General features: G+C 36.3%; 6 protein-coding genes and 1 non-coding gene across 15 annotated transcripts in view; 3 read left to right on the top strand and 4 right to left on the bottom strand.

Annotated features, from left to right (window-relative positions):
- The window catches only part of LOC140828565 (neutral ceramidase 1-like), a 5,910-nt gene extending 3,084 nt beyond the window's left edge, over positions 1-2,826 (bottom strand). Inside the window, exons 1-6 of one of the 2 annotated variants that reach the window (XM_073191512.1) lie at positions 2,692-2,826; positions 2,405-2,542; positions 1,877-2,243; positions 1,472-1,680; positions 893-1,237; positions 1-205 (exon numbers count right to left, since the gene is read on the bottom strand). The exon at positions 1-205 is cut by the window's left edge and continues 60 nt beyond it. In XM_073191512.1, the coding sequence (XP_073047613.1) occupies positions 1-205; positions 893-1,237; positions 1,472-1,680; positions 1,877-2,190 (1,073 nt within the window). In that variant the 5' untranslated portion in view covers positions 2,191-2,243; positions 2,405-2,542; positions 2,692-2,826. Of the gene's footprint in view, positions 206-892; positions 1,238-1,471; positions 1,681-1,876; positions 2,244-2,404; positions 2,543-2,641 lie in introns of both variants that reach the window. The other variant, XM_073191504.1, reaches the window with a different exon arrangement.
- A 1,533-nt stretch (positions 2,827-4,359) lies between these two features.
- On the bottom strand, positions 4,360-5,442 carry LOC140805060 (F-box protein At5g49610-like). Its single transcript, XM_073161248.1, has one exon. It carries the CDS (start codon positions 5,440-5,442, stop codon positions 4,360-4,362), a length of 1,083 nt encoding a protein of 360 aa, XP_073017349.1.
- Positions 5,443-42,461: 37,019 nt separating this feature from the next.
- Positions 42,462-44,366, top strand: LOC140828504 (uncharacterized). The gene is made up of 2 exons (XM_073191447.1): positions 42,462-42,619; positions 43,067-44,366. Exons 1-2 carry the CDS (start codon positions 42,560-42,562, stop codon positions 44,165-44,167), a joined length of 1,161 nt encoding a protein of 386 aa, XP_073047548.1. The 5' UTR covers positions 42,462-42,559; the 3' UTR covers positions 44,168-44,366.
- LOC140828495 (uncharacterized) lies at positions 43,790-50,502 on the bottom strand. Its single transcript, XM_073191438.1, has 4 exons — positions 48,793-50,502; positions 47,906-48,715; positions 47,679-47,797; positions 43,790-47,589 (listed from the first exon to the last, which is right to left on the bottom strand). The coding sequence occupies exons 1-4, from the start codon at positions 49,724-49,726 to the stop codon at positions 47,104-47,106; spliced, it is 2,349 nt and encodes a 782-aa protein (XP_073047539.1). The 5' UTR covers positions 49,727-50,502; the 3' UTR covers positions 43,790-47,103.
- LOC140828517 (uncharacterized) lies at positions 45,952-58,548 on the top strand. Of its 8 annotated transcripts, none has more exons than XR_012117265.1 (5): positions 45,952-46,335; positions 56,284-56,321; positions 56,429-57,378; positions 57,534-57,658; positions 57,898-58,548. XR_012117265.1 is itself a non-coding variant. In XM_073191455.1 (3 exons), exons 1-3 carry the CDS (start codon positions 46,180-46,182, stop codon positions 57,054-57,056), a joined length of 822 nt encoding a protein of 273 aa, XP_073047556.1. In that variant the 5' UTR covers positions 45,952-46,179; the 3' UTR covers positions 57,057-57,891. The 8 variants fall into 8 exon arrangements, 1 of the variants encoding a protein (XP_073047556.1); XR_012117257.1 differs by having other exon boundaries at positions 56,429-57,658; positions 57,898-57,974; positions 58,181-58,548; XR_012117255.1 differs by having other exon boundaries at positions 56,429-57,658.
- Positions 58,549-61,339: 2,791 nt separating this feature from the next.
- Positions 61,340-62,042, bottom strand: LOC140814321 (cytokinin riboside 5'-monophosphate phosphoribohydrolase LOG7-like). The gene has a single exon (XM_073173270.1). The coding sequence runs from the start codon at positions 61,967-61,969 to the stop codon at positions 61,340-61,342; it is 630 nt and encodes a 209-aa protein (XP_073029371.1). The 5' UTR covers positions 61,970-62,042.
- A 5,609-nt stretch (positions 62,043-67,651) lies between these two features.
- On the top strand, positions 67,652-67,762 carry LOC140815112 (small nucleolar RNA R71). The gene has a single exon (XR_012114260.1). It is a non-coding gene; the product is annotated as a small nucleolar RNA R71 (small nucleolar RNA).
- The last annotated feature ends 4,327 nt before the right edge of the window (positions 67,763-72,089 follow it).

Here is a 72,089-nt window from a genome sequence, read left to right as displayed (position 1 = left end):
CAAGACAATCCAGTATCAATGCAGAAGGCCCCGAGCACATTTGGACTAACATCGCCGCAATTGGTTTGACAAAATGCAGATACAAATCTTGGATTATCAGCCTGCCTAAGAGAACTTCTTACACGTCTTGCGATGCTCGTAAATCTGGTGGTTGACTTACCAGACAGACGCTCAAAAGAAGCAGCAAGTTCTAGTAACTCATGATCTGCATAGGACCGCAAAATGAACAGTTAACAAAGCAGAATAATTAAATTCAGTTTTAAGTATTGTGACGAGGTTCATTCTTAGGCATATTCATGCCTACAAAGATCAAGGTGCTATGCTGTCTTTACTTGACAAATAAATTGATCATCAGAGGTAGACAGAATAATAGATTTGAGTAGGAGTAATGGAAGCCTACAATAAATTTCTTCCAACAGTATAATGTCACAATATATAGCAAAATGTAATGCAAAGTTCTTAATCCAAATCAATATAGAACATTACAAAGAAACACAGTTCGTCCTAGCAGCAAGCCAGCAACACTCTTCAACATCAAAATCTGAGTATCATTCAATAACAGAATGTGATATTTCTATGAACATGTAACGGCCGGAAGCTTTGTAGCCAGGCTCACATGTTCAAGCCCTCAAATGAAAATAAACCGATCCTTTGATCGTTTCTCAAAAATTTACAGCATTTTTCTTAACATATCAAACTACTCTTTTCACGATGCAGTGGCTAAGTCAATTTAAGTTCATATTTTGAAGTCTGAAGTTGAAAGGGTGACGTGAAGCAAAGAACGAAAGAGATTCCCTGCTATTACAATTCTACACGCAAAACAAGCACCATGTTGTATTTGAAGTTGTTATACAATATCGCAACTTGTTTTGTTAATGATCCAAGAACTTACGGTTGTCGTTGACAGACGAAATAATGTTTGAGACTCTTCGGGTGTTTTCATCAACTTCAGGAATGATAGAAGATGAATCACCGCCACTATTCTGATCAAACCAATCTTCCATAAAGCGTGCTGCAGCTCCTTTATTGTCCCCACTGATCAATGAATTTGTACGACTCATAGATGTTCCATGGGTAGCAAACCAATTGAAACTTCCCACTGGGCCCCATTCATCATCAACAAATTTCAAGAGGGTCATATCTTTATCAACATTATACTTATATTTACCGCGTTCAGTGGCTGGATTGTTGAGATAGGCACTTGGACTACGGTTAATGCCAGCATCCAAAAGCTCCCCTGTTATTTGATCCAATATTAGTGAATATGATATGCAGAGATGTCAATAACTTCTTTAAACAATCCACTTTAACATATTCAGTGATACTTGAGATCTGTTCCTTCTAAGGAACCATAAGATCACGAATCATAAAAATAAAAGTAGAGACTCGAGGCAGAGATGCAGATCACTCATTCCACTTAGGCATACGCATTAACATTCACATTAACAGACTATAAGAACTACTCTATTACCTTTATTCACATATATTGATCCAGGTCGAAGATTGTCATGAGCTTGGATGATGGTTTGCTCAATTCCATCAACAAGGGCATCAAATGATTGACGTACAAAACCAAGGGATGTTACAATATACACAACATATTGAAGATAGCCAGCAGGGCCAGCATGGGTGTGGATGCCACTAATGGCTACGTTGTTCTCGTTATAGAGACTTCCATACCTGGATAGCGAAAATGAACATCTTTCATGTCAAATAGCACAATATTAACGAAACTGCTATTACAGCCATAAACAACTACACAGCAAGGTTACAACTCTTTTCAAAATATGCTCCGTAAACTATGCTTCACCGTGACTTGGGTTCCGCTATATATAGCAAACACAGACGAGACTAGTTGGTTAAGAAGAAATACTACCTCGTCTTCAACCTCTCGAGGACTTTTATCGTCACAAGTTGGGATGCCATACAAGCATCAAGATTCACAAAAGCGATCCTGTTCCCCTGCGGCTCTGCCACAATAAAAGCACGAGCTCGCAACCTGAAGTGAACACCAGATGCAGTCTGTTCCATGTTAGCATATCCCATCATGTTAACATCAGCTGCTGGTCCAGTTATGTCATAGCTTCCAAGCCCGAGTAAATAGCTAGAAGCTGATTCTACCGATCTCCCATTCTCTACCAAGAGTAACAACAACACTGGCCACAAAATCATTCCAATAAATCTCGCCATTGTAAGTCAAAAAACAGCACCGATTCGCTTGCTCAATCGCTTCTCAGCATTTCCTAACCAAAGACGAAATGATTGAAACAGGAACATAAACACACGCGAGATGGTACCAAGGTGGCAAAACATTAGTTTTAGCAGCACAACCTGGAACACGATATCACATAACCAACAAGAAAGAAGAAGAAAACACAAAACCCAAATCTTTAGAGCAGCTTACCTAATCAGTATCGAAAATGCTCAAATTAACGAGGTCAAAATCTCGCTCAACCGTGGATAAATTAATCCACCAATAATCAAGGCAGCAGATCAGACAAAATTTCTTCGGTTTCGCCGTCACGATTAAGCAAGAAGCAACCTGAAATTACCGGACAAAAACAATCATTTCGCGACGTGCACGCTCCGCTTCAGCAGTACGTACAAGACACAAAATCTTAAAGAGTACATGAACACGTACCTTCGAAAATCAAATAAATGAACAAAAAAATATTTGAAATCGTGACTCACTGAGCAAGAAACTAGAAGACTTCCAGCAACGAAACCATTTTATAGGTGAATTTTGAAAGCTTCTGTTTTTGGTGCAGGTGTTCGCAGGGAAGAATAAATGAGAAATTTCCAAAACGAGTTTTACGGAAAATTAATTGTACTGTTAATTATTATTAATGATTTTCTTCAATAGTAATAAATTCAATATAAAAATAATCGTAATAATGAATTCAAGGAATTGAAATAGTGTTTAAAAATTTAATAAATATTTTTTAAAAGCATTTTCAAATATTACTCGAAATATATTTTAGACTAGATTTAAAAGTTTTATTAAAGTATACTATGTTTTGTTATTTGGGTATTTCTAAATATAAAAATGAAGAGGGGATTTTAAGAGTATAATTATGTATTCACTTCAATAGTTAATTAGAAATCGAATCACAGTGACCGAAGTTTGAAATTTCCGCAAAAAAGTGAATACTTAATTTTTAAAAAGCTAAACAGTTGAAGACGAAATATGATAACTTCGATCTCAACCAAATAAAATTATTTTCACATGCAACGTACGTGAAATTTTCTAGTATATCAAACTCGGTAGTGTCGATGCTACTTGTCCCTACAAGATCTGGGCCGTTAATTTTAAAACAATTGGTGGACCCCGTATATGAATTTGTGAACCCCGCATATGTGTGGTTAAAATTAGGTATTTGATCTTCTCATGGAGACAGTGTCCCACAAGGTAAGGTGAAATATTCCATCAAACTCGAAGCACTTATACTAACTAATTTAGTCCGTCAATAATAAACCAACGTCAAATTACATATCTAACCTATAACAATATTCATTCATTTTTATTATTAAAACGTAAAGATACGGGAAAATAAGATTACACTATCTCCATTATTAGCACCTTCAATTTAAAAATTATACATACAGCTTGCAACTTTTTTACATTACATATATTTATTTATTCTTTATCTTCTTCAATTTTTTTAGTTTCATAGTTTTTGTTACGTACACATAACAAGTACCTCAGATTGCTAATATTTAATAAAAAAAAGTAGAATTGATTTTTCGTAAGTTATTAAATAGCTTTTATTACACACGTACAAGCAAATCGCTGCCATATTTTTCTACCATGCATGCTTTAATCCTAATATTTGGTTCATATGTTTTGAGAGTAGGTCTCTTATCAGACGGTTTCACGAATATTTATATGTGAGACGGTCAATCTTACTGATATTCACAATAAAAAGTAATATTATTAACATAAAAACTAAAAAAAATTCACGGATAAACCAAATAAGATATCAGTCTCACAAAATACGACATGTGAGATCGTCTCACACAAGTTTTTGGCATGTTTTAGAGGATAAATCAAAGCCGTTAACTATCAAATTAAGCAACCTCACCAACTTCAAATCCCAATCGAAAATGAGATCGTCAAAAACATTGATAATGGAAAAGAGATTAATCTTGCAACAAGAGAAATCTCAATTCGTGGTTCAAAAAGATATTCAAAGAATCCCATAAAAACATCATCCAAACAACATTTGGGTGTTAAACATATGCTTCCATCAACTAATAAATCAAATTAATCACGACACTCATAGCCCTTTTAGGATCGCATATCAGATACAAAGACAGTCTTGGAATTGGTATTTCCATCTCTTGCGTAGCTTTAAATCATCATTCCAACCAAACGAGGCTGTTTACATGAGCTTCAGAATGGTAACGTCCCCCCTCCAACTCAAATGACTGAATTTCTGAAGTCTTCACATTATAAACTATCCAAAGTATCTGACCAAATCCAAGACTGAAGACCAAAAGTTCCCTCGCTACTAACCAAAAACGGGGAGTTATTGATTTCATATAATAAGAAAACATGCCCTTAAATCTGTCATCTAGAGGTTCTGAGTCAAAGCTAAACAACATGGTCCACTCTCCAGTTACGGAATTCATCTCCCAAACATCCCTCGAAAACTTACTGGATTCATCAATATATGATAGATTGCCGCCCATTGGTAGAAAACTCCCGAACATTTTTGGTAATTGAGGCGCAGGAAACCGGCGAACGATTTCAGTCTCGACATTCAATGTCAAAACATATTCGATGCTCGTCCAGTGTACATATCCTCCAGTAACAAACAGAAACCAAATGAAACTAAGCTGAGAGTGACAGAAGTTTATGTCAATATGCCTCCAAACTTCATCAACTCCAATGGTGAGCACTGCAATTCGTGTCTTCTGAACAATAGATTCATCACGACACATACGTACCATTTTATACTCCATGGAAGACTCGACAAATGCTAAACCACAATTCCAATAGTGTCCCGTTAGATTGGAGAAAGGAGGAAGAATGGTCCACTGCTTTGTCAAGGGATTAGTAACATAAAGATTAGGATGTTCGCTCTCGTCAGAGATCACCACCAAACCATTGCAGCTAGACCTTACCAGACCGTAGACCCCGCAGTCGAACTTACATATCTCGAGACAACCTCGTCGCATCTCCACATAAATCCCATTGCGCCGCGAAAGCTTCTCCTGGATTATAACTCCACCAGATGAATTTCGAAGATGGTGCTGGATGAAATTTGGGGAAGAGATGACAAGGCTCCATTCTCTGCAAACATGCCTCACGACATCATGTAAAAATTGAGCTGGAAGATGTAAAAGAAATTGGAAAACTATATCTCGAGGAAGATATCTGGTATTTCTCTTCCTCGCACACCTCTTGCAACAGTGGAAAATGTAAGGGTTGATGGACATCTGCGTATTTATGCAGAAGAATCATAACTGAAAATTATCTTCAAATCGAACCAAAGAATTGTCACGTTAATTATACAAGTAAATATCGATGAAAAAGAACAAAAATTTAGACTTCTTTTCCTAAAGTAAAACGGTTTTGTTTTCCTTCACTAATTTCCGAAAGCAAAGCAAAGCAAGTTGTCAATTGAGAAATTTTGTCCTGGAAACAATTCCTTAATTTAGAGTAAAAAAAATTACACAAAAAGATTTACACAATTGTTCGACGCTGGATGTGGGGGTTGCATGCATTGTTTGACGCTCTTCGCATGAATTTGCCCGTTTGACAAGTTGCGCTTTGGGAAAAATAATTTTTTGGATGGAAATTGTTTGGGGAATTGCGATAAGAATTTTCATTGTTGAAACTCAATGTTTTGAAAATTTTAAATTTTTCGTGCATCCCACGTACACAATTGTTCGAGGAAAAGTTTTAAGGATTCCCATGACTTGTGGCAAAGTTATAACTGATTATCGGCTTTAGGCACTGACCTTCTGGTTCATGTTGCTCTGCCGACTTGACTGATATGGATGTTGAGTGCTCGCTTCAGGGTAATGCTGTTACGCCAATACATACATTTAACAACACAAAAATTCATGTGAGACGGATATCTTATTCGGATCACCCATGAAAAATATATTACTAATTATTGTAAATAAGGACCACCATCTCTACTAACTTACCAATAACTTCAATCCAATCAACATATCATTCAACCTCTCGTGAATTGCTTTCCCCTCTCAGTCCTCGGAGCTTTCCACAAAACCTGATGAATTATTCACTGAAAAATATCAATATAATGTCTTTGGATTCTATTTCAATACACGGTAAAGAAAGAAAAACGAAGCATATGAACGGTTATTTATAGATTTACCCTTACATAATACGTAGTTATCAGTACTTTTTTCATCTCTTTTTTAAATTTTTTCTATTTTATCTTAAAATTCAAACTATCTTAAATCTAATCTATAACTATCATATTCTAATAAAATAATATAAATTTATCTTCTTATTAAAAAAAATACATAATATGTGGTTATTAATTATTTTTACATTTCTCTTTTTAACTTTTTTTTATCTCGAAGTTCAAACTATCTTAAATCTAATCTATAACTATCATATTCTAATAAAATAATATAAATTTATCTTCTTATACAAATATAATCTTACCATGTTTTATTTTCAATTTGTTCAACAAAAGTACTTATAAAATAAATCGACTGGACATACACACAACACTTGTATAAGAAAGCTATTTCTTCTTGATGTTGTTGTTGTTCTTATTGTTGTTGTTATAATCTTATAAAAATACATGTAATCTTTACTATTATATAATACTTGAATACATCATATATTAACAAATTTCGGTGTGTCAATATAAAAAGAAATGTTTGTTTATAGTTTTAAACTTACATAATATGTGTTTATTATTATTTTTTTTTTTTATCTCTCTCAACTTATCTCTATTTTAATTCAAAATTAAAACTATCTTGGTAAATTAAATGTAATCTATAACTATGGTATCTTGATAATATAATATATATATTTTAGAATCTATAACTATGGTATCTTGATAATATAATATATATATTTTAGAAATAAAAAATTATCAAACACCAAAAAAATAAACTAGTATATAAAAAAATAATAAATGAGATGCCTATAAAAACTTTTGTACTTTTTTATGAACTAAATATTAGAGTAGATGACCTGCAAGCCAACGGTTAGCTAGGGAATTTATTGACTCAAGTGAAATAAACAATCTTTATTTTAATATAATTTAACTTTCATGGTCTTGTTATACTTTATCTGTATACCATGCAAACAACATAGATAAAGTCCTTGATTATGATTTAATACAAATGAATCGTAATTCGATGTTGAAACTCATTTGTAAACACTGTATATTCTAAATTCGTTCCTAGTCGATTCAGTCGCCTAAAATAGGGATAAATGTCGCTTGAGCTCGAGACTAGCATCTGTGATGTTGTGTACTGAGTTTCTTGGTAAGGGCATAGAGATGTCCAAACATGCAGATGGGTAGTCAGATGATAATTAAATCGAACAACCCTCCCTCGGACTTCCCAAGTGGTTATCATTCATCGAGAGGATAAGTCTGTGGTTATGATTGTACACCATTAGTACTTACGACCCGAGACAACACTGAGGTTCTATATGCTAGGGTTGTGCTTTGACTCGTTTACCGGCTCCAGGAGAGTCATCAGGTGACAAAGTTGGGTATAGTTGTGACACATATAGGAGCCATTGCTGTAGAACCCGGAATTTAGACTGCGTACAAGCCATGCATAATTCTATTATTTTAAAAATTTAATTGACTTCAGTGCATGTTTATTTTAATGCATTTCTTTGAAGTTAATTATTTTATTATTTCAGTTTAGTAGTTTGAATTTTAGCATTTCAGCTATTTCAGCGAGGTCGGACCGGAGTTGGAGTTTAGAAATAAATTTAAGAGTTGAGAAATATTTCCAGACTTTATTTTAGCTAGCCAATAATTTAATCTAAGTTAAAAAGAAGTTTAAGGAATTATTTAAGTTACATGAGGTGAGTAGAAAATAAAGTTATTTAAGTTCCTAAATTAAAGGATTAGTTCACTAAATTATTTAAATAATAAGTGAGGCTTTAGAGGTTTAGAAATTTATCAAATAAACAATATTTCCCTCCACTTATTTACCAAGTAATCGGCCACCCCTTGGAGATGCAACAATTATTTGCCAACTCATCATCTTTGACCCATTCTTGGTAGTTTAGCATGTTAACCTTTTAATTATTGAGCAACCTTAATTGATTAACTAATAAGCTTTATCCTAGTCTAGATTAGGAAGGAAATAATCGGCCACCTCACCCCAACAAACACCAACAAATTTTGTGATATCAACCAAAATTCAAAATTTCAAAAGTTGGAGACTTAGTCTTGATTTTCTTCCCTATATTTTGCACCACCTCCCTCACTCTCCTAACCATATTCCCCCTCTCCCTTGCACCGAAAATAGAGAGCATTTCAGAGGTAAAAGCAGTGTAAAATCGTGAGCCTCATAGTTGTAATCAAGTGAGAAAAACCGAGGAAGAAACAAGGTAGCAAGCGCTCCACCTCCTCCGCGCCGTAACGTCTCGTTCTTTTCGTTTTCTTTCAAACGAAAAATCCAGGCATGTACATATGTTTTTCTAAACCTCAATCAAGTCATATTAACATTATTTTCATGATTCATGACCACCCTTCCATGCCAAAAACGAAATACAGCACAGAATTTTTAAGGAAACACATGCAGATTTTTTTTGAGTTCTTGAGCAGCTTTACGGTTTCACTTGTTGTGATGTTTCAGGTGGATGGCTCGACTCCAGGCTCCCAAGGCGACATCTAGGCATGTACTAGGATGGATTAGGACCACTTTGGTCCATTAAAATCAGCCCCCATGCATGAGAGAAATCGAGATGACAGCAACTCCCCTTTGCTGTCATTTTTGTGCTTCAAATTTCAGTTTTGTTGTCATGGGAAGAGATCTGATCTTGGCTGCCCCAGGGGCTTATAGCCATGGTTAGATCACTTCCCTAGCATGTCTAAGACGTGACTAAGTCGCCCTTTTGGTGGCTCGGTCCATGGCTCCTCGGTTTTTAAATCAAAACAACAAAACAGCCCCTCCCCTTCTCGCCCCTTCGGTTTTTGACAGCTGGTGTGTCTTGGCTTGTTTGGGTTAGATTTCGAGTCATGGCTGGCCTAGGGCCAGTAGCCATGGCTAGGACCCTTCCCTAGCAAGCATAGGACGTGGTCAAGTCGGCCATAAGTGGCTTGAGCCATGTCCCAAGTCGTTTGGACAGAAGCAACACAAGTGTCCTCTCGGCCCCTTCATTTTTGACAGCAGGTTTGCATTTCGTTTTTGTGGCTTGGTGTGGATCTGGTTCGGCCTTGTGCCCTTAGCCACGGTCCATACCACACCCCAAGATGTCTAGGTCGTGCCACGGTAAATTGGTGGCCACTAGAACGACGCAAGACATCGATCAAAGCAAGACACTACGCACTACACAGCTGCTGGATTTTTTTGACAGCAGGTTGCTGTGCCGGTGCGAGGGCTCGTCTGAGTTCTTGGTTGGCTTTTAGCCTATGGCCTTGGACTGGACAGTGCCCCATTGAGTTAGGAAGGTCATGTTTTCGACCGTTCGTGATTCGGATCATTTTTGAGGTCGTTCGAGAATTTACGGTGCGATGTGCCAAATTGACTCTCGATAGAGTGTTTCATGTTTTGGCCTCCATTTCACCTAGATTTCGACCCTCATAATTTTAGGAGCATAAATTCATAATTTTAAGCGTATTTTAATCATGACGTCACGTTGGTTCAGTGTTGGTTCGGGTTGGTTTAAACTCATGATTAAATACGAGGTCGTTAGAAGTATTTGTCGCATTTTAGAAATTTAATTTCATCAATTTGCCAAAGAAAAACCATTGCATATTTTATGGCATATTTAGGTCGCAGCGAGCCTGGGGACGATCCATTCCAGTTGGTAAAATTTCAGGATATTTTCATTATCGTCAGTTAATTATTTTACGTGCATGAAAACAGAAAATGATTATTTTTGAGATTTATGCGATATGGCTTGTGGTTCATTCACTATGTGGGAGCATTATTTATACGGTCGCCAGTGACCGCTCAGTTCAGGTTGGTACCATCGGGTCTTCAGTGACCGCTCAGTTCAGGTTGGTACCATCGGGTCTTCAGTGACCGCCAGCTCAGTTTCAGGCTCCCCGGTAGTCAGTTACCGATCAGTTCAGCTTAGTGCAGTGGCCACAGGCGTAAAACATAATCTCAACAGAAAAGTTTTATCAGTTATTTCAGTGCAGGCTCCAAGGAGCAATTATTTTTACTGTGATTATCAGTTCATCATGCACGTATTATAATTGCTCAGTACAGATTATTTTCAGCATGTCTCATGGCATGATATTTTATCCCATGCATATTTTACTTCAGATTTTACTCGTTACCTGCGATATATGCATGCTGAGTCTTTAGACTCACTAGACTTGATTGTTGTAGGTACTGATGAGGCCAGGGCCGAGGGCGGGGACCAGTGAGCTAGCTTGGGTCGGCAGTAGTGGCACCCGAGGACCTCAGTGCAGCAGAGTTTATTTTATTCCGCAAACTAAATTTTTATCAGTCATCAAACATTTTTTTTTATTGTTGTTGTTGGAAAACAATTATTTTCTTCCGCTGCTTTTATTTTTAAACATTGGACTCGATTCATCAGTGGATTTTATGAGTAAGGCCATTTAAGTTCATTCAAAAAGAAAATTTTTAATTTTCCGCAAATTTTAAACCGAGAAGTTTTAGGGCCTTTTCATTTGGTATCAGAGCGGTGGTTCTGTATAGGGTTTCACTACTACTGACTGCGAGAAGCTCACGAAGCCACGTCTTCGGTCTGTAAGTTTTCAGTTCAGCATTTTGTTCAGCAATTATTTAAAGCATGAATTTATTTTGTCAGCATGCTTCCAGACATTCAGTATTTCAGTATTCAGTTATAATAAATTATGGAATTATGCATGTTAGTTACGTATGGGTTATGTTTGGAACAGTATGCCTCCTAGACGCCAAGTAGGACGCCCGAGAGGGGGCCGTGCGTACCGCCTTGAGAACGAGTTTGATCAGAGTCAGGAGAGGCAGGCACCTCCACCTCCTCCTCCACCACCTCCTCCTCCTCCTCCTCCTCCACCTCCACCCCCACCGGACATGAATGCCCAGATGTTAGCTGGGATGACTCAGTTCTTCGCACAGTTTGCGGGGAACAATGCTGTGGTGACTAGGCCGACAGGGCCCGAGGCCGTCTATGAGCGATTTATGAAGATGCGCCCAAAGGAATTCTCCGGGACATCTGACCCCATGGTTGCCGAGGGATGGATCAAGTCCCTCGAGGTTATATTTGATTTCATGGAGCTGGGAGACGCCGACCGAGTTCGTTGTGCGACCTATTTATTTACTGGAGACGCCCGCTTATGGTGGGAAGGAGCGTCAGTAGCCCTGACTTTGGCTACACTTTCTTGGACCCGATTTACGGAGGTTTTCTACTCCAAGTATTTTACCGAGGAGGTTCGCACCAGACTGACCACAGAGTTCATGAGTCTGAGGCAGGGGGATATGTCGGTTACGGAGTTTATCCGTAAGTTCGAGAGGGGCTGTCACTTTGTGCCCCTGATCGCGAATGATGCCAGAGCGAAGTTGATGCACTTTCTGGTGGGACTTCGGCCGATCTTGCGCCGGGATGTTAGGGTATCTGACCCTGCCACTTATGAGATCGCAGTCTCCAAAGCTTTAGCCGCTGAGCAGGATCAGCGGGACATCGAGAGAGACCGCCAGGGCAAGCGCCCAATCCAGGTACCCCACCGCCCTCCTCCTCATCAGCATCAGCAGCAGCATAAGAGGCCATTCAATGGACCGCCTAGGAACAGAGGGCCCCACCAGCAGCAGCAGCAGCGGGGACGCCCAGCCCCGAGGACTCAGGAGTACCCAGTCTGTCCGAGGTGCTCTCGCCGCCATCCTGGAGCATGCATGGCTGGCTCAGGAAAGTGTTTTAAGTGTGGCAGTCCAGACCACATGTTGCCACATTGCCCTCAGAGGAATCTGCCTACTCAGGGCCGAGTTTTCGCTCTCCATGCCGCGGAAACCAACCCTGAGACCATGTTATTGACAGGTACCTTTAAGTTTAGAATTATTATTGAATTTCAGTGTTTTGGGAATCGGGATTTAGAATTTGAACTTAGAACCGCAATAGGATTGCATGCTCTACTTAGTATTATGTTCGGGACTTAGTTAGAAGAACTTTGACCTTTGCATGCCTATAAGCTTAGCTCCTATGATCTTTGGGTTCTGCTTAGTGTTCCGAACTTTCAGGGAGAATTTTCATAGCCGGCAAAGCTACCAAGGCCTTAATAGATTCAGGGGCCACTCACTCATTTATATCGGAGGTCTTTGCAAACTTTCTGAAGATCAAGACCATTGGGCTAGACATAGCCTTTTCAGTAGTGTTGCCGTCAGGCGAGGAGATGGCAGCCACCAATGTTATCCGAGATATAGACCTTGAGCTGCACGGTAAGCTTGTATATGCGGATCTGATTGTGCTACCGATGCCGGAATTCGACATCATCCTAGGGATGGATTGGCTACTGAAAAACAGAGTGTTGATAGACTTCCAGCGGAGATCTGTTCTTGTCCGACCGCCTGGAATGGAGCAGTTCTTATTTGAGCCGGACAGGTACTTTTCGTTACCGCGCATTATTCCATATGTTCAGGCTAGGAAACTCATGCATAGAGGGTGTCGAGCATTTCTAGCGACCTTTTTATCTGTCCCCGAGGGACCCAGCCAGTCCGCCTCAGATATTCCGATCGTCAGAGATTTCTTAGACGTTTTTCCCGAGGACGTCTCTGGTATGCCACCTGAGAGAGAGGTGGAGTTTTCCATTGAGCTGATGCCAGGTACGGCTCCGATCTCCAAAGCGCCGTACCGATTAGCACCGACAGAGATGGCAGAGCTTAAGAAGCAGATTCAGGAACTTCTGGACAAGGAGTTCATTCGCCCGAGCTTTTCTCCATGGGGCGCGCCGGTCTTATTTGTGAAGAAGAAGGATGGCTCGATGAGGCTTTGCATTGACTACCGGGAGTTGAACAGGGTTACAGTTAAGAACAAATACCCTCTGCCGAGGATTGAGGATCTGTTTGACCAGTTGCAGGGAGCTTCTATTTTCTCCAAGATTGATCTGCGTTCTGGTTATCATCAGTTGAGAGTGAGAGATGCTGATGTCTCGAAGACAGCTTTCAGGACTCGTTATGGCCACTACGAGTTCCTTGTGATGCCGTTCGGTCTGACGAATGCGCCAGCGATCTTCATGGATCTCATGAATCGCGTATTTCAGCCATACCTCGACCAGTTTGTGATAGTGTTCATAGATGACATTCTCGTCTACTCCAAGAGTCGGGAGGAGCACAGCAGGCATCTGACCACAGTGTTGCAGACCTTGCAGAAGCACAAACTATTCGCAAAGTTCAGTAAGTGCGAATTCTGGTTAGAGAAGGTGGCGTTCTTGGGCCACATTGTTTCCAGCAGTGGTATCGAGGTAGACCCCGCAAAAGTTGCAGCAGTCAGAGATTGGGTTGTGCCTCAGAATGCATCCGAGATCCGGAGTTTTCTTGGGCTAGCAGGATATTACAGGAAGTTCATTCAGGGATTCTCCTCCATTGCCGTTCCACTCACAGCACTGACAAAGAAGAATATGAAGTTTGTGTGGAGCGATGAGTGCCAGAAGAGCTTCGATACTTTGAAGCAAGCTCTTATTTCTGCACCAGTTTTGGCCACACCGTCAGGACCTGGCGAGTTCGTTCTGTATACCGATGCTTCGAAGCTCGGTCTTGGCGCAGTATTGATGCAGCATGGGAGAGTGATAGCGTATGCTTCTCGACAGCTGAAAATCCATGAGAAGAACTACCCTACCCATGATCTGGAGTTAGCAGCCGTAGTTTTTGCTTTGAAGATTTGGAGGCACTATCTGTATGGAGAGAAATGTCAGATCTTTACCGACCACAAGAGCCTCAAGTATTTCTTTACACAGAAGGAACTGAACATGCGTCAGAGGCGTTGGTTGGAGCTTGTGAAGGACTATGATTGTGACATTAGCTACCACCCGGGTAAAGCTAATGTAGTTGCGGATGCTTTGAGCAGGAAAGTCGCAGTGATGGCTCATTTGACGATGCAGAAACCTCTTCAGATTGAGATGCAGAGGTTTGATCTGGAGACTTATCCGCGAGGTAGAGTTCCTCGTCTATCTACCTTGACCATTCAGTCTTCCCTTTTGGACCATATTCGCAGTGGTCAGGCCGCAGATGAGCAGTTGGCACAGTGGAAGAAGAGGGATGAAGCCAAGGGCAGTGTCTTGTATTCAGTCAGCGACGGTATTGTGAGATACCGAGATAGGATATGGGTTCCTAGCAGTGATTCTATCCGAGCAGACATCTTATCGGAGGCCCATACGTCCCCGTACTCCATTCACCCTGGGAGTACAAAGATGTACAAAGATCTGCAGCTATTGTATTGGTGGCCAGGGATGAAGAAGGACATCAGGCGTTTTGTATCCGAGTGCCTGACTTGCCAGTTGGTGAAGGCCGAGCATCAGAGACCAGCAGGTTTGCTCAAGCCTCTTCCTATTCCCGAGTGGAAGTGGGAGAACATTACCATGGACTTTGTGACCGGATTGCCGAGGTCAGCCAGAGGGTCGAATGCCATTTGGGTGATTGTAGATCGTCTTACCAAATCAGCGCACTTCTTGCCTATTAAGACGACTTTCACCATGGTTCAGTATGCAGAGTTGTATAACCGGGAGATAGTCCGACTCCATGGTATTCCAGTTTCGATCGTATCCGACAGAGATCCCAGATTCACTTCCTCATTCTGGAAGAGTTTGCATTCGACTTTGGGTACGAAGTTGCTGTTTAGCACAGCCTTTCATCCGCAGACAGATGGGCAGTCGGAGCGAGTTATTCAGATTTTGGAGGATCTTCTTCGCGCTTGCGTCATTGATTTCTCAGGGAGTTGGGAGTCTAACCTGCCACTGGTTGAGTTCACCTACAACAACAGTTTCCAGTCGTCTATAGGTATGGCTCCGTATGAAGCGCTGTATGGACGCAAGTGTCGATCTCCTGTTCATTGGGATGAGGTAGGAGAGAGAGCAGAGTTGGGTCCAGATATTGTTCAGCAGGCAGCAGAGGTAGTAGCCAAGATCCGTGATAGGATGAGGACTGCTCAGAGCCGGCAGAAGAGTTATGCCGATCAGCAGGAGGAGAGACTTAGAGTTTGCAGTGGGCGATCATGTCTTCGTGAAAGTGGCACCTATGAAGGGTGTCATGAGATTTGGCAAGAAAGGGAAGCTCAGTCCGAGATTTATTGGACCGTTTGAGATCCTCGACAGAGTGGGGACGCTAGCGTATCGTGTGGCTCTTCCGCCTAATCTGGCCGGAGTACACAATGTCTTTCATGTCTCCATGCTGAGGAAGTACATGGCGAACCCTTCGCATGTGCTGAATTTTGAGCCGTTGCAGCTTACTCCGAACTTATCTTATGAGGAGCGACCCGTGCAGATCCTAGACAGACAGGAGAAGAAGCTTCGGAACAAGCTGGTTAAGCGAGTCAAAGTCAAATGGCTCAACCATTCAGAGGAGGAAGCTACATGGGAGTCTGAGCCGGAAATGAGAGATCGATACCCTGAGTTATTCGGTGAGTTCTAATTTCGAGGACGAAATTTCTTTTAAGGGGGGGAGGATTGTAGAACCCGGAATTTAGACTGCGTACAAGCCATGCATAATTCTATTATTTTAAAAATTTAATTGACTTCAGTGCATGTTTATTTTAATGCATTTCTTTGAAGTTAATTATTTTATTATTTCAGTTCAGTAGTTTGAATTTTAGCATTTCAGCTATTTCAGCGAGGTCGGACCGGAGTTGGAGTTTAGAAATAAATTTAAGAGTTGAGAAATATTTCCAGACTTTATTTTAGCTAGCCAATAATTTAATCTAAGTTAAAAAGAAGTTTAAGGAATTATTTAAGTTACATGAGGTGAGTAGAAAATAAAGTTATTTAAGTTCCTAAATTAAAGGATTAGTTCACTAAAGTATTTAAATAATAAGTGAGGCTTTAGAGGTTTAGAAATTTATCAAATAAACAATATTTCCCTCCACTTATTTACCAAGTAATCGGCCACCCCTTGGAGATGCAACAATTATTTGCCAACTCATCATCTTTGACCCATTCTTGGTAGTTTAGCATGTTAACCTTTTAATTATTGAGCAACCTTAATTGATTAACTAATAAGCTTTATCCTAGTCTAGATTAGGAAGGAAATAATCGGCCACCTCACCCCAACAAACACCAACAAATTTTGTGATATCAACCAAAATTCAAAATTTCAAAAGTTGGAGACTTAGTCTTGATTTTCTTCCCTATATTTTGCACCACCTCCCTCACTCTCCTAACCATATTCCCCCTCTCCCTTGCACCGAAAATAGAGAGCATTTCAGAGGTAAAAGCAGTGTAAAATCGTGAGCCTCATAGTTGTAATCAAGTGAGAAAAACCGAGGAAGAAACAAGGTAGCAAGCGCTCCACCTCCTCCGCGCCGTAACGTCTCGTTCTTTTCGTTTTCTTTCAAACGAAAAATCCAGGCATGTACATATGTTTTTCTAAACCTCAATCAAGTCATATTAACATTATTTTCATGATTCATGACCACCCTTCCATGCCAAAAACGAAATACAGCACAGAATTTTTAAGGAAACACATGCAGATTTTTTTTGAGTTCTTGAGCAGCTTTACGGTTTCACTTGTTGTGATGTTTCAGGTGGATGGCTCGACTCCAGGCTCCCAAGGCGACATCTAGGCATGTACTAGGATGGATTAGGACCACTTTGGTCCATTAAAATCAGCCCCCATGCATGAGAGAAATCGAGATGACAGCAACTCCCCTTTGCTGTCATTTTTGTGCTTCAAATTTCAGTTTTGTTGTCATGGGAAGAGATCTGATCTTGGCTGCCCCAGGGGCTTATAGCCATGGTTAGATCACTTCCCTAGCATGTCTAAGACGTGACTAAGTCGCCCTTTTGGTGGCTCGGTCCATGGCTCCTCGGTTTTTAAATCAAAACAACAAAACAGCCCCTCCCCTTCTCGCCCCTTCGGTTTTTGACAGCTGGTGTGTCTTGGCTTGTTTGGGTTAGATTTCGAGTCATGGCTGGCCTAGGGCCAGTAGCCATGGCTAGGACCCTTCCCTAGCAAGCATAGGACGTGGTCAAGTCGGCCATAAGTGGCTTGAGCCATGTCCCAAGTCGTTTGGACAGAAGCAACACAAGTGTCCTCTCGGCCCCTTCATTTTTGACAGCAGGTTTGCATTTCGTTTTTGTGGCTTGGTGTGGATCTGGTTCGGCCTTGTGCCCTTAGCCACGGTCCATACCACACCCCAAGATGTCTAGGTCGTGCCACGGTAAATTGGTGGCCACTAGAACGACGCAAGACATCGATCAAAGCAAGACACTACGCACTACACAGCTGCTGGATTTTTTTGACAGCAGGTTGCTGTGCCTGTGCGAGGGCTCGTCTGAGTTCTTGGTTGGCTTTTAGCCTATGGCCTTGGACTGGACAGTGCCCCATTGAGTTAGGAAGGTCATGTTTTCGACCGTTCGTGATTCGGATCATTTTTGAGGTCGTTCGAGAATTTACGGTGCGATGTGCCAAATTGACTCTCGATAGAGTGTTTCATGTTTTGGCCTCCATTTCACCTAGATTTCGACCCTCATAATTTTAGGAGCATAAATTCATAATTTTAAGCGTATTTTAATCATGACGTCACGTTGGTTCAGTGTTGGTTCGGGTTGGTTTAAACTCATGATTAAATACGAGGTCGTTAGAAGTATTTGTCGCATTTTAGAAATTTAATTTCATCAATTTGCCAAAGAAAAACCATTGCATATTTTATGGCATATTTAGGTCGCAGCGAGCCTGGGGACGATCCATTCCAGTTGGTAAAATTTCAGGATATTTTCATTATCGTCAGTTAATTATTTTACGTGCATGAAAACAGAAAATGATTATTTTTGAGATTTATGCGATATGGCTTGTGGTTCATTCACTATGTGGGAGCATTATATATACGGTCGCCAGTGACCGCTCAGTTCAGGTTGGTACCATCGGGTCTTCAGTGACCGCTCAGCTCAGGTTGTACCATCGGTCTTCAGTGACCGCCAGCTCAGTTTCAGGCTCCCCGGTAGTCAGTTACCGATCAGTTCAGCTTAGTGCAGTGGCCACAGGCGTAAAACATAATCTCAACAGAAAAGTTTTATCAGTTATTTCAGTGCAGGCTCCAAGGAGCAATTATTTTTACTGTGATTATCAGTTCATCATGCACGTATTATAATTGCTCAGTACAGATTATTTTCAGCATGTCTCATGGCATGATATTTTATCCCATGCATATTTTACTTCAGATTTTACTCGTTACCTGCGATATATGCATGCTGAGTCTTTAGACTCACTAGACTTGATTGTTGTAGGTACTGATGAGGCCAGGGCCGAGGGCGGGGACCAGTGAGCTAGCTTGGGTCGGCAGTAGTGGCACCCGAGGACCTCAGTGCAGCAGAGTTTATTTTATTCCGCAAACTAAATTTTTATCAGTCATCAAACATTTTTTTTTATTGTTGTTGTTGGAAAACAATTATTTTCTTCCGCTGCTTTTATTTTTAAACATTGGACTCGATTCATCAGTGGATTTTATGAGTAAGGCCATTTAAGTTCATTCAAAAAGAAAATTTTTAATTTTTCGCAAATTTTAAACCGAGAAGTTTTAGGGCCTTTTCAATTGCATTGTAGTCAGGGATTCACCGCTCACCTGCGGGTGTGGATATCTTATGTGATCTGATGAAATAATAGTGCATGGAATCTCTGACCAGAGTACGAGATGTACGTTGGAGAAAGAGTTCTCCAATAGTACACGCGATGCCATTATTATAGTTATCACATAGTTATTGAATTATTATGCAACCCTCAATGAACCAATGGTTGCAGATTCGATCGTGATATATGAGATGAAGGGACCGTACTGTACGTTAATGATAATCGACTGGTTCTTGCAGGCACTATCAGTGATACCTAGGGGATCATGGGGCGATGCTACTAGACGCTCTTACCATGATCCGATGGGTGCAATCAGAAATGAGTTCTGACATTCTTGATCAATGTGTTGATGAAAAGAATGGGGCTAACTATGGTAAGCCCGAATAAAGGATTATGTCCTGATTCACAAAGAGTTGTGAACCAACGGCTAGCTGTATCCCTGAACCATTGAAGGTCACACAAGCACTGGATTATTTGTTCCCGTTGAGAGAATAAATTCAAGGAGTTGAATTTATATTATGATGTAGTAAATTCAAGGAGTTGAATTTATGATAATTAAATTTTGAGAAAATAAATTCAAGGAGTTGAATTTATGATATAGTAAATTCAAGAGTTGAATTTATGAAATTTGGAGAGAATAAATTCAAGGAGTTGAATTTATATTATGATATAGTAAATTCAAGGAGTTGAATTTATAATAATTAAATTTTGAGAAAATAATTCAAGGAGTTGAATTTATGATATAGTAAATTCAAGAAGTTGAATTTATAAAATTTGATAATTTAATTTATTAAATTCAAAAGTTGGGTTTATTAAATATTAAATTTTGGAGGTGATAAATTCAAGGAGTTGAATTTATAATTTAAATATTAAATTCAAATGTTGAATTTATAATTGATTTAATTTATTAAGCTCAAAAGTTGAGTTTATTAAATATTAAATCAAATATAGTAGGAGTATATTCAATGGGCTTGTATGAGTACAAGTCCAATATATTAAATAATTAAAGTTATTAATGGACTTTGATTAATTAATTAAACTAGTTGGACTAGCCCAATTAATTAATCAAGCCCATTAATGTTAATTGTGGAATTTAGGTCAAGCTATTGTTTTTAAGGAAACAAAAATTGACCTAGCCTCCATTCTTCCAAGGGGTGATTCACGAGAGGCACAATCCAAAACTCCAAACAATATTGACCACTTTTGAAGAAAAGATATCTGAGTCATCTCTCAAAATTTTTCAATCTCCAACATAAAAACTTCTTCTAATTTTCTAGTGCGAATTAGAAGATGAACAAATCATCTAGTCGTGGACCTGATTAGAAAGAGTCTTTGAAAAAGTTCGTAGGGATTTCATAAAGAGTTATCTCCGCTAAACCCGAAATAGTTGGAGTGTGTGATTTATTAACCAAAGGTAAAATTTTAAACATCCTATGTATGTTTAATTAAAATAATACGAGCGCCCAAAGCAAAACATATTTTGATTGTCAAATAAAAAAAAAAATTTAAAACTTCCGCTGCGTTTGGACGGTAAAAAACTCATATCCAACACTAAAATACCTTTATAAGATTACAAAATATTTAATCTTAATTTATTTAAAAATAATACATAAAAACACTAAAATATCGACTCTTAGTTGTGAGTCATAAAGTATTAATAAATTATTATTTTTATTATTAATGTGAAATAGTAATACTTTATTTGGTTTTTAGTCAGGCGTGTGGCTCATAAGTGGATCAAATGATGAAGTACTGGAGCAGTTCCAAAGCCAAATATCTGCTTCTCCCGAGAGATTGAAAAAGTGGACAGAACCTACCCTCATAAGATCACAAAAAATATTTTGGGGTCCTAGTTTAATTTTTTACAAATAAAAAATACCTTTATAACATCATAAAATATTTAATTTTCATTTAATTAAAAAATATGATAAAAATATTTTTTAATAATTTTAATTAATTTATAACCATCGTATATCAATAATATATATATTTATGTATATATCGTATCTCAATAATATATATATATATATATATATATATATATATATATATATATATATATATATATATATATATATATATATATATATATATAGACACACACTATTGATAAATGCAATTTTTTCACTTATATTTTATCGGATTTAACTTTGGCCTTTTGTTATTTCTCGAGCAATAATATGCATTTTTTTTTTCATTTGCAGGAGTTTAGGCCATTTTTAGTTGATAACAAGGTGGAAGATGTGAAAAGGATGATCGAGAGTCGAGACATGAATACGAAGCAGAAAAATGAAAAGAAGAAGGAGGCGCGCCATAGCGGGGGAGGTACCGTGCTAGGCCATTTCCGTAGGAAAAAACGAACGATCAGCGAACCCGCGCTTGAAGTGTCCTGACTTTTGGAAACTTGTTATTATCGGATTTTAAGGATTAATTGGCACAACTGAATGGTTATCAAGGGTTTGCATCATAGAACGACCGCTGGAGAAAACATGGCCTAAAGAACACTGGAGAGCAGAAGATTTTGGTACGAGGACGGAGAACGCGTCAATCCGGATACGGAAAACACGTCTTCAATCTTTGTTATATATTTTAGAATCCGACACCCGTGAGTGAGAGGAGATTTTGAATAACACATAAGAAATACATTATTGATGTTTATAGTGTTGTGAAACCATATTGTGAGGCCCATTTACTCTAACAACAATTAATGATCAAACAATAATGGTTTGACTTAAAACTGCAGCGGAAAGAGGTTTAAAATACTTTAAAACGGACCTCAGGGCCTAGAAAAATTTTGGCATGACCTCCCCGTAAATTGGACATCCCGAAAACTCAAGCAACAATTTATATCAAAATATACTCCAACTAGAGTCATTAAAACAAAACCAAAGTCAACAACATATAGCTGCACTGGCCAGGACTAAACAGAATTTAAAACTTACCAAATACTCGCCAGATCATTAAAATCACAGAGTCGCCTCAGAACATAACCAGAACAACCAAATATCAATACAGATACATGGGGCATCTCCCCGGCAAATAAACTACAATACAAGACTGAAACAAACCCAAGACATACATATAGACTAACTGGGAGACTCTACTGAACAGAACCAAGCAATCCAACCTCAATCCCGAGCTCCACTGGCGGAACCTCGGTCTGATGCTGCAAAATGACTCGGGAGATCTACCATGGTGTCCAATAACAACCACAGTAGCCCCAACAGTAAACAACTGAGGTTAGGATTCTGGTATTAAACAGTTCAACAATAACAACATTAAACATAAATCATGCATAATCATATAATGAAATGTAATATGCAATGCATGAAGGTTCAACGAATAACCAGGATAACAGGAGCCAACAAACGGTACGATAACAACTGGAATAATGCTCGAGCAACAACACAAGGGAGCTACATCGTCATGCAACTAAACCGTCCTGCCAAGTATGCGAGGTATGCCAAGCTGTGTTTAATAACACCCCTGACTCGGCCTCCATACAGCTGATACGATATAACAGGATGGCACAACATAACGAACTAGATGACACAACCCCAGCGCTCACCTCAAAAGGCTGCACTAACCACGAGATTGTTCAATCACATCTACGGTCTCATGTGTATAGGCATATCAGCCACACAATGATCCCGAGATAACCAACAGTGCCAGATAACAACAGATATCAACAATGGCTAACAAGAACGATAGGGCACAACATGAATGTCATAACTGTATGCCCGATGCTAAATGCCAATAATATGTCACACTAATAAACATAGATCATAACGAAGGCATTTAACAATTTACAACAACCAACAAGTCATACACCCGATCAATGTAACACAGAATGGCAATTAAACATAATTTATGTTTTACCGTCGTATGTTACCGAACTGTAACATACCTATACCAACTTGACAATCCAATATCACTTCACTTCAAGACTCTCGGCCTAAACAAAACCACAATAAGTCGATCATGAAAACTACATTCCATACCAATGTCCGATTTGACACAAAAGAGCATAAAATTCGTATATGGCTCAATATTAACTCAAATAAATATCCGCCAATTGGAAATGAAAGATAACCCGAATATCTAACTTTTCCTAGAAGAAACCATCTTCCAAAAATCAGTATATTAATCCTAGAATTATCAAGAACACAATCCCACTCAACAGATTTTCGGACAGAATTCTCTTACTGAGCAGTTTCAGAAAAACCACCATAACTTGCTCAATTCTTAATGAAATTTAACCAATTTTATATCATTACGAAGACAACACATAGCTCTACAACTTTATTTTTATCCAAAAACCCAGAATCCGAGTGCTTTTATGCCAAAAACCCGAATTACAGTAGGTGTTCTGCACAGCATACTTGCAGAATTCGATTTGACACCTTTCGGTAGAAAAATCATATCAATTCCGATTCTTATCCAAATTCGATGAATCCAGTGGCTATGAACAGCTAACATAAAGCCATAAAAAATTATTTAATCATTGCTACAAATTCAAGCTACAAAAATCGCAGCAACCCAAAAACTCTCACCCAAAAATCATAGGAATTTGCGCAGAAACAGGGGACCGGAACAGTAGCTTCGATCTACCCGAATCCTTGCTCAAACTTTGCGATTTCTGACTTGAATCGAAGCCTAGGAAATTAGGAAGACACCCCTTTAGACCGATCGAGATTCCTCCGTTTCGCAATTTTCCCGCAGCTGCTCCAAGAGTTGCGAAAATTGGGTTGTGGGAATGAGTTCTCTTCTTCTCTCTTTCCTTTTTCTTTCTTATAAAGGTAAGTTGTGTGTATGTATATGTATATATATATTGTGTATTTGGTTACTAAAATAGTAACTCAAGCCCATCTATCCCGGTCTGTATTTATTTTTCTCTCGTGTGTTATTTAAACTCTATATGCATTTTATATCGTTAAATTCTCCGATATTCTAAAATACATATTTTTAACACACTTTTTGAATTTATTTGGCATTATTAATTATTTAAATTTAGAACTCAATAATTATTCTAATTATACCAAAATTACCGGATAATTAATTACAGGGCATTACATTTCTCCACCCCTTAAAACAAATTTCGTCCTCGAAATTTCTGTTTATACACATACATCTTACACACGATACGAAACCATCAATACATTACTAAAAATCAAACAGATATGGATAAGATGATCTCATCTTCTCTTCTGTTTCCCACGTTGATTCTTCTACACCATGTCCTCGACCACTGAACACGTACAAGTGGTATAACTTTATTGCATAAAACTTTATATTTATGATCCAAGATACAAACAGGATACTCAGTATACGATAAAGACGGATCAAGTTCAACCTCATCAGGCTGAATCACATGAGACAGATCGGGCTCATACTTACGCAACATAGAAACATGGAAAACATCGTGGATGCCAGACAAAGACTGAGGCAAATCCAAACGATAAGCGCAAGTCCCAATATGCTCAACAATCTCGTAAGGGCCAACGAAACGAGGTGACAACTTACCTCTCATACCAAAACGAACAACACCTCTAAACGGAGAGATTCTCAGAAACACAAAATCTCCAACTTGAAACTCTAGAGGTCGACGACGTCTGTTAGCATAACTAGCTTGCCGATCTTGGGTAGCTTTAATTCTCTGACGAATCAACTGGACTTTATCATGCATTTCTTGAACAATCTCAGGTCCAGTCAACCGCTTCTCACCAAATTCATCCCAACAAAGAGATGATCGACACCATCTGCCGTACAAAGATTCATAAGGAGCCATACCAATAGCCACCTAGAAACTGTTGTTATATGAAAATTCTACTAGTGGTAAAGCTTCCTGTCAACTGTCTTTAAAATCCATGACTACAGCTCGAAGCAGATCTTCGAGTGTCTGAATCGTACGCTCTGTCTGACCATCTGTCTGAGGATGGTACGCAGTACTCATCGTAAGTCGTGTACCCATTTATTTTTGGAAACTAGTCCAAACTTTGATGTGAATCTAGGGTCACAATCTGAGACTATTGCAACTGGAACTCCATGAAGTCTCACAACATTTTCAATATACAGACGAGCCATTTTCTTATACGAATATGTCCTCTCATACGGAATAAAGTGTGCCGATTTAGATAATCTGTCGACAATCACCGAAATGGCATCGAAATGACGAGAAGTACGTGGCAAATGCGTGACAAAATCCATAGCCACGTGCTCCCAGTTCCACTGAGGAACCTCAAGACTATGCAGTAATCATCCTGCTCTCATTCGTTCCGCTTTGACTTGCTGACAGATCATACAACGAGACACAAACTCAGCCACATCCTTTTTCATATTCTTCCACCAAAACTGAGACCGTAGAATATGATACATTTTCCTCCCTCCTGGGTGGATACTATATCGAGTACAATGAGCTTCTTTAAGGATGGCTGTACGCAATTCAGGAATATCTGGGACAACCAATCTACCATTCAATCGAAGAGAATCATCTGAGTGAATTGAAAAACCAGATTGGTGTCCTTGAGATACTAACTCATAAGATTTCAGAACTTGTTCATCAGTTTTCTGAGCTGACTTTACAATCTGAATCAACTCTGGCTCAACAGAAATCTGAGATACACAAACAGCATTACCTTGGATTTGAAAATCCAACCCAGAAGTGCAAATATCCTATCGTAACTTAGAAACATGAATCGAGGATAAATTAATATCAACAACATTACGACTCAAAGCATCGGCAATGACATTCACTTTTCCCGGTTGATACTGGATCTCACAATCATAATCTTTCAAAAGATCCATCCAACGTCTCTGTCTCATATTTAGATCTGACTGAGAGAACAGATACTTCAAACTTTTGTGATCAGAATAGATTACAAATTGCTCCCCAAACAAATAATGTCTCCAGATTTTGAAAGCAAAAACGATAGCAGCCAATTCCAAGTCATGAACAGGATACTTAAACTCATGCGGTTTCAACTGACGGGAACCATAGGCCACAACTCTGCCATTCTGTATCAGAACACAACCTAATCCTCTATTTGATGCGTCGGTACAAACAACGAATCCTCCAGAACCACTTGGAATGGTAAGAACTGGTGCAGAAGTCAATCTCTTCTTCAACTCGACAAAACTTGACTCACATTCATCAGACCAAATGAATCTCTGATTTTTCTGAGTCAGTTGAGTGATAGGTCTAGCAATCTTTGAGAAATTTTCGATAAATCTCCGGTAATAACCAGCTAAACCCATGAAACTACGAATCTCTGGCACATTGGTCGGTCGTGCCCAGTTCAGAACTGCTTCCACTTTACTTGGATCTACAGAAATGCCATGTTGAGATATGACATGGCCCAGAAATACAACTTTATCTAACCAAAACTCACACTTGGATAGCTTGGCGTACAACTGTTTCTTTTGAAGAATTCGAAGAACTAATCACAAGTGTTTGACATGCTCTTCCTCGGACTTGGAATAAACAAGAATATCATCGATAAATACAATCACAAAACGATCGAGATATTTACGAAATACTCGATTCATCAAGTCCATAAACACAGCAGGAGCATTGGTCAAACCAAAAGGCATAACAAAAAATTCAAGTGTCCGTATCTCGTGTAAAAAGCTGTTTTCGGCACATCTTCTTGTCTAACTCGCACTTGATGGTACCCAGAACGGAGATCAATCTTAGAATATACCGAAGTACCTTGCAACTGATCAAATATGTCATCAATCCTAGGGAGTGGATATTTATTCTTAACAGTGAACTTATTTAGTTTCCGATAATCAATACACATCCGCATCGTACCATCTTTCTTCTTGACAAATAGAATCGGTGCACCCCACGGTGAAGAACTCGGACGAATATAACCTTTACTCAACAAATCCTGTAATTGTTCTTTCAGTTCTTTCAGCTCAACGGGGGCTAAACGATATGGTGCTCGAGATATGGGTTCAGTTCCTGGCATTAATTCGATACTGAACTCAACTTCTCGTTCTGGTGGAAAACCAGGAATCTCTTCTGGAAACACATCAGGAAACTCATGGACTACAGGAATATCATAAATCCATCGCTCATCTTGCTATAGATCCACAGCATAAACCAGAAAACCTTCATGACCAGGATCTAACAATCGATTCATTTCAATGGCAGAAACTAGAGGAATCTTGGCTTGAGAACCACGACCATAGAAATTCCATTTAGGAGCAAATCTAGGTCTGAAACAAACTATTCCTCGATAACAGTCAACAGTGGCACGATTTGCAGTCAAAACATCCATACAAACGATACAATCAAAGTCATGCATAGGTAGGACTATGAGATTCAGATATAGAACATTTTCATCGTGAAACAAAACCGCATTGAACACCACATTATCAGTGATAATCATTTTGCCCATCGGAGTAACAACAAATAGATTGGAATTCATACTAGTGGTGCGAAGATCATGCGAAACAACGAATGCATGAGAAACAAAGGAATGAGATGCTCCAGTATCAAATAACACTCGTGCTATAAAACCATATAGAGTACAATTACCGGTAATGACAGTACCTGGAGCTGCCTAAGCCTCATCCTCAGTCAAGGCAAATACATGAACAGATGACTGATTTTGTTGACCACCTTGCCCTCTGCTCTGATGCGAAGGGCGACTAGGCTGATGGGAAGACTGGGACGCTGCTGGAATTCTATTACTTTGAGCTCCACTACCTGCATGGGCTGATTTCCCCGTCTTACTAGGACAGACTCTGGCAAAATGGCCAGGCCGACCACAAACATTACAAACCTCTTGAACTCCAACACACTGATTACTGGAATGCTTGCCCCCACAGTGATCACAATAAGGTCCACTGTAACGATATCCACCACGGTTCCCTGAACTCCCTGAACTCAAAGAACTAGAACCAGGCTTCTTAAATTGCTTCCCACGTGGACGAAGAGATGCCGAACCAGATGAACTGAATTGCTACCTCCCCGACTGATGATGTTGGGTAGGAACTCGATTGCCACTCCTTTTAAGACTAGCTTCAGCCCTTTTTGCTATTTCCACCGCTTCAAGATAATTCAGTGGCTTACCGGTAGAAACAAAAGGGTGCAGATGATCTTTCAATCCTTCAATGAAACTTTCGACGACAGCAACCTGACTCGCAGCAACATGAGGAGCATATCTCAGCATAGCATAAAAAGAATCTGCATACTCCGCAACTGACATATCGCCTTGTTTCAGGTTATGAAACTCAGAAGCCTTAGAACTGTAGAATAATGGAGGACAATAACTCTCCTTAAACTTCAGCTTGAATATATCTCATGATGGAATGATCCTCTGAGCATCTAAAGTCATCAATGTAGTAGACCACCACATTTTGGCACGATCTTTCAACTGATGCACAGCTAATCTCAATCGACACTCTGGAGGATACTCAATCAAATCGAACAATTACTCAATCTCAGAAACCCATAACTCAGCTTTCTCAGCTCCCTCCGAACTAATGAATCGAGGAGGATGCATAGAATGGAAACGCACAACTAACTCATCCATCCTAAGCTGCTCTAGATGATCAGCAGCTTGCTCAACAAAAGTATCATCAACAACACGGACACGAGGTCTACCATGCCCACGACCTCGACCACGACCTCGACCTCGAGCTAGAGGAATTTCATCAAAAGGAATTTCTCCACCTCCCTCCATTCTACACGATAAAACATCAAAACAATTAGAATGGAAGCAGACAAATCATATATTCACATGAGCATGTTGTCAAGTAGCATACACATGCGCAACAACCATTTTAGTGCCAAGACCCGAGTGTCCTAGACTCTAGTTCGAGCGTATCCCAGTTTACGCTCTGATACCAAGATGTGGGGCCCATTTACTCTAACAACAATTAATGATCAAACAATAATGGTTTGACTTAAAACTGCAGCGGAAAGAGGTTTAAAATACTTTAAAACGGACCTCAGGGCCTAGAAAAATTTTGGCATGACCTCCCCGTAAATTGGACATCCCGAAAACTCAAGCAGCAATTTATATCAAAATATACTACAACTAGAGTCATTAAAACAAAACCAAAGTCAACAACCTATAGCCGCACTGGCCAGGACTAAACAGAATTTAAAACTTACCAAATACTCTCCAGATCATTAAAATCATAGAGTCGCCTCAGAACATAACCTGAACAACCAAATATCAATACAGAGATCTACCATGTTGTCCAATAACAACCACAGTAGCCCCCCTAGTAAACAACTGAGGTTAGGATTCTGGTATGAAACAGTTCAACAATAACATCATTAAACATAAATCATGCATAATCATATAATGAAATGTATTATGCAATGCATGAAGGTTCAACGAATAACCAGGATAACAGGAGCCAACAAACGGTACGATAACAACTGGAATAATGCTCGAGCAACAACACAAGGGAGCTACATCATCATGCAACTAAACCGCCCTGCCAAGTATGCGAGGTATGCCAAGCTGTGTTGAATAACACCCCTGACTCGGCTTCCATACAGCTGATACGATATAACAGGATGAGACAACATAACGAACTAGATGACACAACCCCAGCGCTCACCTCAAAAGGCTGCACTAACCACGAGATCGTTCAATCACATCTACGGTCTCATGTGTATAGGCCTATCAGCCACACAATGATCCCGAGATAACCAACAGTGCCAGATAACAACAGATATCAACAATGGCTAACAAGAACGATAGGGCTCAACATGAATGTCATAACTGTATGCCTGATGCTAAATGCCAATAATATGTCACACTAATAAACATAGATCATAACGAAGGCATTTAACAATTTACAACAACCAACAAGTCATACACCCGATCAATGTAACACAGAATGACAATTAAACATAATTTATGTTTTACCGTCGTATGTTACCGAACTGTAACATACCTATACCAACTTGACAATCCAATATCACTTCACTTCAAGACTCTCGGCCTAAACAAAACCACAATAAGTCGATCATGAAAACTACATTCCATACCAATGTCCGATTTGACACAAAAGAGCATAAAATTCGTATATCGCTCAATATTAACTCAAATAAATATCCGCCAATTGGAAATGAAAGATAACTCGAATATCTAACTTTTCCTAGAAGAAACCATCTTCCAAAAATTAGTAGATTAATCCTAGAATTATCAAGAACACAATCCCACTCAACAGATTTTCGGACAGAATTCTCCTACTGAGCAGTTTCAGAAAAACCACCATAACTTGCTCAATTCTTAATGAAATGTAACGAATTTTATATCATTACGAAGACAACACATAGATCTACAACCTTCGTTTTACCCAAAAACCCAGAATCCAAGTGTTTATATGCCAAAAACCCGAATTACAGTAGGTGTTCTGCACAGCATACTTGCAGAATTCGATTTGACACCTTTTGGTAGAAAAATCATATCAATTCCGATTCTTATCCAACTTCGATGATTCTAGTGGCTATGAACAGCTAACATAAAGCCATAAAATGTTATTTAGATCATTGCTATAAATTCAAGCTACAAAAATCGCAGCAACCCAAAAACTCTAAGCCAAAAATCAGAGGAATTCGCGCAGAAACAGGGCACCGGAACAGGAGCTTTGATCTACCCAAATCCTTGCTCAAACTTCGCGATTTCTGACTTGAATCGAAGCCTAGGATGTTAGAAAGACACCCCTTTATACCGATCGAGATTTGGACGCCGGACGGAGGAGTTATCGCAATTTTCCCGCAGCTGCTCCAAGAGTTGCGAAAATTGGGTTGTGGGAATGAGTTCTCTTCTTCTCTCTTTCCTTTTTCTTTCTTATAAAGGTATATAATACACAATATATATATATATATATATATATATATATATATATATATGTATGTATGTATATTGTGTATTTGGCTAAAATAGTAACTCAAGCCCATCTATCCCGGTCTGTATTTATTTTGCTCTCGTGTGTTATTTAAACTCTATATGTATTTTATATCGTTAATTCTCCGATATTCTAAAATACATATTTTTAACACACTTTTTGAATTTATTTGGCATAATTAATTACAGGGCCTTACACATATAATGTTAGAGTAGATGCCCTACAAGACAACTGTTGGCTAGGAATTTTATTGACTCAGTTGTAATTAACAATCTTTATTTTAATATAAATAATTATTTCATGGTTTGTTATTTCTTAATCTGTATACTCATGTTATCAAACATAGATAAAGACCTTGATTATAGTTTAATACAAATGAATCGTAATTCGATATTGAAACTCGTTTATAAACATTGTATGATCTAAATTCGTTCCTAGTCGATTCAGCCGCCTAAAACATGGATAAAGGTCGCTTGAGCTCGAGACTAGCATCTGTGATGTTGTGTACTGCGTTTCTTGGTAAGGGCATAGATATGTCCAAACATGCAGATGGGTAGTCATATGATGATTATATCGAACAATCCTTTCCTCGGACTTTTCCAAGTGGTTATCATTCATCGAGAGGATAAGTTTGTGGTTATGATTGTACACCATTAGTCCTTACGACCCGGGACAACACTGAGGCTCTATATGCTAGGGTTGTGCTTTGACTCGTTTACCGGCTCCAGGAGAGTCATCAGTTAACGAGGTTGGGTACAGTTGCGACACATATAGGAGCCAATGCATTGTAGTCGGGGATTCACCGCTCACCTACGGGTGTGGATATCCTATGTGATCTGATGAAATAATAGTGCATGTAATCTCTGGCCAGAGTATGAGATGTACTTTAGAGAAGGAGTTCTCAAATAGTACACGCAATGCCACTAGTTATCACATAGTTATCGAATTAATATGCAACCCTCGATGAACCAATGGTTGCAGATTTTATCGGGATATATGAGATGAAAGGACCGTACTATACATTAATTATAATCGACTAGTTCTTCCAGGCACTATCAGTGATACCTAGGGGATCATGGAGCGATGCTACTAGACGCTCTTACCATGATTTGATAGGTGCAATCAGAAATGAGTTCTGACATTCTTGATCAAGGTGTTGATGAAAAGAATGGGGCTAACTAGGGTAAGCCCGAATAAAGGATTATGTCCTGAATCACAAAGAGTTGTCAACCCACGGCTAACTGTATCCCTGAACCATTGAAGGTCACACAAGAACTGGATCGTTTGTTCTCGTTGAGAGAATAAATTCAAGAAGTTGAATTTATATTATATAGTAAATTCAAGGAGTTGAATTTATGATAATTAATTTTTGAGAGAATAAATTCAAAAGGTTGAATTTATATTATATAGTAAATTCAAGGAGTTGAATTTATGATAATTAAATTTCGAGAGAATAAATTCAAGAAGTTTAATTTATAAAATTTGAGAATTTAATTTATTAAACTCAAATGTTGGGTTTATTAGATATTAAATTTTGGAGGTGATATAAATTCAAGGAGTTGAATTTATAATTTAAATAATAAATTCAAATGTTGAATTTATAATGAATTTAATTAATTAAGCTCAAAAGTTGAGTTGATTAAATATTAAATTAAAATTGGTGGGAAGTATGTTTAATGGGCTTGTAGGAGTACATGTCTAACATACTTAATAATTAAAGTTTAACGGACTTTGATTAAATAATTAAACTAGTTGGACTAGCCCAATTAATTAATCAAGCTCATTATTGTTAATTATGTTTATTAGGTCATGGGTTAATTATAAATAAGTGTTGAGAAGTCAAAACCCTAGCCACCACCTTCACAAATTTCGAAAAACCTCTCTTCCAAAGCTTGAGAAATTCGGCCACTTCCTTTTGAAGGAAAACTTTGAGCCGTCTCTCGCTTTCAATCTCCAACGTAAAAATTTATTCTAATTTTCTAGTGCGAATTAGAAAATGAACAAATCATCTAGTCATGGACCTGATTAGAAGAAAATAGTCCTTGAACAAAGTTCGTAGGGATTATCAAGAGCTAGATCCGCCTATACCGGATTAGTTGGAGTCAAGTGATTTAATCACCAAAGGTATAAAATTCTAATGTCCTATGAATGTTTGATTCAATAAACCACATGAGTGCCCAAACAAAACCTATTTTGATTGTCAAAATAAAGTTTAAAATTTTAAAAATTTCGCTGCGATTGGGCACGAGAAAACCGGGATCCAACAGTGGTATTAGAGTCAAAGTTTTTTTTAAAAATCGTATGGTTTGATATTGAATAATTTATTTCTAACCACACATGTAACGTCCCAGATTCGACGACTGTCTTCACTGTATCAAGACGGGTCTTTCCAGCGTGCTTATGTCCTCACTCACATACACCTTGGGAAACTTCCCAGTAGGTCACCCATCCCAAAATTGCCCCAAGTCAAGCACGCTTAACTTTGGAGTTCTTATGTGATGAGCTACCGAAAAGAAGATGCACCTTCGTGATATGAGTAGTACCAATCAAATCTTTTAAGCCCTCTTCAACTGTACAGTCCACTACATTGAACAGTCTCGGAATCCCTCTCATTCCCATGTGGGTCGGTTCATTCATGTTCCCTCCACCTAGAAGCCTGCCAGGAGCCGCACATTGTCCGTGCAACTGATGGCACCGACGATCATCCCCCGCCCTCTTCGGCCCCGGGCCTCACATGCCCACCAGCTTCCGCTTGGTTCGTCCCCGAACCACACCGTACTAAGAGAGGTCGGATCTGATACCACTTGTAACGTCCCAGATTCGACGACTGTCCTCACTGTATCAAGACGAGTCTTTCCAGCGTGCTTATGTCCTCACTCACACGCACCCTGGGAAACTTCCCAGGAGGTCACCCATCTCAAAATTTTCCCAAGTCAAGCACGCTTAACTTTGGAGTTCTTATGTGATGAGCTACCGAAAAGAAGATGCACCTTCGTGATATGAGTAGTACCAATCAAATCTTTTAAGCCCTCCTCAACTGTACAGTCCATTACATTGAACAGTCTCGAAATCCCTCACATTCCCGTGTGGGTTGGTTCATTCATGTTCCCTCCACCTAGAAGCATGTCAGGAGCCGCACATTGTCCGTGCAACTGATGGCACCGGCGATCACACCCCCCCCCCCGCCCGCTCGGCCCGGGCCTCACGTGCAGCCCAACTGGTACCAACACTTAGATATGGGAGATGCTGACCGCGTGAGGTGTGCCACTTACATGTTTAGGGATGATGCTTCTTTATGGTAGGAAGGAGTTGAGCATGGTATTGACCTCGTTACTCTTACTTGGGCTCGATTCAAGGAAGTATTCTATGAAAGGTATTTTACTGCTGACGTCTGAGGACGCTTGAAGAGGGAATTTATGACTCTCCGTCAGGGAGACACTTCTGTGGCTGAGTTTGTGAGAAAGTTCGATAGGGGTTGTCACTTTTTACCCCTCATTGCTAGAGATTCTGCTGAGAAGATGAGACACTTTCTGGATGGCCTTCGACCTACCATCCGTCATGACATGATGATGATGCGTCCCATCGATTATGATGCCGCCAGTGCCTATGCATTTCAAGCTGAGCAAGCTTTGAAATAGATTGATTTTGAGGTGCAACGCAAAAGACAGCAACACCAGCATCACTCTCAGCCGGATAAGAAGCCATACATAGGGCCTCCTAGACCTCAAGGACAGCAAAAGCCCCAAGGTCAAGTGAAGAAGCAAGTACCACAAAAACCACCACAACCTAGAGCACCGAAACTTGCAGAAAGGGCACCATGCAAGGAGGGCAATCGCTTACATTATGGCAAATGCATGTGGGGATCTTTTAGATGCTTCATATGCAAGGAAGAAGGGCACAAAGCTGCCGATTTTCCAAAGAAGGATGCACCTACTGTGGGCAGAGCTTATGTTATGCATGCCGATGAGGCTGAAGAGGAGCCAAACACGACCCTTATAACCGGTAATCTAGTTATTTAACGTTTTTATATTTCTTTTATTGCATGAAATGTTAAATTGGTTATTAAAAATGATTTGGGATTAAGGATAACCTAGTGGAAATTAGATTGCATGCTCTACCTTAGTTGGAAAGTAAGGAATGATTTTAGAAACCATGGAAACTAGTATTGATTTTTGAGCATTAATTTATGTAGAGGATGTAATAATTTTAAATAAAATTTTTATGGCCACAAATTGAGAAAAATCATAACCAAGGGCATGATTTAGAAGTTTCGAAGTTTTGAGGGACTATTATGCAAATTCCGAAACTTTTGGGGCAAGAAGGGAAATTTTCTAAAAGTTTAAGGACCAAAATGAAATTTCCAAAATTCCAGGGGCAGAAATGCAAATTTCCGACAATATGAGGACCGAAATGTAATTTTAAAAAACTAAGACGACTAAATTGAAATTAAAAAAACTTAAGGGGCTAAAGTGTGATTTTCGAAAATGTAAGGACCAAAAGTGTAATTTTCGAAATTAAAGGGACCGAAATAGAAATTTCCGAATTTTTAAGTGTCAAAATGTAAATTTCGAAAAAATTGAAGGGCTAAAATGAAAGTTTTCAGGAAACTCTAAGGTTCAACACGTAATATTCATATAAATTTGGGATGATAATGATAGAAATTCCTTAAGTTTCAACATGAAAAGATTTAAAAGACGTTTTCGTCGCAGGGAAGATTATCATTCTAGGTATAGCTACCTATGCACTGCTAGATTTGGGAGCTACACATTCTTTCATATCTGAAGCCTTCATCAAGAGACTTAATATTATTCCTGAAGATATGAGATTGAGTTTCAAAGTTTCTATTTCTTCCGGGGACCAAATGATCACGTCTAGTATTGTGAGGAATCTGGAGCTTCGTTTATATAAAGATGTGGTTCGGGCAGATCTTATCGTACTCCCTATGCCTGAATTTGACATCATCCTCGGTATGGATTGGTTATCAGCGAATGGAGCTTCGATAGATTTTCGTCAGAGATCCGTGTCTATTCGACTGCCTAGTGAGAAATCTTTTGTCTTTGAGGCGGCGAGGAACAAAAAAATGCAACACATTATCTCTTGTATGTGTGCAAGGAAACTTATTAAAAGAGGATGCCAAGATTTTCTAGTATGTGTCATTACAGCACATGCTTCTATCAGTCAGAAGTTAGAGGATGTCAGATTGTCAAAGACTTTCCTAGCGTCTTTCCTGAGGACGTTTCTGGCATTCCACCTGACCGTGAGGTGGAATTTTCTGAGTTGATGCCGCGTACAGTACCTATATCCAAAGCACCTTATCGTCTAGCACCCCTGAAACGAAAGAATTATAAAATCAAATTCAAGAATTGCTAGACAAGGGTTTTATTCGCCCTAGTTATTCTCCATGGGACGCGCCGATATTATTTGTGAAGAAGAAGGATGGTAGTTTGCGACTCTATATCGATTATTGAGAGCTGAATAGAGTCACTATCAAGAATAAATATCCTCTACCAAGAATTGAAAATTTATTTGATCAGTTGCAAGGAGCATCGATATTCTCGAAGATTGATCTTCGTTCTGGATACCATTAGTTGAAAGTGAAAGAGGCGGATGTTCATAAGACAACGTTCAAAACTCGTTATGGGCATTATGAATTTATGGTCATACCATTCGGGTTGACAATGCGCCAGCGATCTTCATGGATCTCATGAATCGTGTATTTCAGCCGTATCTAGATCAAATCGTGATGGTGTTCATTGATGATATTTTGATCTATTCCAAGATAAGAGAGGAGCATAGACGACATTTGAGGATAGCACTGCAAGCACTGCAAGATAGAAAGTTATACGCGAAACAGCAAGTGCGAGTTTTGGCTCGAGAGAGTGGTGTTCTTAGGCCATATCATTTCTAGAGATGGAATGGAAGGTGATCCGAGTAAAGTGGAGGCAGTGAGAGAGTGGCCAGTACCAAAGAGCGTAACCGAGTTTCGTAGTTTCTTGGGACTAGCTGGCTATCGTCGAAAATTTATTCAAGGATTCTCATCTATTGCAGTACTTTTGACCTCCTTGACAAAGAAGAATGCAAAGTTTATATGGGGATCCGAGTGCCAAGACAGTTTTGACAAGTTGAAGAAAGCTCTGATTTCAGTGCCAGTGTTATCTATGCCATCGAGGCAAGGAGAGTATGTTATGTATACTGACGTTTCTAAGCTTGGTTTGGGTGCACAGTGTATGCTAGGGGCGAGGCCCCTTATCTTGCCACTTTGACAGCATAGTCGACTTTGAGAGATAGAATCCGTGAGGGACAGTTCACTGACGAGCAAATGCAAAAATGGATAGCGAGGGATGAAGCCAAGGGCCGGAAGTTGTGTTCTGAGGTGGATGGCATAGTTCGTTATCGAGATCGTTTATGGGTTCCTAGTGACGACTCTTTGCGGGAGCTCATTATGAAGGAAGCTCATGACTTGCCATACTTCATTCATCCTGGAAGCACGAAGATGTATAAAGACTTGCAATTATTATATTCGTGGTCGGGCATGAAGCGTGATATTCTTCATTTTGTGACTGAGTGTTTGACATGTCAACAAGTAAAAGAAGAGCATCAGAGACCAGCGGGGAAGTTTAAGCCACTTCCTATTCTCGATGGAAATGAGAAAATATTACGATGGACTTCGTTTTGGGATTGCCGAGGACGATCAAGGGATTTAATACTATATGGATGATAGTTGATCGTCTTATGAAATCAGCGCATTTTCTACCTATTAAGATGACATTCACCATGATACAATATGCAGATATGTATATTCGAGAGATAGTTCGTCTGCATGGGATTCCTGTATCTATTGTTTCTGACAGAGATCCGAGATTTACGTCATCTTTCTGGAAAAGTCTGCATGCAGCGATGGAGACCAAATTTTTATTCAGTACAACATTCCATCCTCAAACCGATGGTCAGTCTGAAAGAGTTATTCAAATTTTAGAGGATCTACTGCGAGCTTGTGTGATCGATTTCCAAGGAAGTTGGGAACCGAAATTACCTCTAGTGGAGTTCGCCTATAATAATAGCTATCAATCATCTATCGGGATGACTTCTTTTGAGGCACTTTATGGAAGGAAATGTAGATCTCATATTCATTGGGACGAGGTTGGCGAAAGAAGGGAAATTGGTCCTGATATGATCGAAGAGACAACCGAGCTAAGGCAAACTTAGTCCAAGATTCATAGGGCCATTTGAGATTTTGGAGAGGATTGGAACACTAGTCTACAGAGTGGCTTTGCCATCGATGCTATATAGAGTACACAATGTGTTTCTAATCTCGATGCTACGAAAATACATGTCGAACCCATAACATGTACTAAATCATGAACCTCTGCAATTGACTCCAAATATGACTTGTGAGGAAAGGCCCATCCAAATCTTGGCTAGACAAGAAAGAAGACTCCGAAACAAAGTCATTTCAATGGTCAATGTCAAGTGCCTAAATCACTCGGAGGAAGAAGCTACTTTGGAAACCGAGAGAGACTTGAGGAGTCGTTACTCGGAGCTATTCGGTAAGTTCTAAGTTCGAGGACGAAATTTTATTTAGGGGGGAGGAATTGTAAAGTCCAAAATTAAGACGACGTAATCCAACTGCATGCAAATCTAATGAAAATGGATAATAGCTAATTAATTGATTTTAATTGATAAATTGATTATGTTGATATGTTTATATGACTTTTAAGTATTTTTCTACTTGAATGCATTAAAATGTATTTTAAAGGTTATTCGAGTTGCGATCGAGAAAACTAAGACCGATGACTGAAAATTAGAAAATGTTTTTATTAAATAATTTTTTTTAAATTTTATAAAAGAAGGTTGATGCTTTTTATTATTTTTGAAAATAAGGAGTTTTGAGGTGATTTTATACACCGAGACGTAAATTTTATCGATATTCGATTTTCATAAAAACTACAAATGTTTTGACAACTCGGCTAATAATTTCACAAACTTTCCTAAACGAAATGATTTTAAATGCACAATTGGGATTATTGGACCTAGTATAGTTTATTAATGAGCCCAAGCTTGCACACTAATTATTTTAGCAAATTAAAAGCCCAAAAACCCTACCCTTCTTTTAATAAATACACGCCCCACCCCTCAACACCACACAAGACTCCTAGCATCATATCACACGGCAGACACACGATAATTTGAGAGGCAAGGCTTCGGTTTTGCTTGGATTTTCAAGCAAGGGTTGTCGTTCTTCGCATCTCAACGTATTCTCGTTCGTTATATACGCAAAGGCATATCATAATTCTTCTTTTTTCTCATCTATCACACCCTAATAAGTATTTGAATATGAATTGCATGAAAAACAAGTTACTCTTTTATTTATTTTCGTTTTTGTGCAAAACATGTATTTTAAGGCATTATATTTGATCCAAAAACATAATTTATGTACACATGAAGGGGCTGCCATGTTATAGGATCAAAGGGCCAGGTTCTAACACGATTTCAGGAGTCCTAAGTTACACGAAATAAGCTACACACGAGTATCGAACAAGCTGGAACCGAAACTCGCACGTTTGTGTCAAGGGCTCGGTTTGTTGGGTGAACCACTACATGGCTTGGCTTTGGCTCGACCAGGGCTGGACTGGGACGTGGTTGGATCAAGAGAGGAGTCCTAACATCAAATTAGTTGGCTAGGGAAGAGTCCAAGCGCACAAGGACTCTTCCCCAAGCCACCCGAGAAGAGCAGCATCGCGAGAGGGCTCGTGGTTGGGGCCAGGGGTCCAGGCTAGGTCGGTTAAGGTCCTAAGAGGGTTCACGAGGACTGGGATCGGGGTTGGCTCGAGAGCGAGGGTCTTGGTTGGGGTCGGGAAGAGTCCTTGTGCGTAGGGTTGCTCGGCCGCAGCTTCTGCTGGTGTAGGGGCTTCGGGCGATGGTTAGGCTCGAGTACTAAGGGTCCAGTGGGTTCATGAAGGTCCAGGGGGGGTATCGTCCTAAGATGGATCGGGGTGGCTCGGGCTTGGCTCGATGAAAACATAAGATGGCTCGAGGTTTAGTGCTTGGTTCGCAATTTTAGTTGCCTAAGTTTTGAAACGTGGTTCAATGGGGGTCGAATCATGGTTCACGATTGCTGATTAATTATAAAAAGTTTATGATTCAAATTTGGGAATTTTATATTAAAGTTTGAATTAATTCAGGAATTAAACGCTGCTCCAATTAACAAATTAAAGAATAATTAGAAAGCCTAGAATTTAAGTTGAATACAATTATGGAAATTTAATTTAAGCTTAAATAATTATTTGGGGCTGTCTAAGGTCAATGAAAATAAGAAAAAGTCAAAACCGAGGAAATTTACATCTAGGGGTAAAACAATCATTTTACAACTAGAAAATAATAATCGACATGGCAGTGCTCTGAATGATGTTTTATATGTTAAAATGATTTTAAATGTTTATGGAATTTTATGATAAAACATTAAAGTTAAAAGACATGTTGCATGTCTGGTTTCAAAATAAAAATGATATTTATATGCATGGTTTTTATAAAGTGATGCAAATATGAAATGTTGAAGGAAGTAAAGTAATTCTGACTAATACGAATACGTCATACGATGATAAATGAATACGTAAGGCCAATGCTCAGTTGATGGATGAAAGTGTCGCTGATGTCTCCGCCGTCCAGTACTGTGGTTACATGTAGATGGATCCATCAAACCTCTAATATGAAAGTCACAATTAACGATCTGAATGCAACGAAAAAGGAATACGTATATGTTTAGGATGGATATGAATATGTTGATGATGATATGAATATTTTTAAGTTTATGCATGATTATGAAATGTTATTTTAAGTAAAATTATTTTCATTATTGCATGTGCTTATATACGTATATGTTTAGACTCACTAGGTGTTATGAATGCAGGTGAATATGATAATAATGTTGAGAGAGACTTGGATGGGTGATCTTACTGGGCTGAAGGTACACATAACCCGAGGACCAACGCTAGTTTTTGCATTTATGATTTAAAGTTTATGTTAAAGATTTTTACGACTTTCATTATGCTTTTGAGTGGTTTTTGAGAGTTTGTTAGAGTTAGTTTTATTTTGAAATATTGCTAAGTTTAGGGTTGGTAAAGTTTGACGATTTTATGTTTTGAATTCTTTCCTTTGAATTTTCAAATATAGTGGTTGTTTTATTTTTAAAATGAGATCAAAATTATTTTATATATATCGGTTTATGTATAGGCCGAGAGTTAGGGAATAAAAAAAATTTCTAGTACTTTTTAAAGAAAATGAGTAGTGGACGTTTCATTTGTGCACTATCAATAGTTTGTTAACTATTTATATAATGTAATGCTAAACCCAATAGATCACGCTAAACTCTGAAAATATTTGTATCGATGATACTTTTGAAAAATATTAACTCTTTTAAAACTATTGATTTGTCATATACTATTTATACCAAATCAATATTGACATTGGAATCACAAATCCATATACATCAATGTTTATCACTATTTTATTGTATCAAGCATATCATCCTTTTTTCATTTTCAATCAAAAGATCTTCTAGATCATTAATAGATTCATATCAACATATGATGAAAATATAATTTGAGTAGATATCATCGGCCTCCACAAACTTTATATCAGGCTTGATGTATATCTCAATATTTTGTGCCAATTTATAATTCATATCTCATTTGAGATAATATATTCTTCTTTGATATCAAATGTGTTTTCATTGACACCATCGCATTCATCTTATTGAATTGATCACATTAATTAGACAACTTTGAATAATCGTCTTCCTTTATTTCTCTTTGAATAAACAAAATAGTATAATTATTATATTGAAATTGAGAATTGAACTTGGGAAATTGAACGTACATTTTCAAATTCTACGTATATTTTCAAATTCATACATGTACCAAGTAGATCTTTTACCTTAAATAACGACATTCGGTCTCTCATAAATATCATTCCACATTATATTTTTTGTTCATACATTTGCAAAACATATAAAAAACAGTATGTAATGCAATATTTTATCATTTATCAACACTTTAAAATAAAGAAAATTTTAATCAAAAAAGTTTGAGACTAGTCAAAATTATATCCATGAAAATATAATTTGAGTGGATGAGAAATACGTGAATTCACCGGGTTTACAATTTATTTTATTTTTCGATTGATGACGTTGTGGTCTCACTGCCATATTTTTTTTTTAAAACATTGTGTTCTCTCTACCACATATTCATATATATATTTTTATCAAATAGCCTATGTAGTTAATCATTGAACATGAAGTCGCTATACATAATAAAAATAGTGACAAATAATAGATCATGTCTTTTCTTTTGAACACAATCACCTTATTTATAAGAGAATATTACAACATACAAATATTTACATATATTATCTTATCATATTTATCTTGATTACAAATTTTTCAAAACTAACTAAATAAGATAAACATATATAATTATAATATATTTATAACACTATTTAAATAAAGAGTTAGTCTATGTTATATATGAAGTATTTTTATTTTTATTTCAATACATTAGGGGTGTGTTTGATTGAAGGGATTAAATAAAGAAAAAAAAACCAAAATTTGCGACTTCTAAAATAACACTTTAAAAAAATGACGTACCATAAATTTAATAATATGGTGTGGATACATTTTGTATAAAACATATAAATTCAAACTGATATAAAAATATGTAACCGAAACCGCGTACACATTCTAGGTTTCAAACAATCTGCCGTGAACCCCACCGCCGCCGCCCCCATGGTCCGGAAGAGGAAATCAGGAGCTGTGCTGGCCGTTGCGGACGAACCAAAGACTGCGGTAATAGATTTATTTTCTCCCGAATTCGTTTGGCCTTCTTTTACTACAAATAACGGAGCTTTAACTTGCTTGAAGTTTGAATCTTTTTGTGCAATTACCGAGATTATAGCTTGTTTTTCCTCGTCTTGCTGGAAAATGAACTTCTTTTGCTACATTGAGCTTTATCTAGCCAAATGTGTAAATCTTTTTGTGCAAATTTTATATTTACTCTCTGAAAGGAATTGTTTCCACGGAAAAATTTCTCAATTGACAACCTACTTTGCTTTACTTTCGAAAATTAGGGAAGGTAAACAAAACTGTGTTACTTCAGGAAAAGGAGTCTAAATTTTTGTCCAATTTCATCGATATTTACTTGTATATGTGACAATGTGTATCCAGCTTTCCGGTTATTCTTTGGTTCAATTTGAGGATAATTTTCAGTTATGATTCTTCTGCATAAATACGCAGATGTCCATCAACCCTTACATTTTCCACTGTTGCAAGAGGTGTGCGAGGAAGAGAAGAAATACCAGATATCTTCCTCGAGAGATAATTTTCCAGTTTCTTTTACATCTTCCAGCTCAACTTTTACATGATGTCGTGAGGCATGTTTGCAGAGAATGGAGCCTTGTCATCTGTTCCCCAAATTTCATCCAGCACCATCTTAGAAATTCAACTGGTGGAGTTATAATCCAGGAGTGGCTTTCGCCGCGTAATGGGATTTATGTGGAGATGCGACGAGGTTGTCTCGAGATATGTAAGTTTGACTGCGGGGTCCACGGTCTGGTAAGGTCTAGCTGCAATGGTTTAGTGGTGATCTCTGATGAGAGTGAAGTTATTGAAGTTCCTAATCTTTATGTTACTAATCCATTGACAAAGCAGTGGGCCATTCTTCCTCCTTTCTCCGCTCTAACAGGACATCATTCGGATGGTGGTTTAGCATTTGTTGAGTCTTCCATGGAGTATAAATTGGTACGTGTGTGTCGTGATAAATATATTGTTCCGAAGACACAAATTGCAGTGCTTACCATTGGAGTTGATGAAGTTTGGAGGCATATTGACACAGACCACTTGTTGCTCCCAACTGAGCTTAAGTTCATTTGGTTTCTGTTGGTTACTGGAGGATATGTACACTGGACGAGCAGCAAATTTGTTTTGACATTGAATGTCGAGACTGAAATCGTTCGCCGGTTTCCTGTGCCTCAATTACCAAAAATGTTCGGGAGTTTTCTACCAATGGGCGGTAATCTATCATTTATTGATGAATCCAGTAAGTTTTTGAGGGATGTTTGGGAGATGAATTCCGTAACTGGAGAGTGGTCCATGTTGTTTAGCTTTGACTCAGAACCTCTAAGTGACAGATTTAAGGGCATGTTCTCCGATTTTACGAAATCAATAAATCCCTGTTTTTGGTTAGTAGCGAGGGAACTGTTGGTCTTCAGTCTTGGATATGGTCAGAGACATTGGATAGTTTATAACGTTAAGACTAGAGAAATTCAGTCATTTGAGTTGGAGGGCAAATGTTACCATTTTGAAGCTCATGTAAACAGCCTCGTTTGGTTGGAATGATGATTTAAAGCTACGAAAGAGATTGAAATACCAATTCCAAGACTGTCCTGTACCTGATATGCGATCCTAAAAGGCGTATGAGTGTCGTGATTAATTTGATTATTGGTACAACTAAATTATTAGTTGATGGAAGCATATGTTTAACACCCAAATGTTGTTTGAATGAAGTTTTTCTGGAGCTGGTAGGTAGTATAGATGACAATCTATGATGTCAAAACTAGAGAAATTTTGTCATTTGAGTTGGAGGGCGGTTCATTCCATTTTGAAGCTCACGTAAACAGCCTCGTTTGGTTGGAATGATGATTTTAAGTGGACAAGCAAAGAAAGAGATGAGGATACCAATTCCAAGATTGTCTTGTACCTGACATGGGATTTTAAAAGAGGTATGAGTGTTGTGATTAATTTGATTACTGGTATGACAAAATTCTTAGTTGATGGAATTATATAATATAATGCCTAAATGTTGTTTTGAAGTGTGCTTTTCTTGAGCTCGTAGTATAGACGATAATCTTAGCAAGAAGATGATGTCTTTTATAAAAATATATAAAATTGTTTTGAGTCCAGAAGCATGCCAAAAGTGGGTGGCCCTTCGCATGATGTTTTAAGTTTGTTCAATTCCTTGAGATTCTCTTTCAACATTGACTAGATTTATTTGATGTTATCATTATTGAAGAGATTGTGCAATTGTTGTTAGATCATGATCATGGCAACCGGTCCTGGAAATGCATCGATCTTCTCTTGTAACCGAAAAATGCATTACACTTCGCAGCCAGACAAAGGGCATATTGATCTTGTCAAGGCATTGCTTTAGAAAGATTCACAATTGGCTCCAACGACTGACAAAAAAGGATACACATCATCTCTATCTCTGCATCTAAAGTGATATATTTTTTTTTGCAAATTATGTGAGTTTTTAAATTTTAAAAAAATTGAAAGTTTTATGCCTAAAAACCAGAGATTTTGGAACAAAGTCTCTTTCAAATTTCGAAAATACATACTTCACCACATGAAAATTAAATAAGTATCTTGACCTTTGATTTTTTTAATAAAAATTACACTATTTACCCTAGTCTATGCGATATTTCGTATGTGTGCCTATGTTGCTTGTAAAAAACCAATTTTTGAGCGATATTACATTGAATGTACAAAAATAACTTTTTATCAATCTATAATATTTTCCAAATTTACTCAATATATTCTATGATTTCATGTAGGAGAAATTTTAATTCAATGTTGAGCTTCATGTCGAAGTCGCAACATAAATGCATGTTCAAAAAATCGTGTAAGCATGAATAGATAGTTCATTTTTTTAATATAAAAAGACACTTAAAAATCAAGAATGCTTAGGGATGTAAACGATCTAAACCAAACCAAACAGTATCAGGCTTGAGCTAGGTTTGTTTAAAATTGTTTGAGGCTCGAGTTCGAGCTCGAGCTCGATTCGAGCTTCTATTATCAGGCTCGAGCTCGGCTCGTTAAAAGCTCATTTAGCATGTTAATCAAGCCATGGCTCGAGCTTGATTCATTAATAGCTCGTTTAGCATTTTTAACAAGCCTGGCTAGAGCTCGTCTCGTTTTCGAGCTCGATAAGCATAGAATGGAGCTCGAGTTTGAGTTTGAATCGAGCTTGTTAAAAATTAAATATATCTATAAACTAATTTTAGATCAGACATAAAAATATAAATTCATTCATAAATAACCAAAACGACACGAATAAGAGCTAAAAAACATAAATCAGTATATTATTGAACATTCCAAAATCTTGTTTGCGAGCCACCTAAACGAGCCGAGCTCGAGCTCGCAAGCCTATTATCGAACATGTTTGCGAGCTCACGAGCCGAACTTAGGCCTGAGCTTGATTTAATTATATTTTCGAGCTCAAAATCGAGCTTGAGCTTGGTTTGTTATGATTAACAAACAAAAACTCAAACAAGCTTTTTATCAAGCCGAGCTTCGAATAGCTCGCAAACGGTTTGGTTCATTTACATTCCTAAGAATGCTTATTTAGTTTTATGGGTCTGAATACGCAATTTTCTTATTTTCCAAGGGTTAGTAGCAAAAACTCTCAAAACTTATATATAAACAGAGAACACCATCACCACTGCCCCATGGTCCGGGAGAAGTACTCAGGAGCTGTGCTGGCCGATGCAGATGAACCAAAAACTCTGGTAAATAATAGATTTATTTTCCCCCCAATGCGTTTGGTTTTTCCACCAAAATTTGAATCTTTTTGTGCAATTTCAGAGATTATAGATTGTTTTTCCTGGACTTGATGGAAAATGAACTTCTTTTACTACATTGAGCTTTATCTAGCCGAAACTTTAAATCTTTTTGTGAAAATTTTCCTCACTAAATGATTGTTTCCACTGCTGACATCTTGGTTTGCTTTACTTTCAAACACTAGGGAAGGAAAATAAAACTATACTGCTTGCATGAAGAAAAGTCTACATTTTGTTGAATTCATCGATTTACTTGTGAAGACCCTGAAAATCCACATGGTTTAGTGGCTAATTAAACATGACTTAGTGACATGAAAACATGGTTTAGTAGTTGAATGATCATGGAGTAGTGGCTTGAGACATGGGATTATGGAATAGTGGTTTAAGACATGAGATCATGGAGTAGTGGGGTGCCCATAGTTGTCAAAAGCGCGAGGCGCGAAAAAGCGCTCAAGTGTCTTGGGGCTTCAAGCGCAAAGCGCAAAGCGAAGCGCACGCTTTACGGAAAAAAGCGCAACAAACAAATTATCATCCAAAAATTCAAAATAAAATAAAAAGTCTTTGAAAATGTGATACATGAAATATCAAATGTCATTATAATCGTCATCTTCATCTTTCAAATCTACGTCACGCCACAATAAACAAAATATTATCAAAAAAATCAAACTAAAATAAAAAGTCTTTCAAAATGTGATAGAAGAAATACCAAATGTCATTTTAATCGTAGTCTTCATCTTCCAAATCTACGTCATCAGCCCCATCACTTGATTTGTATCCATCGGTATCTTCTTCTTCTTCAGTTTCATCATCAATGTTGATCTCTTCTTCATCCACTTGATCCGCAAGACTAGTTCGAGCTGAAGATTGCTTTCTTTTTGCTGACGTGGATGATGACGCTCCTTTTGAAGTAGATGCATTTCGAGATCGAAAGTCATATGCACTTTCACCAACCCCAAGCGCTTGTGCTACATCACTCCAACGCAAATCATCATCTTCAAAGACCAAATCGTTATCATCATTCTCTTCATCACTATCATCCAACTTTCCCAACAACCATTCGTTACTATCATCTATTTCTGACAAAGAAATAGGATCAATCTTATCTCGCATGGCATATCTTCGCCGCAACGCTCTGTTGTATTTGATATATACCAAATCATTCAATCGTTGTTGAGACAACCTATTTCTTTTTTTAGAATGTATCTGTCAAACAATTAGAAAGTAATAAGTTAGGTTCATACTTCATACTTCATAATATAAAATTTAATATGTAAAAAAAACTTCTAACTTACATGTTCAAATACACTCCAATTACGTTCACAACCTGATGAAGAGCATGTGAGGTGCAAAATCTTCATTGCAAATGTTTTCAATTCAGGTGTTGATGCACCATAAGAAGACCACCAATCAGCTTGAAAGTTGAAACACAAAAAAAATATAAGATTAAATTTCTTATCATTCAAAGATACTATAAGTAATGTTTGAGAAATAAATTCATATTGCACTAAATATTATTTACCTGGTGATTTTGAAGCTCTTTGTCTAATAGCCATGAGTAAACCAAAAAGTCCTTCTGCTTTTTTGTATTTATCCAATTGATTTGTAATCTTATCTTGTAAATCTTCACCTCGCACCAATCTACCTATGCATTTGTACAGACCCTCCAACACTTCTTCATCATTTTCTATGTCACGATTTGAGTAAAAAAACTCAGGATTTAAGAAATATCCAGCCGCATGCAAAGGATGATGGAGTTGAACGTTCCATCTCTTGTCGATGATCTCAAAAATACCACGATATTTCTCTTCATTATTATTAAATGATGCAGCGATAGCTTCTTTGGCTCTGTCCATTGCCTCATAGATGTAACCCATTGAAGACCTTTTTTCACCATCTACTAGCCGCAATACTTTCAGCAATGGGCCGCCAACTTTTAATGCAAAAACTGTAGTTTTCCAAAAAGAAGGCATCAATATCACTTCTGCAACACGTTTTCCAGCTGCCTCTCTAGAATATCGACTTTTTGACCACTTTTCAGATGTAAACATCTTTCTCAGATTTGCTTGTTGAACTTGAAACCGCTTTAAAGTCAAAAAAGCGGTTGCGAAACGAGTCTTTGCAGTTCTTACCATGTCTCTCTGTCCAGTAAACTCCCTCATCATGCTCAACAATTGTGGTCTATTGTAAATATAACCGTTCACCATCAATGCCCGTTCATGCAATTTTTTGAGGTTAGGAATTTTGAATATTTCCTCAAGCATCAAATCTAAGCAATGAGCTGCACATGGAGTCCAATACAAGTGTGGAAAATTGTTTTCCAAAAGACGACCTGAAAAAATGAAGTAAATTTACTTTAAAAATAGAAAAATCAGAATTTTTAATTTAATTTGCAATTTAAAATATTACCTGCTCTAACATTGCAGGTGGCATTATCTGTTACAACCTGAACCACATTCTGCTCTCCAATTCGATTCACAAATTTAGAAAGTAACTCATACATCTTATCAGCAGTGTGAGAATAACTTGAAACATCCACCGATTCAACAAATATGCTTCCTTTAGGACCATTTACCAAAAAATTTATAAGAGTTCTACTTTTTTTATCCGTCCACCCATCTGCCATAATTGTATAACCATACCTAGCATGATCTTCTTCGTGGGATTTGAGAAGCAGGTTCGTATTTGCCAACTCCTTCAAATACTTAACTCTTACTTCATGATATGATGGAGGTTTCATTCCCACTCCAAAAACCCCAATAGCATCAATACAGGGTTGCAAAGAATCATATTTAACAGCATTAAAAGGAATTCCGGCATCATACATCCACGTAGCAAATTTCTGAACCGCATCTTCTCTTAATTTCTTCTTATTTTCATCATATTGGCCTTTATTTTTCGCACGTCTCTGTTTGACAATTTCTTCTACATCTTTCGAAAAATAAAGATCAATAGGCCCTGCTTGTTTACACCTTTTACCCTGCACCGTAGGGCCGGACATTGGTCGTTTCCCTTTCATTTTAGTTTGAACATCATCCTCATCCTCGTCTTCTTCTAAATCAACAATATCATCTAAATGAGGAATATCATCCATTTGATTCTTCAAAACACTCTTTTTTTGCATGAAATTTTTAATTTCTTCTTTAACATGCTCCAGACACTTCGGACAAGCTTTCACATTTCTATTGCCCCCAATTAAATGCAGCTTGTGCCGATAAATCCCGCCATTTGTTATTTTACCACAAAAAGAACAACATACAATATTTGGATTTTTAAGATCCGGAAGTGTGGCATAATTCCAAGCAATGTCTTTTCGATTTGATGGAATTGGTGTGTTTGACATGTTTAAATTCTGAAATATAAAAAACAATTCATCTATTATATTATTAAAAATAAAAAACACAATTTGTAATTTTAAACAAAAAAATCCTAAAATTAGGGTTTAGTGGTTTACTAATTGGGTAGCAAATGAGAAGTGGCGGCAGGGTCGGCGGCGGCGGCGGAGCAGTGGCGACAAGGCAGAGGCAGAAGAGATTCACGCACAAATGCAAAGGCAGTAGACTTGGCAGAGGCAGAAGCACTAAACGACAAAGATTTTAATATACATGGGCTGGGCTTTCATTTGGAGCTGGACTTGGGCTTGGACAGAACTAAAATAACACATATGGGCTGAAGCGCCTAGCGATATCGCTCAGAAATCCAGGCGAAGCGCACTAAAGCGTGGGCTTCATTAACCTGCTGCGCTTCGGGACAATCCGAAGGGCAAGTAGGCCGCCTCGCGTCGCCTCGCGCTTAAGCGAGCGAGGCGAGCGCTTTTCACAACTATTGGGGTGCCTTACCAATTCTCTATACAAGGGCACCAATTGCCACACATAAACAACTCAAAGTTTCTATCAATTTTCAAGTGCCTAAATTCTGCCCAAATCTAGAAAGTTTTTCTCGTCGTTTTAAAAAATTAGAATTCGATCCCCACCATTCAGTATACACCTACACGTGTTGTGAGCAACATATCCAAAATTCAGATCGATCCAACGGTTCAATTAGGCGCAAAATCTTTTTCAAGGTGACTGGTTTTTGGTGTCCAACTCCAAATTGTCCATTTCAAGATTTTCGGAACAATTTCTCAAGTAAGTGGGTTTTTGATATTATTATATAAAATTGTACACTTATATTTATTTTAAGTGACTCTTGATATTTATATTCTTTTAGTAAATATGGTCCATTTACTTAATTATTTTTAAGTGGACTTTTGAATATATATATTGTTATATAAATGATTTGACACACTTATTTCTTTTTAAGTGAGCATGATATATTTCGAAAATAAATTAAATATGACTTTGAAAATTCGATCGGCATGATATATTCGTTTCCATTTGGTATGAAATCCCCTGAATTATTCGTTGTTCGATATCAGTTATAATACTTGAAAGCATGTTTGAATTATTTGAAATGCACTGTAATGATTTGATTTAGAAATGGTAAAGGAAATTCCGAACTTTGATATGCTTTGTTTAGGCCCTGATGCGGTGGGTTCTAATAACCGTTCCTTTGGCCTCGCCCCTTAGAGGAGTAACATATAGGAGACTGATCAGTAAAAACCATAGAAAATGAGATGATTTTCAGTGCTATATTCATTTTTGTATTAGTATTTGATTCAACGTGCTTAATATTGAAATTTCAATAATGTATTCGTATGTATATCCTCGATACTTGTTATGCACGATCGGCCCCTATTTACTAAATATTTTCCAAAATACTCACTCTTACATTCCCACCCAGATAAGAACGAGGAACAAATCGAGGATGAAGAGCAAGATTACTTTTGGGAATGGTGATGAAGTAAATCCAATTCGAGACCAGTCGAATTTTTTCTGTCTTTTAATTTTATCATGATGTATTTCTCTTCCGCATTTTATTTCCATCGCATTGTAAAGACGATTACTTGTTATAAAAAAAACTGGTTATTGCGATTTACTACAAGGCTTGTTGTTTTGCAATTATGTGATTGTGAGACAACGCCGGTGTCGACTAACCCCGGTCTCGAGATGTGACATTTAAGTGGTATCAGAGCAGCCAGGTTCATAATCCGTTTGGGGAAGAAAATCGTTCGTTAAAATTTTCGATGGATTTTTAAAATCGGCCAATGCAGTTCCCTCTGAAATTTCGTGAGGTAGGGTTCGAAAACGCGAAATTTCTTCATTTAGACCTCCGAAATCGCGTTTTGGCCATTTAAGGAAAGTTTCGTATGACTCATAACTTTTCATAGAAAACTCATAATTTAATTCCCTCGACTGTTTTGGAATCCTCTCGACGTATTCTTTCTATCCATGGGTCAATGTCCAAACTTTATATTTTTTTGAAAAAAATTCTGGAAAAATCCTGTTCAACGCGTTTTTGGGACTACTTGTCGAATTTTTATGGAATTGTATTATGGAGACAATTAATATTTGGGTATATTGTTGGGAATATACTTATCATAGATAAGTTGAGTTTAACTTCCAAATTAAGAAGAAAAATTTGACTCGAACACTGATAAGTTATTTATGGAAACTAATATTAGAAGATTTGATATAGAATTATATCATAAATTTTGGGTATTCCACTATAGAAGTTTATTTTGTGTCAATGGTTAACTATGTGGGCATTAAGTTAGATTATTAAGAATGCTAAGCGCTAACTTTAAATATTTAGGACCTTGGAATATCTTGTGAGACAATATCCTCGGGCTAAGGAATTTATATTATTTTGGGATAACAAGTAGGCTACGACCTTACGTAAATAAAATAAGTTATGAGATATTGGTGGAAATGAAGAAAATTATAGTATAATAAGTTTTGATTTTTTGTGATACTAAGAATGATTCAAAGAGAATGACATTCAATGGAATCCTTTGTGTTAGAGCGTGATAGGCTCATGGTCTTGATGAAAGTAAGATTTAGAAAGAAAAAAATAATTATTTGAGGTAACGACTAGGTTATAATTTTCGGGATTTAAGTCAATACGCTATAGATCGACACTGAGTTAAGTTTCAATATTCTATATGGGTAACTAATATCAATTCGCATATATTCAGTGCCGATTGATTCAACTCACTTCAGTAGATATTGACGCCATCCTAGGGATGAATTGGTTATCTAAGAGCCGTGCAATAGTAGATGACCAAAGTAAGAATGTCAAACTCTGAACCCCGAATCAACAAAAAAATCTGGTAACATGGCGATGCCAAGGAACAAGAATACATTTTTCTGTTACCCAGACTTGGAAAGCCATAATATTGGGAGAAGAAATTTACCTAACAATGGTGAACAAAGTGCAAGAAGGAGATGAACTGAAGTTGGAAGATATTCAAATAATACTAAAATTTTTTGACGTTTTTCTAGAAAGGCTTCTTGGAATGCTCTCGGACTAAGAAGTAGAGTTCGAGATAAACTTGGTACCAGTGATGCACTAATCTCCAATACATTGTACCGAATGACTCCATATAAACTCAAGGAGCTAAAAGAACAACTTCAAGAGTTGTTAGACAAAAAGCAGATTAGGCAAAGTGCATTCCCCTGGGGAGCTACAATCTTATTTGTAAGGAAGAAAGATGGAAGTATGAGATTGTGTATAGACTACAGAGAAATCAATAAGATCACAATAAAGAACAAATATATTCTTCCAATAATAGACGGTCTTTTCGATCAACTTAAATGAGCTACAGTATTCTCCAAGCTTGACCTGAGGACATGCTATAATAAGCTAAAGGTCAGAGCAGAAGAAACCCCAATGTCAGCATTCAAAATGAGGTCATGTAAGATCGAAATCCGAAGTATCAATGGATCCAAAGAAAGTAGAGGTAATTCTAGATTAGCCGAAACATAAGAATGACACCAATTAGAAGCTCCTTTGGATTACCAAACTATTAGCTGAAATTCGTCGAGGGCTTCTCTTCAGTAGTCGTATCACCGACGAGACTGGCACAAAAGAACTATGACTTCAACTGAAGAGAAAGATGTGAAAGAGCTTTCAAACATTAAAGGAGAAGCTAGCATCTACACCAATGCTGGTATTATCTACTGAGGAGAAGGATTTTACCATCTACAGTGAAGCATCAAAGGAAGATCTCATAGGCGTACTCATGGAAGACAGGCTAGTCAACTGAAGCCACATGAGTCAAACTACCATGCTCATGATCTCGAGTTGGCAACAGTGATATTTGCTTTTGAAAATTTGGAGACACTATCTCTACGATGTCAAGTATGAAATATTCACAGACCACCAAGCCTCAAGTATTTGTTCATGCAAAAAGAATTAAAAATGAGATAAAGAAGGTGAATAAATTAAGTTACTCAAGGACTACTCAAGGACTATGACATGACAATAAGCTACCACCTCATCAAGGCAAATAAGGTAGCCGATACTTTGAGTCAAACATGAGCTAGATAACATAACATCACTCTCGGCACAACCATGCCTTCGAGAAGCAGTTAAGTTAAATCAGAGTCGAGATATGATACTAGAGAAATTCAAAGAACAAGCCAAGGAAATAAAGTCGTCAGATTTTCAAGTGGACCCAGACAGAATCCTATGGATGAGAGGACAATTATGTGTGCCAGACATCAACAATTTTTGATAAGAAGTGATGCAAGAGGCGCATAAGTCAACATTCTCAATCCATCTCGTCAGTACAAGGATGTATATGGACTTGAAAGAAAGTTTCTGGCGAAGCAGAATGAAAAGAGACTTCGTCGAGTTTATATCCAAGTGGCAAGTATGCCAACAAGTGAAGTGTCGATCATCACTGTACATGGACGAAATAAATGAGACAGTCATAACTGGGCTAGAACTAATCCAAGAGACAATGGAAAGGTAGTCATCATCAAAGACAGACTCAAGGCTGCATAAGATCAACAAAAGAGTTATTCTAATCTTAAAAAGAGACCAATGGAATTCACATTGGATGTAAAAAAAAGCTTATATAAAGGGTCTCACTAATGAAAGAATCATTAGATTCAGTAAAGCTGAAAAAGTGAATACTCGGTACATAGAACCATTCAAAATTTGGAGAGATTGGCACATTGGCTTACAGAATAGCATTGCCACCAGATATATTTAGAATCCACAATGTATTTCACAAGTCCAAACTAAGGAAATACATCCTGAATCCAAGTCATGTTGTGGAAATTAAACCGCTCATGATCAAAGGTAACTTGGGGAAAAAGCTGAAATATGAATATGTCTCTATTCATATTATGGACACCAATGACCAAGTACTTAGGCGACGAACCATTCCATGTGTCAAAGTACAATGGTCTAACCACACCGAAAGAGAAGCTACTTGGAACTTGAAGAGAACATGTGCAAGAAATACCTATACTTCTTTGAAACACAAAAGAACTCAAGTTTCGAGGGCGAAACTTCCAATAAGAAGGGAGAGATGTGAAGACCCTGAAAATCCACATGGCTTAGTGGCTAATTAAACATGACTTAGTGACGTGAAAACATGGTTTAGTGGTTGAATGATCATGGAGTAGTGGCTTGAGACATAGGATTATGGAGTAGTGGTTTGAGACATGAGATCATGGAGTAGTGGGGTGCCTTACCAATTCTCTATAAAAGGGCACTAATTGCCACATATAAATCACTCAAAGTTTCTATCAATTTTCCAGTGCCTAAATTCTGCCCAAATCCAGAAAGTTTTTCTCGTTGTTTTAAAAAATCAGAATTCGATCTCCACCGTTCAGTAGACACCTACACGTGTTGTGAGCAACATATCCAAAATTCAGATCTATCCAACGGTTCAATTAGGTGCAAAATCTTTTTCAAGGTGACTGGTTTTTGGTGTCAAACTCCAATTTTCCATTTCAAGATTTTCGGAACAATTTATCAAGTAAGTAGGTTTTTGATATTATTATATAAAATTGTACACTTATGTTTATTTTAAGTGGCTCTTGATATTTATATTCTTTTAGTAAATATGGTCCATTTACTTAATTATTTTTAAGTGCACTTTTGAATATATACATATTGTTATATAAAAGATTTGGCACACTTATTTCTTTTAAGTGAGCATGATATATTTCGAAAATAAATTAAATATGACTTTGAAAATTCGATCGGCATGATATATTCGTTTTCATTTGGTATGAAATCCTCTGAATTATTCGTTGTTCGATATCAGTTATAATATTTGAAAGCATGTTTGAAGTATTTGAAATGCACTATAATGATTTGATTTAGAAATGGTAAAGGAAATTCCAAACTTTGATATGCTTTGTTTAGGCCCTGATGCGGTGGGTTATAATAACCGTTCCTTTGGACTTGCCCCTTAGAGGAGTAACATATAAGGGACTGATAGGTAAAAACCATAGAAAATGAGATGATTTTCAGTGCTATATTCGTATTTGTATTAGTATTAGATTCAACAAGCTTAATATTGAAATTTCAATAATTTATTCGTATGTATATCCTCGATACTTGTTATGCACGATCGACCCTCATTTACTGAGTATTTTCCAAAATACTCACCCTTACATTCTCACCTAGATAAGAACGAGGAACAAATCGAGGATGAAGAGCAAGATTACTTTTGGGAATGGTGATGAAGTAAATCCAATTCGAGACCAGTCGAATTTCTTCTGTCTTTTAATTTTATCATGATGTATTTCTCTTCCGCATTTTATTTCCATCGCATTGTAAAGACGATTGCTTGTTATGAAAAAGACTGGTTATTGCAATTTACTACAAGGCTTGTTGTGTTGCAATTATGTGTTTGTGAGACAACACCGGTGTCGACTAACCCCGGTCTCGGGGCGTGACATTACTTGTATAATGTGTATCCCGCTTTCTGATTTTTTTTGGTTCAATTTGAGGAGAATGTTCAGTTATGATGCTTCTGTATAATTATATACACAGGTGGGCATCAACCTTTACATTTACCACGTTTCCAAGAGGTTTGCAAGGAAGAGACATAAAATATATCTTCCTCAGAGATGATTTTCCAATTTCTTTTGCATCTTCTAGCTCAGCTTTTGCATGATGCCACGAGTCATGTTTGCAGTGAATGGAGCCTAGTCATTCGTTCCCCAAATTTCATCCACCACCGCCTACGAAATTCAACTGGTGGAGTTATAATCCAGGAGCGGCTTTCGCCTCGCAATGGGATTTATGTGGAAATGCGACGAGGTTGTCTCGAGATATGTAAGTTTGACTACGGGTTCTACGGTCTGGTAAGGTCTAGCTGCAATGGTTTAGTGGTGATCTCTGATTGGAGTAAACTTGTTAATCTTTATGTTACTATTCCCTTGACAAAGCAGTGGACCATTCTTCCTCCTTTCTCCACTCTAACGGGAGACTATTCAGATTGTGGTATAGCATTTGTTGAGGCTTCCATGGGATATAAAGTGGTATGTGCACGTGGTTATAAACATGTTGTTCCGAAGACACAAATTGCTATACTAACTATCGGAGTTGATAAAGTTTGGAGGCATATTGACGTAAAACACTTGTTGCTCCCGACCGAGCGTGGTTTCATTTATTTTCCGATGGTTATTGTAGGCTATGTACACTGGTTCAGTGGAAACTTTCTTTTGACATTGAATGTAGAGACTCAAATCGTCCACCGGTTTTCTGTGCCTCCGTTTCCGAAAATGCACGGGACTTTTCTTCCAATGGGCGGTAATCTATAATTTATTCATTAATCCAGTAAGTTTTTGAGGGATGTTTGGGAAATGAATTCCATAACTGGAGAGTGCGCGATGTTTTTTAGCTTGACTCGGAACATCTAAGTGACAGATTTAAGGGCACTTTTTCTAGTTATGCGAAATCAGTAATTGCCTTTTGTTGGTTTGTAGCGAGGGAAGTGTTGGTCTTAAGTCTTGAGTGTGGTCAGAGACATGGGATAAATTATGATGTTAAGACTAGAGAAATTCAGTCATCTGAGTTGGAGGGCGATGGTGGGAAATCATACCATTTTGAAGCTCATGTAAACAGCTTGGTTTGGCTGTAGAGGTAAATCTTTTATAAGTGTTTCAATTATTCATATTGTTCAATGTAGCTATCTTCAAGAACGCTCGGCAAAGGACAAGTCTTTATCATATGAGGTAATTTAGTAAACTCAACTTTCTATTTATCATTGCTGCATCATCAGGGCTGGTTTCTTGCAGTGAGAAATGTTGCATTGTCTTACTTGAAAGTTAAGCCTCAAGTGTGGATAAAAACTTTATTCAATGGATTGGCAACCTCTTCCTCACCGTGGAACACTGTGAGTGCAAGACCGATAACAACAGAGGTGGAGTGAATCAGATTTACGATGGTTCTCTTAGAGTCTAATTCTTTGGATTTTTTAATTTTTCTGTGAACTGTCTGACATAGCTGCTTGGTTTGTAACTTTTTAGCATATGATGTTATTATTAATAAGATTCAGACGTTTGGGATATAATAATGTTTATCTGAGCTGACTGTAAATTATGTGATAATGGCCAAGTTATTGCTTGAAACTTATTAAATCTTTTATATCACTTGTATTAGGTTTAATGACGTTTCCCAGGCGACTTTGACTAAACTAAATTAAATATCATGGATGTACTGCACCTGAGGGAGTAAAGGTGCGTGCGTATATATTACATCTAACTGAAATGGCGCTTTTTTTGATTGCAAGTATAGCTAGTTTCACTCTCATGTTCTTGCAAGTATATAATTGATTTATGAGTTGGGAATTTACATTTTTTTCCTTTGTTTAATCATGGTATAGCCTCTTCTACTTCCTAGTTGTTTTTTTTCTCATGGATGATCTTTACTTCCTTCTCTTTAGACATTGCAAGGACAATGAGCGATATCTTCCCAGTTTTCTGAAGTTTAAGTGACAGCAGTAATGATCATAAATGCCTAGTTTTGTGCTCCTTGTCAATAATCAAATGATGAGAGCTCTCTAAGCTTGTGTTGAAACTTTGACTATTGTCTAATAATTCTTGATTGCCATTCCTCTCTATTGAAGTTGTAATTGTTTTAGAGAGGGTTTTTGGGTACTAGCTAGAACTAACTTCCATGTTTGTGAAATATGTAAAAGCAGCAGATACTCTCAGCCTGGTTCATGTGTGCCCATGTGGGAGAGATGCGTCATGCTATTTTATATGCTGATTATAGAGAAATGGGTTCTTTTTAAAATGGAACTTACTAATAAATGAAAATACCGAATTAACCGATATTTTATATATGGTACCTATGATTATATTATAACTATATAAATAAATAATTGCATAAAGTAAATGTTAGATTAAATCATTATATTTTATTTAGAACAACCGGCAGAGCCACGCTATTGCCTAAATGAAATATATTGATTTAATAAGTTAATTGCAGTAAAGTAAAAGTTAGTTGCGATAAAGTAAATGTTAGTTGCGGAAAAGTAAAAGTTAGTTGCGAGAAAGTAAAAGTTAGATGCGAAAAATAAAAGTTAGTTGCGATAAAGTAAATGTTAGATTGTTAGATGTTAGTATTAAATCATAATATTTCATTTAAAACAACCGGCAGAGCCACGCTATCGTCTAAATGAAATATTATGATATTATTATATAAATATATATATATATCTATATATATAATAATAAGTGATGAAATATTTATTGTATCAAAATTAAACAACAAATCAAGATAACCACTTTAATGGTATCAAGCATTTGATGTAAATTGATAACAACAAATAATTCATTTTTATACCTACAATAAAAATAAGTTAGCTAAATGAAAAGAAATAAAGAAAGAATATACAAAATATAAACAATCTTACTTCAATGCATCCTCTTCACCTTGACATAATAGATTTATCTTGCCATAAGTTTACTTTTGATCAATACTAAAATATCACTCATAGTTGAGAACATGAAAGAAAATATATTGGAACTTAGAACTTTGATACACACTCACACTATATTTTACAATGAAATAGAATGATTCTCAAGCTAGCACAAGGCCTCTATTTATAGGTCAAATGAGAGAAAGGGTCAAAAATTCTATTAATGCCATGTAGTTGTAATAGTATTCTTTGTCTCCTCAACTCCAATTCCATGTCCCTTCTTTCAATGCCTTGTTCCACGACTTTTCTCACCACTTTGACTCTGATTAAGGCCACAAACATGTGGGGAATTTTGTGTAGATGAGTTTGGCCACTTGATTCACCTCATTTGGATAAATATTGAAATAGTTATGAATTTTTTACTAAATGATGGTCATAGTAAAAGTAAATGTGTCCTCCATTTGATCTTTGCACAATTTGATCATCTTAGTGAGCTTTTTAGGCAATCATGTCTTCTGCAAAGTTGTAGATAACTTCTCAAGGATTCCAACCATGTTTGAGTCACCTCCATTTGAATTTTCTAGCTTGAGTTATCATTATTTTACCAACACGTAAAAAAACCTGAAAATAAAACAAATATAAACAAATAATACTAAAATAACATAATTTATAATTTTAATGAAACTTAAAATTTTAAAATACAGGTTTTAACATATAATAAATTATTAATTTTAAGTTTCATCACACTCTCACACTATCTTATTACTAGTCCCTTAGTAATAAAATTTATCGGAAAGTCAGAACCTAGATTCTTTATTCCTTTTATATATTCAAATACAAACATATTCATTTTAAAAACAAACTCATATACCGATTTATATATATATATATATATATATATATATATATATATACATACTTTTCATTTAATATAATAATATATAATTTGATGTGTTTTTATTCTTATTTTCACATAATATATAACATAACAATATATATGATTAATAAATTTCTAACGCCACCCACCATAACATGTACAATATCAAGAATATTTTTGTAAAAGCCTCAACTCCATATATTCTTTCAGGTCAAAATATTTTATGAATAGCTAGTTTTCACTCATGGAGTTGGAATGAATATTAACTCTCATTGAAAAAGGCTAAGTATTAAAGCAGACAATTAAATAAACTAATATTGAAAACAAAATAGGAAAATTTACAAAGAATAAAATCCTTTTTCTTTTCTTTTTTTTTTATCTTTTTTTTTTCTATTTTTTTTTAATAATGTGACTGCAAAATTTTACAATAACATAAACCTTTTTTTTTATGCAAACATTTTACCAAAAATATTTATATATATATATATATATATATATATAAACATTTATATAACAGATACATTCGACTATCTTTGAAACTTATCTAGCACAAACAAATCTTTTTGTTTGTTTTTGTTTGTTTTTTTTTATTAAGAACACATTGATAGTACATCAATCAAATCTTGAAAAAAAAACAAATATTACAATGAATAAAGTATTTTGCAGTCCGTTATTTATTTACATCTTTTCTTTTCTTTTTTTTTTTCAATAAATAATTTTTTTTAGGGGAATTATATTATTGTAATTAACCATTTTTTAATAATCAATAAAAGTTTATTAATTGTTTTCTCATTTCTCATCACTTACTCACAAAAGATGTGTGAGTATATATTATACTTTTACAAAAAATTCTTTCAATTATACATGTTAACAACCATACAATTCATATCTTTTAACTATATTCTTATAAAAATTTTAGAAATTATTTTATTTGAAAACACACACACAAATATATACATATATGTAAATAAATAAACACATCTATTATATATTTTATATTAATTGATCAAAATATATATGTATATAAATTGGTACATATGAAAACTAATTTTTCTTGTAGTCTGTAATTTGAATATAATGAATATTAAAATCTAGTGTATTGTGATTTTCCGATAATTATTAACTAATGCGTCTCAGGTACATTTTACTGACACCTTACTCGACATTGAACTAAAAAGTATTATTATTATTACTACATATTTTTATTTTTATATAAAAAAAAACTAAGAAGAAGAAGAAGAAATTATTCATACCTTAAAAAAAAAACATTAAAAACATACCGTTGAATCGCAAGTTTAGCATCACATGATTTTTTTTTTCTTACTCTTAGATGTTGGCCAATTAAGTTGAGATAAGAATGGATCTGGTTCATGACTAAATCCTTGCAGTAAATTAATAAGTTCACCTTCACTTGTAGCAGAAACTAACATCCTTCGCGAAGCTAATGAAATAAATCCCTGTTCCACAACATCATCAAGAAACGATAACAATTTATCATAATAATTGTTAACATTTAACAAACCAATTGGCTTATTGTGGATATTTAATTGTGCCCAACAAACAGTATGAAATATTTCTTCCAAAGTACCGAAACCTCCTGGTAAAGCAATGAAAGCATCTGAATGTTCAATCATTTGAGTAATTCTTTCATACATGTCGTCCACTTTCATTTCTTCTCCTATTGTTGGCCCTGTAAGATTGGCTAAGGTAATCGGAATAATGCCTAAGACTTCACTTCCACCTGCATGCGCAGCTTTTGCAACTTTTCCCATGAGGCCAACTTCACCACCACCATATACCAAATGAATCTTGTTTTTAGCAAGTGCTATTCCAAGCTTTTCTGCTACTTCTTCATAAATTGAATCTTTTCCTGCACTAGATCCACAAAATACACAAATATTTTTTATTTTACTTACCGTGGACGTTGACATGTTGAGAAATATGTTTTCTGTAATTGTTAGATCACAGCATATGAATTTATAAGCGTAACATGCCAAAAGTCAATATTTGAACATGAAATTATTATTATTAAAAGAAAATAAAAATGACAAAGTTAAAACAAATATATATAGCGTAGTTGTGATTGTGGCTCACATCTTCCTCTGATTTTACGTTCAGTAACGGCTTCAACGCCTTCTATGAGTCGAGGATATGCTTCCCATCCAATTTTCTTATAAATTGACAAACATGGTCTTTTAACGTCAGATTCCCAAGACGAGATTGTATATATATATATTTACTTATCTAAATAGACATGCGTTACTATAGTAGGATCTTTGTAAGGCTGATTCCACCGTCCATATTGATATTCCTCATGTTGAAATTGCCACCATAGTTTAAAAAGTTCATTTTGCACGTACCCACTAGAATGTGTATCAAGAACCTCTAGAAAATTATCCAAAGGCTCTTTACTCAGACCATTCTTAATGAATAAAATTTTATCTTCTCTATTCATTGACGTCATTCCAACATTTTTTCATTTCCCATTACAAGTCCACCTTGCACATTTATAACATCCACCTATACGTTTAGCTCTTCGCTTTTTAGCATATGTGCTTTTACCAAATCCTGGCATATGTCTTATTATTATTTCACTTGCTTCCCCAACCAATCGGACTTTTGCTTCAATTATCAAACGGACCTCACTCGGTATGCCATATGACATCATCAACCTTAGCCGCTCACATCTAGCTTTATAAATTTTTTTCAACGCATTATCAGGTAAACAAGCAAAATATTTACGAAGATTCATAATACACGCATCCATATTATTATTATTATTATTATTATTATATATATTTCAATTATTTTGGGAAAACTGAAGAAACCGACTTAAACAGTCACGGAGTACCGTTATCCGCCACTTAACCGGGAAATGAACTAGAATCTGCAAAACAAAATGAAAATATCAAACAACTATTGTGGATCATATAAAGGCATAAACTCATCATTAAGAATTTCATTTTCTATAAAAAGCTTAAGTCTTTGCCCATTAACTTTAAACACGTCATTATTTTTAGGATTTTCAATATCAACAGCACCATGAGGATAAAAAAATTTGACTATAAATGGTCCTGACCACCTCGATCTTAGTTTACCTGGAAATAAATGCAAACGAGAATTATAAAGCAAAACTTTTTGTCCAATTTCAAATGACTTTCTCATAATATTTTTATCATGAAAGACTTTAGTTTTATCTTTATAAATCTTTGAATTTTCATATGCATCATTTCTTAATTCTTCAAGTTCATTTATTTGCAATTTTCTTAATTTAGATGCATCATCTAAATTAATATTAAATGCTTTAATTGCCCAATAAGCTTTATGTTCAAGTTCAACCGGTAAATGACAATGCTTACCAAAAACTAACCTATATGGTGACATCCCTAATGATGTTTTGAATGCAGTTCTATATACCCATAATGCATCAGTTAATCTTAAAGACCAATCTTTTCGATTTGGATTAACTGTTTTTTCTAAAATTTGTTTTATTTCTCTATTTGCAAGTTCAACTTGACCATTACTTTGAGGATGATATGGGGTAGAAACTTTATGTGTAATGCCATATTTTCTTAATAAAGAAGAAAATGATTTATTTATAAAATGACTTCCCCCATCACTAATTATTGCCCTAGGTATTCCAAATCGACTAAAAATATTTTCTTTTAAAAATTTTATAACAACTTTATGATCATTAGTTCTACATGCAATCGCTTCAATCCATTTTGAAACATAATCAACATCGACTAAAATGTACGTATATCCAAAAGATAATGGAAATGGACCCATAAAATCTATCCCCCAACTATCAAATATTTCAATAATTATGATTGGATTTAAAGGTATCATGTTTCGTTTTGAAATTGATCCCATCTTCTGACAATTTTCACAAGATTTGCAAAATAAATGCGTATCTTTGAATAAAGACGGCCAATAAAATCCACATTGTAAGATTTTTGTAGCTGTTTTATTGGATGAAAAATGACCTCCACATGCTTCAGAATGACAAAATTTAATAACATTACTTACTTCATTGTCGGGTATGCATCGTCGAAAAATTTGGTCAGGACAATACTTAAATAAGTAAGAATCATCCCAATAAAATTTTTTAACTTCTATCAAGAATTTATTCTTATCCTGTGAATTCCAATGAGAAGGAATTTTATTTGTCACAAGAAAATTTACAATGTTAGCAAACCATGGCATAATAGTAGCATAAAACAACTGATCATCTGGAAAATTTTCATTTATTGGTATTTCATTATGAGATGATTCAGTCATTATTCTAGATAAATGATCGGCTACAACATTTTCTTTTCCTTTTTTATCTTTAATTATAATATCAAATTCTTATAACAATAAAATCCACCGTATTAATCTTGGCTTAGCATCTTGTTTATTTGATAAATATTTTATGGCAGAATGATCGATGTAAACAATAGTAGTAGAACCAATTAAATAAGATCGAAACTTATCTAATGCAAATACTACTGAAAGTAATTCTTTTTCAGTAGTTGAATAATTTAATTGGGCACTATTTAAGGTTCTACTAGCATAATAGATTGCATAAGGTTTTCCTTCTTTTCTTTGTCCTAACACAGCTCCTATAGCATAATCACTTGCATCACACATTAATTCAAATGGTAAAGACCAATCTGGAGGTTGTAAAATAGGTGATGTAATTAAAAGATTAATTATTTTTTTAAAAGCATTTTCACATTTTTGAATCCATTCGAATTGTGTATCTTTTGTTAAAAGATTTGACATTGGTTTAGATATTATGCTGAAATTTTTTATAAACCTTCTATAAAATCCTGCATGACCCAAAAATGATCGAACTTCTTTGACTGTTTTTGGTGATGTTAAATTAGAAATAACATCAACTTTGGCTTTATCAACTTCAATTCCTTTTTCAGATATTACATGTCCTAAGACAATCCCAGATTTAACCATATAATGACATTTTTCCCAATTTAAAACAAGATTTTTTTCTTCACATCTTTTTAATACTTCTTCTAGATTTTTAAGACAATTTTCAAATGAGTTTCCAAAAACAGTTATATCATCCATAAAAACTTCTACATATTCTTCAATCATATCACTGAAAATACTTAACATGCATCTTTGAAAAGTAGCCGGAGCATTACATAAACCAAATGGCATTCTTTTAAATGCAAAAGTTCCGAAAGGACAAGTAAAATTAGTTTTTTCTTGATCTTCTAATGATATAGGTATTTGATAATACCCCGAATACCCATCAAGAAAACAGTAATAAGAATTTCCTGCTACTTTTTCTATAATTTGATCTAAAAATGGTAGTGGGAAATGATCTTTTCTAGTTGCATCATTTAATTTTCTATAATCAATACACATACGCCAACTAGATGGAATCCTAGTTTGTAATAACTCTCATTTTTCATTTTTTATAACAGTGATGCCTGATTTTTTAGGTACTACTTGTGTTGGACTTACCCATTTACTATCTGAGATTTGATAGATAATTCCAGCGTCTAATAGTTTTAATACTTCATTCTTAACAACTTCTTTCATATGTGGATTTAACCTTCGTTGCGGTTGTTGATACGTTTTAGCATTTTCTTCCAAGTGAATTTTATGTGTACAAATTAAAGGATTCATACATTTTATATCTTTCAAAGTCCATCCAATTATATTTTTATATTTTTTAAGTAATTGAATTAAATCTTCTTCTTGATTTGGTAGATGAGTGGAAGAAATTACAACAGGAAATGTTTTATTTTGACCAAGAAATACATATTTCAATTCTAATGGTAAAGCTTTTAATTCAAGTTTTGTATTATCATCTTCTTTAAAATTATTTTCAGACTCCAAACTTTCTACTGAAAAAACTTCACATTGTTGATTTAAGTTTTCTTCTTGTATATTTTCTTCCACAATTGTTTGCATTTCATTATCATCTTCATTTTCATTTTCATCAATACTTGGTTGTTTACATAAATTAAACACATTAAGTTCTAGAGTCATATTTCCAAAAGACAATTTCATTATTCCATTTCGACAATTAATTAAAGCATTTGAAGTTGCTAGAAATGGTCGTCCCAATATTACTGGAATTTCATTATGTACTTCTATTGGTTGTGTATCTAAAACAATAAAATCTACAGGATATATGAATTTATCAACTTGAACCAACAAATCTTCTACAATACCTCTAGGTATTTTGATTGACCTATCCGCCAGTAAAAGAGTAACAGAAGTGCGTTTTAATTCTCCTAAATTAAGTTTTTCATAAGCTGAATAAGGAAGTAAATTCACACTTGCTCCCAATTCCAACAAAGATTTTTTAATTTTATTTTCTCCAATAATACATGAAATTGTTGGACAACCAGGATCTTTATATTTTAAACTAGAATTATTTTGAAGAATAGAACTTACTTGTTCAGCCAAGAATGCTTTTTTCTTCACATGCAATTTTCTCTTCACAGTACATAAGTCTTTTAAAAATTTTGCATAAGAAGATACTTGTTTAATAGCATCTAATAATGGAATATTTATCTTCACTTGTTTAAAAACTTCATAGATATCAGAATTACTTTTTTGTTTTTTATGATTTGTTAATGCATGAGGAAATGGTGGAGGTTTATTTGACTTATTTACTATTTCAGATGATTTATCATTCACCATATTATTCTTAAAATTTAAGGTATCATCATTCTCAAAAGTATCAGGATTATCATCCTTACTCTTTGATTTTAAATGATCCTTGTTTTCATTACTATATGGATCATTAACTATTTTACCACTTCTAAGGGTAATAACAGATTTTATTTGATCAATTTTTTTCATTTTTTAATTCTTGATTTTGATTTTTAGGATTAGGTTGAGGTTGAGATGGAAATTTTCTTTTTTCATGAATATTAAGTACAGATGCAAATTTTGCAAGAGTTTCTTTCAAATCACTCATAGATTGACTGTTTTGAATATTCATAGACTCTTGCTTTTGGATAAATGCATGAATTACATCTTCAAAGTTTTTTCTTGGAGGTGTAACATAAAGAATATAACCTTGATGATTTTGGTTATTTTGAAAATATTGTTGTGACGGTTGTGCATTATTATCATTCCTCCAACTAAAATTAGGATGATTTTTCCATCCCGGATTATATGATGGTGAAAAAGGATCTAGTATTGGTTTTTTATAATTGTTAACATAGTTTGCTTGTTCATGGAGACATTCTTTAAATGAAGGTAATGTTGGACAATCTTTTGTAGCATGATCATGTGTATCACATATATGACAAACAATTTCTTGAATACTTTTTAATTGACCACTCTTTTTCATTTCTAATGACTCAATTTTTCTTGCTAAAGATGCAAGTTTAGCTTGAATATCTGTATCATCTTTAAGATTATAGATACCACCCCCATTTGTTGAATTATTGTTTTTAGTTGTTGGTGGTTCTATTGTGCCTATATTATCCCAATTTTGAGCATTTTCTGCTAATGAATCCAAATATTCCATAGCTTCATTTGGGTTTTTATCTTCAAAAGTTCCATTACACATGAATTCTATCATTCGCCTATCTTTAGGTATTAGACCTTCATAAAAGTGAGAAACTATTCTCCATGTTTCAAAACCATGATGTGGGCATGTATTAAGTAATTCTTTATATCTATCCCAATATTGATAAAACGTTTCTCCTTGTTTTTGAGAAAAAGTTGTAATTTGTCTTTTAAAAGAGTTTGTTCTATGGGAAGGGAAAAACTTTTTGAGAAATTGTTATTGCATTTCTTCCCATGATCTTATTGAACTTGATTTTAAATTTTGTAGCGATGTTTTAGCTTTATCTTTTAAATAAAAAGGGAAAAGCTTTAATCGAACTATATCCATGCTACAATTTTGATCATTATAAGTGTTACAAACTTCCTCAAATTCTCTTAGATGTAAATATGGATTTTCAGAATCTAAGCCATGCAAATTTGGTAAAAGTTGAATAATTTGAGGTTTAAAATTGAAATTAGATGCATCGGGAGGAAAAACTAAACAAGATGTGGCACTAGTTCTAATAGGGTTCATATGGTGCCTAAGTGTTCTTAATTGATCATGTTCTTGATTATTATTATTATTGTTATTATTATCATTATCTTGATTATTTGAATTATCATCCATATTTAAATTATTTTCAGATACTCGAATAAGTCTACCACTTTTTTTCCGACTCCAAACACTCATACAAGTAAAAACACACAATACTTATAAATAAAACATAAATAAAAATATAAACTTAATTTATACCTCCCCGGCAACGGCGCCAAAAACTTGCTACTTCTTAAATAATAATTCACCCAAGTGTAGGTTGTCTGCAAGTAATATATTTCGTAAGTACGAAATCGATCCACAGAGAGGTTATTTTGAGTTTAAATTTATTAATTTATAGATTACCAAATGCAAGACTGAAGTTTACAAATTATAAATATTGTCAAGGCTCGAGGATTTATTCTTGGTTTATATAATATTGTTTAAGTAAAACAAAAGAAACCACCATAAATAATGGTTCCAAGAAAATTAAACACATACATAATATAATATAGTTCCCACTATAGAAAATACCGAATTAACCGATATTTTATATATGGTACCTATGATTATATTATAACTATATAAATAAATAATTGCATAAAGTAAATGTTAGATTAAATCATTATATTTTATTTAGAACAACCGGCAGAGCCACGCTATTGCCTAAATGAAATATATTGATTTAATAAGTTAATTGCAGTAAAGTAAAAGTTAGTTACGATAAAGTAAATGTTAGTTGCGGAAAAGTAAAAGTTAGTTGCGAGAAAGTAAAAGTTAGATGCGAAAAATAAAAGTTAGTTGCGATAAAGTAAATGTTAGATTGTTAGATGTTAGTATTAAATCATAATATTTCATTTAAAACAACCGGCAGAGCCACGCTATCGTCTAAATGAAATATTATGATATTATTATATAAATATATATATATCTATATATATAATAATAAGTGATGAAATATTTATTGTATCAAAATTAAACAACAAATCAAGATAACCACTTTAATGGTATCAAACATTTGATGTAAATTGTTAACAACAAATAATTCATTTTTATACCTACAATAAAAATAAGTTAGCTAAATGAAAAGAAATAAAGAAAGAATATACAAAATATAAACAATCTTACTTCACCAAGAATGCATCCTCTTCACCTTGACATAATAGATTTATCTTGCCATAAGTTTACTTTTGATCAATACTAAAATATCACTCATAGTTGAGAACATGAAAGAAAATATATTGGAATTTAGAACTTTTATACACACTCACACTATATTTTACAATGAAATCGAATGATTCTCAAGCTAGCACAAGGCCTCTATTTATAGGCCAAATGAGAGAAAGGGTCAAAAATTCTATTAATGTCATGTAGTTGTAATAGTATTCTTTGTCTCCTCAACTCCAATTCCATGTCCCTTCTTTCAATGCCTTGTTCCATGACTTTTCTCACCACTTTGACTCTGATTAAGGCCACAAACATGTGGGGAATTTTGTGTAGATGAGTTTGGCCACTTGATTCACCTCATTTGGATAAATATTGAAATAGTTATGAATTTTTTACTAAATGATGGTCATAGTAAAAGTAAATGTGTCCTCCATTTGATCTTTGCACAATTTGATCATCTTAATGAGCTTTTTAGGCAATCATGTCTTCTGCAAAGTTGTAGATAACTTCTCAAGGATTCCAACCATGTTTGAGTCACCTCCATTTGAATTTTCTAACTTGAGTTATCATTATTTTACCAACACGTAAAAAAACCTGAAAATAAAACAAATTTAGTAAGACATTTAAATATAAACAAATAATACTAAAATAACATAATTTATAATTTTAATGAAACTTAAAATTTTAAAATACAGGTTTTAACATATAATAAATTATTAATTTTAAGTTTCATCACGCGTCGAAGTGTGGACTGCCCAACAAGGCAGAAAGGGGCGCGCATATGCGCCGTTCAAGGCGCGCATATGCGAGTGGCGCGATCCCTCAGAATTAAATAGGTTACGACGTGCGTTTTGAAAGGGTTCCGAAATAATTTACACACAGCCGACATATCACTCGAGAAAAGGAGAAAAAGTGAGAGCGCACGGAGCACGGGACGCGAAGAACAGAGATAGAAGACGCTGGATCCGGACACGGAGACGCACTTTCATCTCTCGCCAACACGTTCTTAATTTGGTTCCTTACTTTTACGTTTTTAATTAATACAAACAGGTTTTGTATTAATTTAGATTCGAGTATAAACTAATTTTATTGTCTACAGATGGACGTAGTCGAGGTTGAACCTATGTTATTGACACTTGAATTTTCATTGAATTAATTCATCGTGTTTATTTGTGATTTCTTGTCTTTAACGTTTTTGGACTACTGGACATAATTCGACTGATCTAATAATTGAGATCGAACACTCGAGAGAGGTGATTGAAATTAGGACAGGGGAAATCGCATCGTCAGATATTTATAACGTGCAAAAGACGTATAACTTTGGCGAATCCATAAGAGAACTTTGGTTGCATTTATTACGTGTTACATGATTTTGAATAGACATATTAAAATCGATAATAGGTTATACAGTTTTATTTATCACTTGAAAAAGGGAATAGAAAATATTTGGAGTTCTTGGTTAATAAATATGGTGCAAATTAATAATATGTTAGACGAATTTAATTTAGCATATGAGAGACTCAACGAAATCATATCTCTATATTGCTTTACTCATTGAAATTCTACTGCGTGCTAGAATTACAGGAATTGTTATTTTGTTTGAATTGATTATAAACCAACCATTTGATTTTCTAAATAAAGTTGAGGTATGTCAATTATGGTGCTTAATATTCAATTTTAAATAATTACTCTTCGTGGGATCGATATCTGTACTCAAATCAGTACTAAAACTTGACACTGTATACTTGCGGTAGTGAAAACACGCACCAAGTTTTTGGCGTCGTTGCCGGGTAGTAAACTATTTAATTGCATATTGGTATCATTACTAAGTAGTCTTTACTTTAATTTAGACTTTATTTTATTTTATTTATTCATTTTGTTAATTGATAGTCTTCTCTGTTTTGCAGTGCATGCGAAAATATCAAAATCCCGACTTGATGATTTTTGATCCAGAAATCGAAAGAACTGCCAGGAGATTAAGGAAAGCGAGGAGAGACGAAATTAAAGCAATGACTGAAAACAGAGATAATCAGAATGAGCTCCCAAGAAAGGTGCAATCCGGGAACATTACCGACCAGTCATCAACGCTCACTACTCTGGAATAGCTCGCGGAACCATTGCAGCTAACAACTTCGAGCTAAAGCCCGCAGTCATTAACATGGTTCAACAGAATCAATTTGGAGGAGCAGCCACTGCAGATCCCCATTTTCACCTGAGAACTTTTCTGGAGATCACGGACACGGTAAAAATTAACGGTGTTTCTGACGAAATTATTCGATTGCGCCTGTTTCCGTTTTCTCTCAGGGATCAAGCTAGGAGTTGGCTTCAATTTCTACCGCTGGGAAGTATTACTACTTGGGCAGATCTAGTTACGAAATTTCTGTCAAAGTACTTTCCTCCTACTAAATCTGCTCAGCTGAAAATAGATATCACCAACTTCAGGCAGAGAGAACTCGAAGTCTAATATGAGGCATGAGAGCTATACAAAGAATTACCCAGGAAGTGTCTGAATCATGGATATGCAGATTGGGTGCAGATTGAGTTATTTTACAATGGTTTAGATGGACCGACTAGAGGGAATGTGGATGCAGCCGCCGGAGGTACTATTTTTTCTAAAACACCTGATGAGGCCTATGATTTGCTTGAACAGATGACCATTAACAGTTATCAGTGGCCGAGTGAGAGATCTGGATCAAGGAAACCTGATAGAGTGTATGTCGTAGACCCAATCACATCACGTGTTGCACAGGCTTCGGCATTGACCACACAGATTGCAGCAATGAACAAAGCAGGCCAATCTACGTCTGAAGTAGCACTGGTGACTGTCG

Source organism: Primulina eburnea, chromosome 1 (genome assembly GCF_022965805.1).
Source record: "Primulina eburnea isolate SZY01 chromosome 1, ASM2296580v1, whole genome shotgun sequence".
NCBI classification, from domain to species: Eukaryota; Viridiplantae; Streptophyta; class Magnoliopsida; order Lamiales; family Gesneriaceae; genus Primulina; species Primulina eburnea.
Note: the sequence above shows the minus strand (reverse complement) of the source record. Positions and strands in the feature narration are given on the sequence as shown.

Bases quoted from the DNA above. Each gene is read 5' to 3' on its own strand.
- LOC140828517 (XM_073191455.1), top strand. From the start codon at position 46,180: ATGGGTCTGAATACGCAATTTTCTTATTTTCCAAGGGTTAGTAGCAAA. The intron at 46,336-56,283 runs GTAAATAATAGA...TTATATACACAG, and splicing joins CAGATGAACCAAAAACTCTG to GTGGGCATCAACCTTTACAT. The intron at 56,322-56,428 runs GTTTGCAAGGAA...TCATGTTTGCAG, and splicing joins ATTTACCACGTTTCCAAGAG to TGAATGGAGCCTAGTCATTC.
- LOC140805060 (XM_073161248.1), bottom strand. From the start codon at position 5,442: ATGTCCATCAACCCTTACATTTTCCACTGTTGCAAGAGGTGTGCGAGG.
- LOC140828495 (XM_073191438.1), bottom strand. From the start codon at position 49,726: ATGTCAAACACACCAATTCCATCAAATCGAAAAGACATTGCTTGGAAT. The intron at 48,716-48,792 runs GTAATATTTTAA...TCATTTTTTCAG, and splicing joins CACCTGCAATGTTAGAGCAG to GTCGTCTTTTGGAAAACAAT. The intron at 47,798-47,905 runs GTAAATAATATT...TCAACTTTCAAG, and splicing joins AAGAGCTTCAAAATCACCAG to CTGATTGGTGGTCTTCTTAT.
- LOC140814321 (XM_073173270.1), bottom strand. From the start codon at position 61,969: ATGTCAACGTCCACGGTAAGTAAAATAAAAAATATTTGTGTATTTTGT.
- LOC140828504 (XM_073191447.1), top strand. From the start codon at position 42,560: ATGGTCCGGAAGAGGAAATCAGGAGCTGTGCTGGCCGTTGCGGACGAA. The intron at 42,620-43,066 runs GTAATAGATTTA...ATAAATACGCAG, and splicing joins CGGACGAACCAAAGACTGCG to ATGTCCATCAACCCTTACAT.